This window comes from Diospyros lotus, chromosome 3 (assembly GCF_014633365.1).
Source record: "Diospyros lotus cultivar Yz01 chromosome 3, ASM1463336v1, whole genome shotgun sequence".
NCBI lineage: Eukaryota > Viridiplantae > Streptophyta > Magnoliopsida > Ericales > Ebenaceae > Diospyros > Diospyros lotus.
In genome coordinates this window covers 35,971,990-36,042,486 of record NC_068340.1, presented here as the reverse complement: position 1 = coordinate 36,042,486, position 70,497 = coordinate 35,971,990, and the positions used below count along the sequence as shown (strand labels likewise).

Here is a 70,497-nt window from a genome sequence, read left to right as displayed (position 1 = left end):
TAAAATTGCAGAAATTTAAAGGCACAAATTAACCGGCCATTTAGGCTGTGAATAATAAAGTAATAATAAATGACATAAGAATTTAAAAGAAGAAAGGAAGTAAGTAAGATCACAAGAGAGAATACTAAAGAAAAGAGGAAAGAACAAGAACAATTCTCAAAGAGAGAATTATAAGGAAACAACTAAATTTTGATTCAAGAATAATAATCACACTTACAAATGCAATCAAGTGAGCTATTTATAGGCCACAAGATGCAATACAAACCACACAATTTCAATTATTCAATTAGACATAATTATATCTAATGGGCACTCACACACTTAAAGTTAAATGGATTTTAGCTATAATACACACCTAATATTAAATGGATTTTAGCTAAAATACATACTTAATAAAGCACTCATAAAGTTAAATGGATTTTAGCTATAATATCCACCTAATAGTTAAATGGATTTTAGCAAAAAACACACACCTAATAAAGCTCTCACATAAAAAATAAAAATAGATTTCTATAAATTGGTTTTTAATCTTCATTAAGATTAAAAATAATCCTTGGGCCTTCTCCAAATAATATCTTCCATGGGTTGCTCAAATTGGGCCTTAATTCTTCATGGAATTGAATTCTTCATGGGCTTGAATTCTTCATGGACTTTAAGTCTTCATGGGCTTGAATTCTTCATGCCTAAAAAAAAAATAATAATAATAATTTAATGTTATTAATAAATTATATATTATATATATGTATTACACATGGCACATATATATATATTAGATTATATTATATATATATTACATGCATGCATATAATGATATATATGTATTATATATAATTTTATATATTATTATTATTATTATTAAATTTTACTTTAAAATTTCATTTCATTCATTTTTTAATTTAAACTTGCATATAACCATAAAATATATATTAATATCTAATTTAAACCATTTTTAAGATCAAAAGAAGAGTATAATTATAACAAAATTTTTACAAAATTAACCACTAATCATTGGGCCTCGGGTGATTGGGTCAGCCAGGGAGATTTGAATCCAGCCTGCTTTATGCGAGTAGAAAATATATATAACATTAACATAATAAATTTGTTCGAGCATTTTTTTAATAGACAACATAATCTATCCATTGAATCTGTCTTATCACATAGTATATTCCAAATGGTCAACTATTGTGCATGTGTCTTAGCTCATTGTCTGATCAACTAATACAACATTTAAATTTATTTATGTATTGTAATTAATCTTAACTCTTAGACAACACTAAATCAGCAACATCAGCAAATATATATATATAAACATATACACACACATACATATCCTTATATAATATATATATATAACGAGTTTAGGGTTGAGCAGGAGCCAAACCCAATTGGTTGTGACATTATAAAAGTGTTAAAATAAAAAAACAATTATTGAGTCTTAACTATAATAAGGAAAAGTAGTGATTTGCATAGGTGTTTTTGAGAGAGTGAAAGAGGGAGAGAGAGAGAGAGATTGCAAGAGAAAGAATGAGAGAAATGTTAGGCATTTTGCAAATTTTGGAGAATGAGAGACTTTATACAGGGGCAAAACTATCATTTTAAAATAAAGGCAAAATGGTCAATTTATCCCCAGATTTATGGGCCCCCTAAATTGTCAAATTTTTGGGCCCTGAGACAATCATCTCTTGGGCCACACTAAAGGTCCAGGCCTAGTCGATGGCAACAATGACAAGAACGAGAAGGGGGGAAGGAGAAAGAAAGAGAAAGAGATGGAGGCGTCAGTGGGGGCTTCAACGATTACGAACAACGAGAACGAATATAAAGAGGTGAGAGAGGGGGAAAGGGAGAGAGAATGAGAAAGTAGGCAACAAGCTGGAGTATTTAATTTGAGAATAAATTTGTAATTAAAACAAGGGGTAAGTTTGTAATTTCAACTGGGTTGTCAACCCAGTTGTTCGTCTAGCATTTTCCTCATGAGCGGATCTAAATGTGAGCTGTCTTGGGCGGGAGCCCAGGGCAGCCCACAAAAAAATTAAAATTTTAATGTAAAACCCAGCCCAAATTCAGTTTAGCTCACCCCCAACCCAACCCAGCCCACCCCACTCTAAAATAGTGGATCCACCCCTGCTTTTCCTATATATATGATAAGTAGCTAAAGAAAACCTTAGCAGTAAATAATTATAAAAATGCATGGACCAATGGCATATTGGTGCATTCATATATCTACCCACTATACTTTTCACAACTCAAACAAAAAAGAAAAAGAAAATAGTTTACAATTGTCAAGGTTGTTAGTTGCAAAAAAGTGGGAGATTGATCAGAAGATTCTCTTCGGATTTGGTTCTTCTAGTTCACATGTTTCATAACAGATCGAGCAGCATGCGACAGTGTGGTTTTTAGCATAAACCTAGCTAAGTAACACACTAATCAACCACTTTAACCTCATGCCAATTTGATGAGGAGAACGCCCTCGGTCCCATAATTACGCCAAGACGAATACCTAACAGCGGTCAAAAGATACACAGCAGACAGGCATCGCCACGTCAACCAGATAAGCACTCAATAGAGAAACCCCCGAGACCTCAGGAGTAGGCTAACCCACCGAAGATCACGGAGGCAACAGTTATCCCGAACTCCTCGGAGAGGGAGGCTATCGCGAAACCCTTATCGGGAAAGTCCCGAAGAAGGCGGGAGGAAAATCCCGAAGATCCCTCATAATCCCTATCCCGAGAAAAGGTAAGCGAAGAAGGTGGGGGATTCTCCTTATTTTCCATCAATTAACATAGTTTAAAAGGGACAAGGAACCCTAGATCAAAGGACTAACTTAATCATCGGAGATCGACCGGGGGAGCAAGCCCCGTCTCCATTGCAGGTACATTCAGAAAGGCAAGAAGGGAACGTGCGGCTACCACTTCCGAAAATCCTTCATCACAATTTCTAAGTAAATCCTTCATTTATATGTAAACATCATGAGCTGCAGCGCGCGGATGATGTTACGCCATTGGATTAATTTCTGACCTGCATCCACCTAGCTAGCTCGATCTCCCCATTTTCTCTCTTTTTTTATCATATCATTTCCCAAAATAAATCCAAGAAGGCCTAAATTATTTTATAGCTCAATCATGCTTCCAAAACATTATCGAGTTTGGCAATGCATCTCGTGACCTAGCATATAGCATTTCATTAAAAAAAAATAAAAATGACACGGTTTGAGTGTCCTTTGCAAGACAAAATGCCAAAACATGCAAGCACTATATATATATATATATATATATGTCGCATATCTGTCTGGCGACATTGCAAAAATAATTACCCATTTCAAAACCATTCTTCTAATGGATATATATACTCCAAACAAATATATATATATGTATGTATGTATGTTTGGGAGCAGTTTGCAGAGAAGGGTTATAGCATTCTTTTGTGAGATTGAAGCTCACGTGAGGCGCTGCACTTCGGGAAAGTACATTCACATGCAAATGTGTCAATGAAAACAAAACAATTTAAAGTATAAAGTTGAGTGTGATAAGCGGCCTTGTTTTGCATGGAGATAGAGAAAGTGAGACTGTTGTTGTGGGCAACGAAAGAATCTCAAGAGTTATAATAATGTAAATAAGCCAGACAAAAACTTGGCTTGGCCACACACATATATATGTGTGTCCATTAGCTCCTCCTCGCATTAATTAATTAATTAATTACTTATATGTGTGTGTGTAGCCAGCCATGCATGGACATGAAATGAAATGATTTGATACACACACATATATAAACCCCTCAAACAGTATAGTGATCGGAAACCGATCGATAATCAAATAATTAGATCAATGATAAAACTAAGTTTGGCTTCGAAGCAGAGAAGTACTTGCTTTCTGCAGCGCAAATAGACACATTCTCTCTCAATGGATGGTTGTCAGTTTGCAGTGGCTGTGACACACAGAATTCTGACACATAGTGGTATAAGAAGCTAAGCCATGCAGCCATACCCATCAAAATCATCATCATCATCTTCATCTTCTACTCTACTGTCGAGAGTTTTTCTGTGTTTGGATGTATGTATGTGTATGGTGCTGCATGCATGCTCGTGTGTGATCAGTACTGGGAAGAAGAAGCCATGAGGGCAAGCGTTGTTGACAGCTATATAAGTTTGTCTTCTTTCTCCGACCCGATGGAATTGACTTATTTGATACACAGCTCCGTGATATTGTTGCGGATTTGCAGTAGTTCTCAGAAGGATCATATGTAGACCCTATAGCTAGCTAGGATGATGCTTAATTTCATTACAATTTACAAATATGTACATATGAGAGTCACTTTTCATGTCTCTTCCAGAGGAAATATGGCTATTAATTTGTCTTAATTATCTAATCTTTTCAAATGAAATTAGCCCATATATATATATATATAATTTTCCTTTATAGATTACTAGCTAGGCTACGAGATTCATGAAACTTCTATGAACTGTCATTAAATGAATAGCTTTAATTTGACAGTTTGACAAAAGTATATTTAAGAAGAAGAGAACTTAGAATAACGTGTTTTTTTTTTTCTGTGCTTGCTTAAATTAATTAAACAAAAAAGTCACCAATCTTTATATCTTTATATATATATAAAAGTAGAATAGTCTTGAAAAAAAAAATTTCCCCCAAAACTTATATTAATAATTTACAATTAATACTTATTGCATTAATAATTTGTATTTTGTAATTTGTATTAATAATTTAAATCTTTCAATTGCTTTGAAATAATAAGTAGTAATAAATTTTTTCTCCAAAACTTGCATTAAAGATTTGCATTTAGTACTTATTGCATTAATATTTTATATTTTTTAATTTGCATTAATAATTTAAAATATTTCAATTGCTTTGAAATAATATATACTAATTATTGTAAAATTATTAATGAATTTTAAATACACGAGTTTTTCAATACTAATCATGATACATTATTATGTGAATATTAAATATTTAATTATTCAGTCAATCAATCAAAAATAAATACTATTTATGAGGAATATAAATAGACACTTAAACTATGAATATAATACAATATAAATATTATACATTATATATAATCTTTCTATATATAAAAGTAGGATAGTCTTGAAAAAAATTTTTTTCCCAAAACTTGCATTAATGATTTGTAATTAATACTTATTGCATTAATAATTTATATTTTGTAATTTGCATTAATAATTTAAATCTTTCAATTGCTTTGTAATAATAAGTAGTAATAAAATTTTCTTCCAAAATTTTCATTAATGATTTACATTTAATACTTATTGCATTAATAATTTATATTTTATAATTTGCATTAATAATTTAAATCTTTTAATTGCTTTAGAATAATATAGAATAATATATTCTAATTATTGTAAAATTAATAATGAATTTTAAATACACGAGTTTTTTAATACTAATTATAGGTTTTCCAATATATTATTATGTGTATATTACATATTTAATTAATTTTTTAATCAATCAAAAATAAATATTATTTATGAGAAATATAAATAGACACTTAAACTATTAATTAAGTTACAGAAAATTTTTCATTTATATAAAATTCTATTTTTATATAATATAATATAACTATTATATATTATATATAATATATAATATATAATAGTAGAATAGTATGCAAATATTTCTTCCCTCCAAAAATTTGTCAAACTAATTTTTACATCTAAAATTTGTATTAAACTTGTATGAATTTTTCAATGCTATTAATTAATCAAAAATAAATATCTTTATATATATAAAAGTATGATAGTCTTGAAAAAAGAAATTTTCCTCCAAAACTTGCATTAATGATTTGCAATTAATACTTATTGTATTAATAATTTGTATTTTGTAATTTGCATTAATAATTTAAATCTTTCAATTGCTTTGAAATAATAAGTAGTAATAAAATTTTCCTCCAAAACTTGTATTAAAGATTTGCATTTAGTACTTATTGCATTAATAATTTATATTTTATAATTTGCATTAATAATTTAAAATCTTTCAATTGTTTTGAAATAATATATACTAATTATTGTAAAATTATTAATGAATTTTAAATACACGAGTTTTTCAATACTAATCATGGGTTTTTCAATACATTATTACGTGAATATTAAATATTTAATTAATCAGTCAATCAACCAAAAATAAATACTATTTATGAGAAATATGAATAAACACTTAAACTATGAATATAATATAAATATTATATATTATATATAATATATAGTAGAATAGTATGCAAATATTTCTTTCCTCTAAAAATTTGTCAAACTATTTTTTACATCTAAAATTTGTATTAAACTTGCATGAATTTTTCAATGCTATTAATTAATCAAAAATAAATATTTTTTGTTAAATCTTCTGATCAATTAATCCGTCAATCAATCAAAAATAAATATTATTTATGAGAAATATGAATAGACACTTAAAATCTTAACTAAGTCATGGAAAATTATCCAATAAATAAAATCTTATCTTTGTATAATATAATAATATATAATATATTTTATTAAAGTAGAATAGTTTGTAAATTTTTTGTTCCCTCCAAAAATCTGTCAAACTGTTTTTTGCCTCTAAAATTTGTATTAAATTTGCATGGATTTATGAGAAATATTAATAGACAACTTAAACTATTAATTAAGTCATAGAAAAATTGTCCATTTATTTAAAATATTATCTTTATATCTTTATTCTATATATATTTATATAATATTAAAATATGATAGTCAAACAAAGTATTTTGCCAAGTGTCAATCAATGGTGAATTTTTTCTCTCAAAAACTTGCATTAAATCAAAGGTAGTGATTAATTAATTAATGATTACTTTAATAATTATATTATAGTTTTGAAAATGTGATATCTTAACAAATTCATGAAAAATTATTTAAGGTTGTCAAATGTTAGGGTTTTTCAATGCTAATTAATATTTAAGGTATCACATTTTTAAGACTATGGAAGAAATCAAAATTCATATTTTTAAAATTTTGTTATTATTGAAAAAACTTATTCTTACTCATATTTAAGAGTTTTAATTTATATTTATAATTATAATATAATAAATAAAAAATAACAAACGTTTTTTAGTGGATATATTATAAATTTTATAATATTTATTTATAAATAAATATAATATAATAAAAAAAATTATAAGTATTTTGTCAAATGACCTACTTAATGTGTTAATTATTCTTTAACACATTGAATGTCAGTATATTGAATTAAAAGTATTCTCCATTAGCATATTGAATAGCAAATAATTAATTAAACTTAAATTTTGATAAATGATTGAAAATTAAAAAAAAATTTATAATTATCAATTATGTTAAAATTATTTAAAATAATAAATTTATTTTTTTATTTTTAAATTAAACTCTTCCATGTATCACACGAGTCACCACTAGTTATGCTTAACAAAAGAAACAGCCTAGTCAACTTTTTAGAGTAGTCTTGCTTTTTTGGAGTTAGAGACTCTCTCTAACTTAGGGTTTCATCAATTGGCTAATTTGTTTTACTGTTTCTTATTGATCTCTAACTGCTAATTCGGCCCTCCCCACCACGTGTAATGAACAACCCACTGTCCTCCCTTGGAGCTCCAGGTTTAAGATGCAAAACCAACTATTTTGTGTAAGCTAGCATTGACATAGTCTTTCGCTACCACACATGCCATGGCCTGTCCTACCAATGAAGGCTAATCTTTCCCATTATTGCACACTGATGGTCGGTCTCTCCTCGTCGACCACAAAGAATACTACCTATTGCCCCTTTCCTTTACTATTAACCACTGAGAACCACCGATCGCCACCATTAGGCCCAAGGTTCTACCACGCAAACGACATGTGACAATGACAGAGAGAGTTCTATTGATGTTCTAGCTAGGTGACTGGAACACGTCGGGACGTGATTGGGCTTGCTACGAGCACGTAAATAACTGACCATAATACAATGTGAACGTGACTAGCTAGGAAGATTGCATGACACAATGCGAGATGACACTTCTAAATATGTGTCACACAAGGCAACATGATAGGTTGTATATGCTATGTGGGTGCTGAGTGGAGGATTGTTGCACAAGTTTCAGAAGGTATTAGAGTTATTCAATTGTTAGAGATAAGGTAGATGCGTTTGAATTTATAATTGTACCCTATAGATAAAATAGATATGAGAATTTTTATCTTTAATTTGTTGACTAGCCTGGAAAATATAAATAAGGGGTATTCCCTTAGTTGTATTTTCAATCTACATCTTAATAAAGTTTTTAAAGTTGTTCTAATCGTATAGCAATAGCATTGTAATCCAAGAGGTAATCCAAGAGGGTGTAAATTAGGTGTTTGAAAATTTTAAAAATTTTATAGGAGATTTTGAAAACAAAATATAAAAATAATAAAACACAACCAAAATAAATACAAGAGAGACAAAAAGATTTATAGTGGTTTGGTCTAATCCACCATCTTAATTTCTCACTAAAGATTTGAAACAATTCACTAAAATCTCCTATCACATCCGATAAGCCTTTTAATAACTTTGTTAGGAATTACAATCTCTTACTTCACAAGTGAGCTCTTTAACTCACAAATTAGGAAAATACAAATCTCCTACAAACAATGTAGGTCTTCTACCTATTTAAGTTACGAAAATTGATAAGAATACAAAAGAGATGATCTAAGAGTACACTCTTAGTTACAAGATTTCTCAAAATAAACACAAGCTTTGACAAAATGATACAAATCATAATCAAAACTTTTTGAGAGAAAAATAAAGAATAAATGAGAATGTAAAAGATTGAGGACTTCAAAGTTTGTAATAAATTCTCTTGAGATACTTGAAGAAACTTTCATCATTCTATTTATAAATAGAGCTTCATGAAAGATTTAAAAAAAAAAAATAGTTGTTACTGTAGCAAATAATCGAAATCACTGTAGCAAACGGTTAAATTTACTATAGCAACGGTTGTAATACTGTAGCAATAATAAAATCATTATAGCAATGATAAAATTATTGTGACAATGGTAAAAAATACTTTTAAATAAATTTTTGCATATTTTAACCAAATAAAACATAATATTTCAAACGTCATAAAAATATTATTATAATATTTTTGGCATTGGATTGCATGATAAAATTAATTTTTATTTTAGTGCTTAATAGAACATATAAAAGTAATTTAGAGCACTAAATTAATAACTATTAACAAAATAATTTCATTATTAAAATACAATTATTTTTTATCATCAAAACCATTTCAAATGCAAAATATCAAAAATTTCTTCATAAAGTTCTTTTGTTTTCTTTTACCATATTATGTTAGTTGTTTTAATAGTGTGAAAATCTTGAAACAGATACAATCCTAAAAAAAAGCTGACCTAGTCATCACTAAAAGAGTGGTTGTGAACTAAATCCAATACAATTAACTTGGTGACGTTTGTGACATATCACTAATTTTTTAGTGTCAAAAACACCACTTAAAATCCCAAATCCTTTTGCAAATCTAACAACTCTTTCAACTTTTTCTTAAAAGATCACTTCCAAGTTCCCTTATTGATATAACCGCTGTTCCATCACATTTCCCCCTCAAAATCAAACCCTTTCTATTGAGCAAAACCATTTATTTGACAAAAAGTCTTATTGTGCCATTATTTGACAAAATCTTTTTTCTTTTCTTCTATTCAACTCACTCTTTTCTTTATGAGTTTAATTAGGAATATCCTTATTCATAGTTTTGAGATCTATCTTTTATGGATTGAATGGTCTGAATAATCAACTTTACAATTAATTGTTGGAATTGATAAGTTTTTAAATAGTTCATTTGAAAATTTGAATATTTCTTATTAGATGATCATGATGTCTATTTTTCAAAAATTAAAATTCCTAATTAAGGAAGGAACAATATCATCATTTTTGTTCCATAAAATACCAAACTGGATGATTAACTCATTTCATATTTGAAACAATTACAGAAAATTCTCTAAGAACACATATACCTATTTTTATTAATATTCCACAATCAATGCAATTAATATGTGTGAGAATGAACATCCACTCCTAATTAATGGAGATGAATCCTCAATCCATTAATTTCCCTTTAAATTGTTGCATTTATTTTTTTTTACCCTCCATTCGGCACCAAGAACTCAAGTGATGCTGTTGCTACGAGGGAGATTTTTGAAAAGACAGGAAGTGCTATTGTTATGAATAAATAGCATTTTATTAGCACCTAAAAATAATATTTCATTAACAATACCCAAAAAATGAAAATAACATTTTACTAACAACTATAGAAAATAACAATTTCATTTTATTAACACCCATAAAGTAAAAGTAATATTCTATTAATACCCAAAAGTAAAAATAATATTTTATTGACACGCATTCAAATAAAATAATATTTTAGTGTCATTCAAAAATTAAAAAAAATATTAATAACTAAAACATAAAAATAATCCATTACTCACACCCAAAAATAAATATAAAAATCTTGAAAACATTTTAGTTTGATAATTATGATAACGCTAACCATTGAAAATTTTGAACTTGTCTGTATACAATGGCATTGTGCTCTTCCATTTGTTGTTTTGTTTCTCCCTGTTATTGTAGGGTTGTTTGCCTTGGTGTTTAATCAATCTTATTATTAGAGAAAAATAAAATAAAAATAAATCAGATATATTATTGAAAATTTTAAAATTCATTTAATATTGTTTAAGTCTAAATTTGACAAAAATGTTGTTTGTCACTCATATGATTAAATTACAATTCAACATTAGCGATGTAAATCACTCTCATTAGGTCTTAATTAATGCATTTAAAATTAAAATAAATATAAAAATAAGATATAGAGATAATACTTACTTAAATATTTATGATAAGAAATTTGAAAATGGGGTAATTTTGATCATTTACATCACTATTTATAAGCAATGGAGTAAATTGATTATATTTGGTAATCATTTTTTAATTTTTGTTTACAATGTAAACAAGCCGAGTTTAGCTATATTTAGACTCAAGCTCATTTATTTTTAAAAATATTTAAAATCAATTCATTTATAAATTGAGTTTATAAGAAATGTTCGAACTCAATTTGTGAGTAATATTTTATGTTAAGGCTTACGCTAAGCAAAATTCGAGCTTTTTTTTAAGTTTATTTATGAATAAAAATTATTGAGTTTGTTCATGAACAAAAATATAATTTGAATTATTTTTTCATAAATAATTTATACAATTATATTATTTAACAAAATTATAAATTTTGAAGTAAGAAAAAAATCAAATAAATCCTAAAACATCTTTAAGTGAGTTTTTAACGAATTTTAAAAGAATTATAAACCAACTAAATATATTTTTATTTTATCTCATTTATTAAATAATCTGTAATTTTTTATTTGAATTAATTTATTCATTTAATAAGCAAAACTTGTTTACGAGTTGAAATGAAATTTATTTATAAATTATTTATGAAATGCATTTAGTAGGCTAACAAAAAATTAAAGCAAGTTGAGCACGGTGGTATGCTTGATCTAATATTTGGAATTTGCAAGCTTGTAATGAATATAATTCCATCTTAACGATAGTTCTTTCTCTATTTTACATCGTAACATGTTTTATTCTAAAGCACAATTAAGTTAAAATTAATGAAGTATTATTATATGAAATTAAGTGGGTTATATATTAAATATTAATATAAAATAAAATATAATAAAAAGTATATATAATAAATCTTAAGCTTAATTTTGTAATTATTTTAAAAATTAATATTAGTAAATAAATAAATGAATCTGCTGGGATAAAATTAACTAATCAAAAGAATAATATGACTAATATTATTTTTATTGTATTTTATTCTTATGCATTTTAATTTTACCATTTAAAAACATTATTTTTAGAGTCGTCATCAACCACAAAGGCACGTGAGGCACACGTGCTCTCGTTAGGGTTCGCTTTCCGCCTTTCCTTTTTGGCGGTCGACGCACAAATAGAACGAAGATCAGAGTTAAGGCAAGGCCAAAGAGGCACTGAGAGAGAGAGAGAGAGATGGGGAAGAAGTCGAAGAGCTCGAGGAAGGGGAAGAAGGCTTGGAGGGCTAACATAAGCACGGAGGACATAGAGGACTACTTCGAGAAGTCCACGAAAGATGCTCTCTCCGGTGGCTCTCTTACTCATATTCCCAGCGAATCCCTATTTTTTGTTGACAAGTCCAGAGGTAGCTATCCCTTTTCTGTTCTTGTGCTTCTCAATCACGTCTTATCGGTTCCTCAGAAATTGTAAAAAAGGGGGAAAAAAGTAATATCTGGTAGCAAATTGATTAGCGTGCAATTGTTAACTGGGTTAGGGAATAATAGGTTAATTCTAATTGTTCTTTCATCATCCATTCGTGACTGAAACAACATAATTGCTGCGATTCTGATGGTACTTCCTTTGTTTGGTTCATAGGATATGTTCATTAAACAAATAAATAAATAAAACCTTGAGCAGTAAACTGTTTTGCGTCAATTTCGTTATTTTATGAATATTAAGCCATTTTTTCGATTTGTTATTATCAATATTTGGAATTATGATGTTAATTCCAGTTTCTGGTGTAGAAAAGTGTTATCCTAGGACTATGCAGAATTACCCTTAGATGAAATATGCCTCTCTCAACACTCTCAAATCCACCCAGCAATTATAGGAATTGAAAACAGAAAACATAAGAACAAGAAACAGAAAGCAAACCACACAACGCAAAGATTTATCCTGGTTCAGTTTCCTTTGAGGAAACCTACATCCAGCCTTAAAAGAGCCCTCTTAGCAGTCTTTATTTCCAGAAAGAAGATCAGTATGTCATAGCCCTCATAGCCCACAAACCCGAGTACAATACCACACTGTTTCCCCAAGAAAATAAACCCAAGACTTGCAGATAGTCTTCCTTTCTTGAACAATGCCTTGCACTCATAATACAAAGGACTAGAGCACTCATAGAAGTTCTCTCTGAGCAGGCGCCTTGCCCTCTTATTTATAGAGGAGGCGGACACACTTAGGCAACTAACTAACTTAGGAAAATTACATTTTAACCCCAACAAAATATACTAATTATACTTAACCCCTAGCTGCCTAATTTCTTCAGCCGAGACTACTCCTTCAGCTCCTTTCCGGTTCTGCGATCTTCTAGGACAAAACTCGAGGCAAACTTCAACAAAAAGCGTTTGTTTGGGCATCGTTTTTTAATTTGTTGGAAGTTAATCTGCTCTTTCATTCTGGGTTCATTTGTCTTGTGGAATGTATCTAAGTCAGAGGGTAATATTTGAGCTAATTTTGCCTATCTTCTGGAGTCCATGCACTTATCTACGCAGCTGATCCATGAACAATTCAACTAGTTTCTTTGGTTCTTGATAAGACCAAAGATTTATATCTTTTGGCATGGAAACCGTTTCTGCGCAGTGGGCTGCAATTACTTCCATATATTTGAGCCCTCGAGGTCCCCATTTGGTGTTCCCTAGGTTGATTTACCTGCAATTATTTGACAAAACTTGCCTCCACTATAAAGTTGTAGTACTAAAGTTACAATTTTCCCTTAATTGGGCTCTTGAGTTAGCAAAGATGTTTTCTTAAATCACCTAAGCAGATTATCAATGATTATACAAAGTTTTGAAGAAGAAACTGGAACAATAGTTTAAGTAAAAGGCACATGAAAGGAGAGTCTACAGATTAATTACTATGGGAGTAAGTGTCAGAGCTTAACGATCTGACGTTGAAATTCTCAAGAGTTTCTCAAGAATTATGGGGAATAGAACAGAGAGGGGGAGATAGAATTAGGGGAAGAGAATGATAGAATTGAGGGGGAGATATAGCAGAGAGTTGGGGGGAAAGAATTCCAAATTGGAATTGATTTCATTCATGCCTTTCATCGAGTGAGATCAGTCCTATTTATACTGATCTCCCCACACTCAAATGGGAAATCTCCTGCCCAACGACAACTTGCATCCTAAGTGCCCAGGGCCACTTGCAACAAACATGTGCGCGTTTGTTACCCCCTTTCCCTCCTAATTTCCCGAATTACAATTAGTTATTTAGGCAGTACATGACAATTACCCTCCCCTTGAGGAAATTCTTGTCCTCAAGAAATACAAAGTAAACTTGCTACCCTAGGGAATGTCATGGGACTATTATGTAAATAAGGAGAATAATAAGGAAGAAAGGTAAAGGGTACTAGTGTAATATGAATTAGATTGACAGTTACAGCACATGGGCCTAATTCAAATGTAACCAAATATTGGCGCCAAGGCTTGGTACTTATATAACCAACCCTCCCCAGGAGAGATATCTTTGGAAATTTAATTGATTCAATTTCCCTCTCAACTTCTCTCTCTTCCTCTATTCCTTCTTTCTTTCCTTCTAATTCACCAGTTCTCGCGCAATTCCCATGGAATTGTGAGAGAACTCTCCCTGACAGGGAATTGGATACTCCTATATGTTATCATTAGTGGGCAGTTGGTTCCATTTTACCAGCACTTGAATTAGGGGAACCCCTTGCTAATATATAACCCTTTGGTTTAGAATAGCTTATGGCTCTGTTGTAGGCTCCTCCCTTTGGTTACCTATGGGCAAACTAAGACTTGCCGGCTGACGCATACTTCTTTAGTAGGGACATGTGAAATATTGGATGAATTTGAGAATTCTTCGGTAGTTGGAGCTTGTAGGCCACTTTTCCCAACCTTGCTATGATGGGAAAAGGGTCGTAGTATCTCGGACTGAGCTTAGTTATTTTCTCATCTGTCATGGCCTTAATCTGTGAGGGTTCGAGCTTTAGATACACTTATTCTCCCACTGAAAACTCCCTTTCACTCCTTCCTTTGTTTGCATGTTGCTTCATTATGTTCTGCGCCATGGCCAAATCTCTTTTTAGCTACTAAAGAACCTCATGCCTTTGTTGGAGGTGATCATCCACTGCTGCAACATTAGTAAACTCTTGGGGCACTGGTAGTAGCGGGGGTTTGTATCCAAAGAGGGCCTCAAATGGTGACATCCTAATGGAGTTGTGGTGGTTGGAGTTGTACCACCACTGGGCTAAAGCTAGCCACTTATGCCACTTCTTGGGCTGTTGGAAACTTAGGCACCTTAGGTAACTCTCCAGGCATTGGTTAACCCTCTTGGTTTGCCTATCCGTTTGAGGGTGGTAAGCAGACAACATGCTAAGCTTGGTCCCCATAGACTTCAACAGTGTTTGCCAAAAAAGGCTGGTGAATACCTTGTCTCGATCTGAAATGATAGTTATAGGAACCCCATGTAGCTTGATGACTTGATCAAGGAGCACCCTAGCAACCTCTTGTGTGGTGTAAGGATGAGATAGGCTGATGAAGTGGGCAAATTTCATGAACCTATCAATCACCACCAATATGCAGTCTCTACTTTCTAACTTGGTCAACCCTTCAATAAAATCCATAGACACAGTCTCCCAAGCTTTCCCTAGAATGCCTAAGGGTTGTAATAACCTCGGTGCGACCACAGTTTCATATTTGCACCTTCTGCAAGTGTCACAAGTCATTACAAATCTAATTGCTACCTCCTTCAATTTGGGCCAAAAGAAGAGTTGCCTTACCTTGTGGTAAGTATTTTGAATTCCCGAGTGTCTTCCCAAGGGAGACCCATGTAGGGCTTGGAGGATCTTGTCCTTAACCTGCGAGTAGTCTCCAATCACTATCCTCTCCTTATAGTGTAGCACCCCATTTTGTAGTGTGTACCCCCTTTTGTTGTTAGGATCTAACACTAATCGCTCTAGAATCCCTTTGATCTACTCATCTAAGTCATAGCTATTGGCCACCTCTTGGTACCACTTTGGTATTAATGCGGTAATGGCTGCTACCTCTCCTTTTTCCTGACACCGAGATAGGGCATCTGCCACCACATTGTCCTTCCCCTTCTTATACTGTATAATGTAATCAAGACTCATCATCTTAGCCATACCTTTCTTTTGTAGTTGCGTGTGGAGTTTCTATTGCAACAAGTACTTCAGACTCTGGTGGTCAATCTTGATCATGAACTGGCTACCCTCTAGATAGTGTCTCCACTTTTCTATTGCCATTAAGACTGCCACAAACTCCTTCTCATAGATACTCAATCCCTCATGCCTTGGGGCCAATGCTTGGCTGAGGAAGGCTATGGGCTTGCCCTTCTGTGCCAATACAACCCCCACACCATTATCACACGCGTCAGTCTCTACCACAAAAGTCTTGTTGAAGTCTTGGTAGCCTCAGCACTGTGGCCTTGCTCATTGCTTGCTTCAACTGTCCAAAGGCTGCCTCAACTTCTGGTCCCCATCTAAACCCTTCCTTCTTCAACAATTGTGTTAATGGCCTACTTATCACTCCATATCCCTTCACAAACCTCCTGTAGTACCTTGTCAAGTCTAGGAATCCCCTTAAGGCTTTGAGGGTGGTAGGTCTTGGCCATGCTTGCATGGCCGCCACCTTGTTCCGGTCAGTGCTAATCCCTGCACCAGAGATAACATATCCCAGGTATTCGACTTGTCTTTGAGCAAATGAGCACTTTGACTTCTTAGTGTATAATTGGTTGACTCTTAAGGATCTCAAAAGTAGCCTTAAGGTGTGTAACATGTTGGTCAAAAGTGTGGCTAAACATCAGTATGTCATCGAAGAACACAAGGACAAAGCTTCTTAGGTGCGGTTCAAATATTTGATTCATTAGGGATTGGAAAGTGGTTGGGGCGTTGGTAAGGCCAAAGGGTATTACTAAGAATTCTTAATGATCCTAGTGGGTTCGAAATGCAGTTTTAGGGGTGTCTTGTGGGCTCATTCTAATCTGGTGATAGCCTGTTCTGTGATCAAGTTTGGAAAAGATGGTAGAATCCCTTAGTTTATCTAGGAGATCTTCAATGAGGGGAATGGGAAATTTGTCCTTGAAATTATGGCATTCAATTGTCAGTAATCCACATAGAAGCGTCATGAACCGTTCTTCTTTTTGACCAATAGCACAAGGGATGCAAAGGGGCTACGGCTGGGTTGAATTAGAGAATGTTGCAACATTTCTTTGACCATCCTCTCTATTTCTATTTTTTGTGCTCGGGGGTAACGATAGGCTCTGGCATTGCAAGGTTTAGATTGAGGCTTTAGGATAATGGAGTGGTCGTGGGCTTGGGGAGGAGGTAGGGTTTTAGGCTCTTTAAATAGATCCTCATATTCAAACAAGAGTAAATTGAGTAAGTCAAGTTGGTTTACCTCCCATGTCTGTTGGGGTGGATTGCTGACAACCTGCATCAGCTCACTCCCTGCCCCTTGGCTCCTTCTTTTCTTCTTCCAATGCTTGGATAGAGAAGAGTTGGGCCACCCTGTTCATTTTTTGCTTGAGGATCCTTTGCAGCCTTTTCCCTATAATCATCTTACACATTCCCACTTCCTTGCTGCCCACAAATGTCATCCTTCTTCCTTCCTTTTCAAATGCCACCTCCATTCTATTGAAATCAAAGCATATGGGACTCACATGCTTCATAAAATCCACACCCAAAACCACATCATATCCCCCCAAGTTAAACAACCTGAGGTTTGTCTAGAAGTTTTCTCCTTGCGTTGCCCAACAAAAACCCGCACAGGCTTATTACTCACCACTTTGCTTCCGTTTGCCACAGTCACCGTGAGAGGTTGTGTATTGATTAGGGGACACTTCAACCTTTTAGCAGTCCTTTCATCTAAAAAACTGTGGGTACTTCCGCTGTCTATGAGGATCATCAACTTGTATTCCCCCGCTCTCCCTTCCACCTTAATAATCTTATTATTGGCGAACCCTCTCAAAGCATGCAATGAAATCTCGCCATTGTCTTCCTCTCCTTCTTCAGGTGTCTCAATTATTTCTTCCTCCTCCACATTCTTCTCTTCACCTTCGAGTAGAAGCAATTGCTTCTTGCACTGGTGTTCGGGGAAATACTCATCCCCACATTTAAAGTAAAGGTTAGCCTGCCTCCTCTACTCTATTAGTCTATCCCTTTGTCTTTTAGGGCCCGGAAGGGGTAAGCTCTTCATCCCTAGCACTCCCCTAAAAATCTCCCTTCCTTGGCTCTTCCCAATGGTGGTCAACACATTGTGTGCTCCTCGCTTGTTCATCAGCCTTTGCTTCTTCATAAGCGCTTCCACTGTCAACTCATGTAATCTTGTGTTGTCAGTGGTATGTTTGAGGGTTTGGTTGCAAGACCTTCACCATAGGTCTTAACTCTTCATTCAATCCACTTATAAAGCTAGAGACAAAATAAGCCTCCGTGAGGTAAGGGTTGTGGTTGTGCATCGATGCCTTTTAACTCCTCAAACCTCCTCTGATAATCTGCCATTGATCCCCCTTGTCGGATCTTGTTAAACTCCTCTACTACATCGGTTATCTCTCTTTCTCTAAACCTCTCACATAATTCCTCTGCGAACTTAGCCCAATGGCATTCCTCTTTCACCTTGTCCTATCCTTGGTACCAATCGTCCCCGACATCATTAAGTTAAGCTACAGCTAGAGCCATCCTCTGTTGCTTCGGTACCCCATACCACTCAAAGGCTCTTTCACACCTTCTAATCCACCATCCAGGGGTGTTATCATTAAACATGGGAATATCCAATTTCAGCATAGGAATTCCTGGGTGGCCTTTGCCCCCAATTTCCCCTGCCTTCTTCCTACTATATTTTCTCCTGTTCCCACCAATTCCTCCCCAATTTCAGAGGTCTCTGGTCTACTCTGACTCATTCCTTGACTGGGGAGAATCTCTCTAGGAGGAAAATCTGGGGATAGACTTACCGAAGGTTGCCGAGCAAACATCACCATAAACCCTTGCAACTGCTCCCTGATCTGCACGCCCTCTTCCTCACGTATGTGAGTCAACTCCTCTCGGATCCGATTAACCGCTCCATCTAGTTTGCAATCAATGGAGATGATTGTCTCGTGATTTCGATTGGATCCAAGCTCCAACTGATCCACTCTTGCCTGTAAATCTAACACCGTGGAGACAAATTGTTGTAACTGCATCTCCATGTTCTTCATTCGTGTACCCTCTGCCATCTGTTTGGATTCACCGCATCGGAATTGGCCGGACTGGCTTTGACACCAAATTGTCAGAGCTTAACGATTTGATGTTGGAATTCTCACGAGTTTCTCGAGAATTCTGGGGAATAGAATAGAGAGGGGGAGATAGAATTAGGGGAAGAGAATGATAGAATTGAGGGGGGGAGATAGCAGAGAGTTGGAGGGAACGAATTCCAAATTGGAATTGATTTCATTCATGCCTTTCATCGGGTGAGATCAGTCTTATCTATATTGATCTCCCCACACTCAAATGGGAAATCTCTCGGCCAATGACAGCTTGCATCCAACTTGCATCCTAAGTGCCCATCACCACTTGCAACAAACATGTGCGCGTTTGTTATCCCCTTTCCTTCCTAATTTCCTGAATTACAATCAGTTATTTAGGCGGTACATGACAGTTAGGTGCTTGAGTGAAGAATTCCCAAGAAACAGGCAAGTCCAAAGTGCCTCTGTTTATGCATGCAAATCTGCATTCATATAGCTTGTGTGTGGGCCTATCTGTAGGAGAAAACACAGTAAAATAGTTGCAGGAAAGGGTGGGCAGCGTATGGAAGATGCCTGATTCAATGTCAGTGAAATGACCAACGTTGTAGTTGTATTTTCTTTTCTTTTTAGCTACGATGAGGGCAATTAACTTGACAGAATTAAGGAATGTAAAGTATCAACTTGATCTCTGAAATTTCATTTTTGGCTGCTCCATGTGAAATAATCCACTTTCAAAATGCGGTGTTTCTTATTTTCATGAGGCTTGGGAAGATATGGAAATTTTTCCAAGTGGAGAGAGTGTTAGACACAATTCATTCCTTATCGTTACCCTTCATGTCATATATCATACCTCGATCCTTATCTGTTTTGGGGTTGAGGGATGGAGCTGTCCTTTATTCCTTCACAAGAGTCATCTTGCAAAATGCTCATAGCTCCTAGTAGTGGATATATAAGACTCCTATTACAAGCTCAGAGAGATATTGTATGTTGTTCTGGAAACCTTTATTGAAGAACAATTGGAAGGTCAATCTAGATTCTTCAAAAAATTAGCTTGAGGACATATTTCTATTGTCAGCATGGACTCTCTGAACTTCGAGAACAATTGCCATAATTGAGGAGTTTTTAGTTCTTTTGTGTATGGCAATATTGTACTGTGAGCTGAGCAGGGGGAGATTATAACTCATTTGCAAGTTCAGCTAGATGTGAAATGGTGCAAGGCTGGGTTCAAGTCATGCGACAAAATGCTCCTCTTCCAAATGTCAATTGGCATATGTATACAAGCATTGAGCTACAATGGATAGGTGAAAAAGATGAATTTAGCGTGGGTTGCTAGTCTAGCTGGATGACCCAGCCAAAAAGTATTTATTAGTAAAATTACTCATTGCTTCTGTATAGGACTCTATTTCTCTTTTACGCCTTTTCTGACTCTTAAGCCATGATAAAATTTTAACCTTTCCATTTCATGTAATTCAGATTTATCAGTCAAAAGGAAGATTGAAAAGCACAGAGAAAAAGTACTCCGTTGTGACAGTTTGTTACAAAGAAACTCCTTTGTTCAATCAGTACCATCTTCAACACAGAAGAAATCCAAGAAAAGAAGTGAAGTCAAGAAAGAAAAAGTTGATATCCAGGAACGCCCTGAGGTTTGCATAATTTGAAAATACTGTTTTCAGTGAAAATGAATCTCGATTGTGGTTCTGGTGTATTATTTCTTTCGGGATTCTTGTAGGAGGATGGTGTATCTGATTCTGGCATGGTTGACATATGGGATGACAATGGTATTTTCCAACTTCATTATGATATAATACTTTTATGGATTTTAATTATGAGATGAAGTACATTACATAGGCTGTCCTTGATAATGTGCAGGTGAACATAATGGAAAAATTAAAAAGGTAAAGGCATAATTTGATTTTGAATTATTCCTTTGTTACTCTTGTCTATTATGTTCCATTATAGAAATTCTAAGGGAATGGTGACACAAAATATGCAGCATTCTCATTATTAGTGGCAAGTTCTTTAAATTTGTGCTGATAGTGGTTCCCACATTTCTTCTCCAAATTGAATCACAAAGGCCATGCTCTTGTCTGTTTTGACATATCATTCTTTTAACCTGGACTTGATGTTGATTTTGTTTTTTCTATGATTGTCACTTTGTATTTTCTATATTGACATTTTTCCAGAAGCCCAAGCCTTCAATTATTCCTGCTGTAGAAGTTGAGGCTTCTGGATGCTCATTCAATCCCTCCTTTGAGAGTCATCAGGTTACCTCGAAAACCTGTTTTTTGGAGTTTCTTAGTCTATGCCTTTATGTACATTGAATTCCCTGTCTAATTGTTTTTATGTGGGGTCCATACAGGATTCTTTAGCCCATGCTGTTGCAGATGAAATGCAGAAAATTTATCGACATGAGTTGGGACCTCAACCTGTTCCATTAATTGTTCCTGGAGAAGTTGTTGATGAAGAAGATGTGAGCATCTTCTTGCTATTCATCTGTGGTTCATTTTGAATGTACTAGTCAATTTGCATTTTATGTATCTCAAGCTAACTTACTATGAAATAATTATGCCAGATGTATTTTCTTGAGGTGGATAATGGGAGCGAAGATGATGATCAGAACATGGAAAATCTGGAGGATGTAGATCATGAACATGAGAATAGGTCTGCAACTTTTCATCTTGGTACTTACAGCACAATTGATTATATGTGATACTCCTATTGCAATTTTATGATCTTCTTTTTCATCTTAATTGAGCATGATGATCTTGGTTCCAAGTCAGTCTCTCTTCTGGTCATTCAAGAATTGTTTGTGAATGGAGTACTGTTTTTTGCTTGCAATTCTGTGAACTCTGAAAATCACATTTAGGATATTTGTGTGCATATTTTTCACACTTATATCTGTCTATGGTACGAGGTGATGATAACCTATGTTATTTAGAACTAATGAACAGCTCTAGGTTCTGGAGAAACACTGTAGTGTGACCATTCACAGGCCAGGTGCTGCCTGGAGTGTTGCACTTGGAAAATATCTTATTTTTGGGGAAGGGAAGGTTGTAGTCTTGGCCAGTCTGGTTGGGCTGCCCAGATCAGGTGGTGCTTTATCTCCCTTCGATAGTAAGTGGAAAAGCCTTGGTGTGGTTGATTTAATTTCTTTCAAGTTAGTGTTTACTAGGTGACATGTTTGAACACCTAGGTAGCAAAACAATTTTTCACCATATGGACATTCGTTAGTATGTCCAGGTGCATGGTGAGGCTTGATATGATAATGAAATAAGTTAAATTCTTGAAAGCTTACTTGAGAATTTATTGAATCCGAAGGGAGCTATTTATACAAGGCATAATATCTACTCTATCTCCTAGAAAATAGGAGCAAATTCAAATTTAGATAGCAATAACTAATATTCAAAACATGCTACCCTTTATCTTCTAGTTTCAAGCTTGAATATCTCCCTTGAATCTTGGAGCTTTATCCTATTTTCGAGGCTTCCTTTTTAAATCTTTATCTTATCAAACCACCTTATCTTTCATTTTTAAACTTGAACACCTAATCTCGTCCAACACTTCCTCTCAAGCTGGAGAATAGATACTAATCATTTCCAGCTTGCCAATTAGCAATTCGAAACAAGTCTTGCCATGGCTTTTGTAGACATATCAGCCACTTGACTTGTTGTCGAAATATAGGATAAGTTAATTCCTCCTTCCTCAATTGCCCTCTTTATAAAAGTTCGATCTATTCTCACATGCTTCATTCCATCATGCTGAACTAGATTTTTAACAATACTAATTACTAATTTACTATCATTGTACATCTTTGTTTGTTGTGACAAAGGAATATGTAACTCTTCTATCAGCCTTTTTAACCAAATAACTTCACAAATTTCTAGAGCTATAGCTTGGAATTCTGCCTTAGTATTGTTGCGGGCAACAATCGATTACTTCTTACTTCTCCATGTAACCACATTTCCCCATACTATGGTACAATAATCTAAAGTTGACTGACTATCTTCAATAGACCCTACCTAATCTGCATCAATAAAGCCCTCAATTCCCCTCTCCTTGGTTTTATGAAATAGTAATCCTTTTCTAGGTGTACCTTGTAGATACCGTAGGACATGAAACACAACATTTATATGTCTTTGAGTGGGAGAATGCATATATTCACTTATCACACTCACTGCATAGGCTATTTCCGGCCTTGTAAGGGACAAGTAGATTAATTTTCCGACTAACCGCTTGCATCTTTCTTTTTCTACTAGGGCATCATCATTGATTTCTCCATATTTTCAGTTCTTTTATAGGGGTGTTCCAGCAGGTCTACACCCAAACATACCTATTTCTTTTAATAAATCCAGTGTATATTTTATCTGTGAGATGAACATACCTTCTTTACTTCGAGTCACCTCCATTCCTAGGAAATACCCTATTGTTCCTAAGTCTTTGGCTTCAAATTCAGCTCTCAATTGCTTTTTCAAGCTCTTTATTTCTTGCATGTCATCTCCTGTCACTATAATATCATCCACATAGACATAGCCTTCCTTCCATTTGTTGTGTGTTTTATGAATAAAGTATGGTCTGTCTGCCCTTGTTTCTACCCTAACCAATTTAGGATTATGCTGAACTTCTTGAACCGGGCTCTTGGTGATTGTTTTAACCCATACAGAGACCTCTTTAAGTTTACAAACCTTTCCACGATCAACTTCATGCTCAACACAAGAGGAACCTGCATTTATATCTCCTCATCCAAATCTCCATTAAGAAAGACATTTTTACTATCAAATTGAAATAAATGTCACTCTAAATTAACAACAATAGAGAGTAATACTCTGATAGAATCCAGTTTAGCCATAAGAGCAAATGTCTCCTCATAATTGATCCCATAGGTTTGTGTGAACCCTTGGGCCACCAATCAAGCCTTGTATTTTTCAATACTCCTATTTGCATGATGTTTTAATGTGAATACCCACTTGCACCCGACTACCTTCTTATTTGAGGGCAATTTTACTATTTCTCATGTATTATTTCCAACCAAGGCTTTCATTTCTTCCAGAACAACAGCCTACCACTTAGGATCCTTCATAGCATAGTGGGTAGTTTTGGGAATTTTAATGTTGTCAATACCTGCAACAAAAGCCCTAAACTGAGGAGAGAATTTTGTACATGTCAGGTTATTAGAAATAGGGTACTTGACACATGACCTTACCCCTTTTCGTAGTGCTATAGGAACAGCCCAGTTCAAATCACCCATCCTTCTAGTAGTGTTGCCCTTAGGTGGACCAGTCTCTGGAATTGATGGCTAACTGTGCTGAGGTTCCTGATGGCCTTTAAGTCGTCTGAAATAAACTAGAAAAGGATTGTCAGTAGTTGGAGTTGGAAAATGAGTGGCAGGGACTGGTTTATGAGTTGGGATATCGAGCATAGAGGTACCAGGAGAGGTATTAGGAGGGTGTGGATTAGGATGTGAATTAGGAGGGTGGTCCAAAGAGGTATCAGGAGAGGTAGGAGTTGCTAGTATGCTGTCAGGAGTTGATGTTGATGATGCTTCCTCTTGAGAACATACTTGCAGTGTAGAGTCAAGCAGAGGAAGAGAGACGAGAGGATCCCAATGCCACTTTGTACTGTCAGTCTCCTCTAGAGAAGATGTAGGAGCATAAAATGGGTGATCCTTGTTAAAAGGTTTGCCTAAGATTAGGCTAAAGGTTCAGAAGTCAGAAAGAATACGAGGAAGGAAGCAATTATAGGTTATGTAAAGGTAACTGCCACATTAGGCAACTACCTGTTAGTTAGTTTTCTAATTTTGTTTCCTTGTATTTCCCGCCCCTATGATCTATAAATAGAGGGCCAGGGTGTTCTTTTAGACTACTGAATTCATTGTGTATCTTGAAGAGATTGTGCATTGTGTGTATGAGAGAAAAGTCTTAAGTCTAGAGCTTTGTAATCTCAGTTAGAACAGCTTGTGTATAGGGCTGTGAGTGCAGTGTGTGTATCATCATTTTGATTTCAAGATAGTGGAAACCAAAGCCTCATCAGTCTGGACGTAGGGTATTCCTATTCAAAAGGATATCCGAACCAGGATAAATCTGTGTGTCCCGTGTGTGATTGTGTGTGTTTTCTTATCCTATCTGATTCTGTTCAATTTCGTGCAAGGATTATTGTCTTTCTTGAGGGTTGAGTGCAAGTGTGTGAAGCAGGAATTGTGGCAACAATCCTCATAGAATGTGACATCAGAGGACACAAAAAATTTGTGGGAGGAGGGCAATAGCACTTGTATCCTTTTTGGGAAGGAGAATACCCAACAATGATACACTTAAGTGCCTTTGGTTCAAATTTGGTCTGAGAGGGATTGGTGTTGTAGAATATTCAATTTGGCACATGGGTCAGACACCTTGACCCAGCATGTAGAAATCAGTACATGTGCATGGATTTTGTGTCCATTTTTGTTTACAGTTTAGCTTAAATGGTTGCAGATTTCTGGCTCAGGTTATGCTTTTATGTGTATGTACAAAACCCTTTTTATTGGTGGTTTAGATTGAAAGTTGGTACCTTTTGTCCTTGGTAAAAGGCATTTTTTCAGGATTCTCTTGGTTTTCTTTGTTGAGGCATGTTGCATGGACATTCCAATTTTTGACACTATGTCAAGGGAGATTTACTGTTTATGATCATTCTTCAGGTCCTCCAAAACAAAAAGAGTCACGAGGGTTGAACTTAATCGGAGGGCTAGACATAAGGAGCAGTTGAGAGCAGAATCCAAAGGAAAGAAAGCAGTGCAAGTATCTAAAGACATTGACTGGTGGGTGCACTTGTTTATTTTGACTTCTGTTCTTTGGTACTCAAATGGATTTTTTCTGGGGGTGATCTCTTCTCCTTGTATAGCTTGCCTGACATAATTGAAGAAATAGCCAAAGAGGATGAAGAGAGGCAGAAACGACATCTCCGTCGCATGGTTTCTGAACAAGAAAGATTGAGATCTCGTCCACCACGGTTGGGAAAGCACAAGTATGCCAGTTCTCTTGATAAAGATGTTGTATTTAGCATTTTACATTTTACTTTTTACTTTTTGCATGATTTATTGCCAGTTTGTCAGTAGTTAATTTGTTCCATCAACTATTTTTGCCATGCCTTTGTTTTATGAAGATTTTGACAGAGATGAAGTTGAAGTCACAGTGCTATTTTTTCCCCTGAAAAGCATTTACTTATCAAAACTTTTGATTCTATCCAAAAAAAAAAAAAAAAAACTTTTGATTCTACGAATTGATTCCACATATTGAATTGGAATTTTGGTAATGCCCATTTTGTCTTTCTGGTCACTTATTCACATTTTTTCTTTTTCTTTTCCTTCGTTTATTTTGGAGGGTGCGGAGATCACTCTTTCCCTTAAATGTGAGCATTTTTTAGTGATGGAATGCATTTGAGAAGGATGAGAGACAATGTTGCATTCACGTCTTATTTTACTTTGCAAGTAACTTTTTGAATGGCCAAATGATGAGTGTGATCTCCTGCAGATTTCAGCCTGCCCCAGTTCAGGTCCTATTATCTGAAGAAATTACCGGTTCCCTCCGTAAACTGAAGGTTTGTCTGCCAGTCATCCTGATTCATTTTGCAAGCAGGAAGCAAGTTTTGGTTTCAGTCTAGATTTTCAATCTCAAAAACTTCAAGTTTAACTGATTTAAATAAATGTTTTTGTTCATGAAGGGCTGTGCCACCCTTGCTAGGGATCGATTTAAGAGTTTAGAGAAAAGAGGATTGGTTGTGCCAACAGCTAAGAGCAGCAGGTTTGTTTAAATGTTTTCAACATATCTTAGATTATTGTTTTACAACAACAATGACAAGCTTTAATCCCACTTAGTGGGGTTGGCTCTATGAATTCTAGACCTTTAATTACCACTTTCCAGGGCTATATCATCAATAAAATCATTATATTCTATGTTATGTTTATGGGTTTTCCATCAAGGTTTTAGGTCTCTGTCTCCTACATCACAAATTTTTATCATTTTATTCATTCACCTCACATGTTCGTCTATTAATTCTTCTCACCTCTTAAACAATTTTAGTCACATCTTTCACATGTTATCTTTAGTAGATGCCACTCTTAACTTTATGACGAATAATCTCATTTCTTATATTGTCTTTTCTTGTATAGTCGCATATCCACCATAACAATCTTATTTCAGTTACCCTCATATTTTCTGCATGTTGGTGCCTAATTGCCTAATATTTTGAGCCATACAACAAAAATGATCTTATGGTTGTCTAATAAAGCTTTCCTTTGAGCTTTAAAGGGATTTTATGGTCGTAAAATGTTAGGTGCACTTATCCAATTCAATTCCAAGAGTAATATCCTCAATAATCTCCATATCCTTTTTGAACAATTGATCCAAAATATCTATTTTATGATCGTAAAATGTTGAGTGCACTTATACCAACAACTACTGTTTTCTTCATCCATTTCCTGCATTCGCTGTCTGGTTCATCCTTCTTCTCTTTTTCCTTTCTTTCTTTCTTTCTTTCTCCTTCTAAGCCTTTTCCTCTTTTCTCTTACGTTCTTTTTCTTTTGCTTTTCCTGCAAATATAAAATGTAGTCCTCAAAGATCTCTATGTCAAAGCTCTCTTCTCCAATTGATCTGTAAGTTTCAGTGATTTCCTTGACCTTCATACAGAAATTATGCCAATGAGTTTTAGCTTTAAGTATTCCAGCAGCAACCTGCTCTTCCATCGTTCTCCGAGCCGAATAACAGTTCTTCTGTTTTGTCCACTTCACTTGTTCCTTCTCTGCTGAATCCAGTACCAGAGACTGCTCTAAAGCATTTGAAATGACAACAAGACTGTCATATTTTTCAGGATCAAAACATTCAGAACAGCAGTAAGATATTCTCCTCCTGGAACTGTCTAAACCTTATTGATGTCTGATTTAACCAAAGCTATGGACTCCTCATCCTTCTCCGGAGTCAAAGGCAAAGGGACAATATTCTTAGGAACTTCTTTCTCGGAACCATTCCTCCCAAGGTTCCAATCCTGGACATTAGCCAGTCCTTCAGGTGATTGACTAGCACCAGGGGTAATGCAATGAACTTTGCTTTCTCTGTTAGTCCATCGAACAACTCATTTTTCTCCTGCAACCTCTCAATAGGCACATCATGATTTATTAGCTGTTCCTTGGATTTCCTGGCAACCATAACAGAATTCATTTCAACACTGCTTGTTTTTAGAATTGATTGAGCCAATTAGTCATTGCGAAAGACTGGATCAATTTCAATTCCAAAAGAACATATGTCTCTTTCTGAGTCTCAAGAAATTCTCTGTTACATCTTTCAATCCTGATGATTGATTGTCTGAATGAATCATCTCATGATCAGAACTTCCGAGATAGTCTTGAGCATTTCCTTCTGAAACTTCTCTTTTTAAGGAATCTGAATATTCCTTAAAAAATAATTCAACTGGAATACTAACCTGAAACTTCTTTGAAAGCTGAATCAGATTTTCATCTAGCTTTTGGTTGAGGTTAGCAAATGTTTCCTTGATTCTCGTGTCCATCGCTCGCTTCTGAAACTGCTGCCAGTACTCGCCTAGATCTAATTTTCAGTAAACCGAATTCTGCTTCTTTTTTTTTTTTTAATTGCTTCCAGGAATTGCTTAGATCTAACTTCAGCAATCTTGAATCCGCCTCTGTCAACAGTCAGAATTGATAAATCAGCACCTTGATAATCACCTCTAGATCAGCTTCACTGGACGCCTGCTAGGAATCACCTATCAATAGCTGAACCTTGATCAACTGCTAAAAATTGCCAGAATCACAGCCGAGAATCAACCGGCTCTGATCTGTCTTCCAAAATCACCTTGATTACAATTTAGTAACCGAGGACCGCTGCTCTGCAGTGAATTCAGATAATCGATTGGATCTGTCTCTGAAAACATCCTCTAGGATCACCTGGATCTGCCTCAATTAACAACTGATAATTGTTGGAATCACAGCCAAGAACTGTTGGCTTTGATACCAAATGTCAGATCCTTAGATGCTAGCTAGGGTTTTTTTTAAGGAATAAACCAGAAATAGAGAGAATTGGAGGGAGAGTTAGAACAGAAAGAGCCGAGAGAGAGAGAGATGACTGGAAATCTGTTATCATTCAACAACTGTCCAATCCTCTAGGTTTTAGCCTATAAATAGGCTTTCTAGGCTTTCAGTTATTAGAGCAACTGAAAGGTACAAACAGCAAAAGTAGCAAAGTACGCTAAGAAAGAAATACACATAATACATAATTACTATTATATCCTTGGGGTCATGACACAATCTAACACATGTTTTTTCTTGATGATACATCTTCTTAGTAACTTATATATAAGCAATTATATTTCTTTCTTCTCTAAAATTTCTTTGAGGATGCTGTTTTTTATATATGAATACCATATTCCAAATATTTTTGTTGATATTTGGTCTTATTCATCAGTCATTGTCAGGTATACAATCAAATTGGTTTTTGAGGCCATGGTTTCTCTCCTTAACCTTTGTTAATTATGCTCTCGCAAAGTTTCACTCTGTGTTTCATTATCTTAATTCGTCTATAGCTTCCATTGTTGATTACCTAGTATAAAACCAAATTTGTTTTTTGAGGCCATGGTTTCTCTTCTAAACCTCTAGTTACTTCTCCCAAAGTTTTATGGTGTGACTCATAAACTTGATTCAACTATAGCTTCCATTGTTGACTACCTGCTATTAGACCAAATTGGTTTTCTAAGGCCATGGTTTCTATGTTTCGTATGTTGATCATTAGCTTGATTCATCTATAATTTCACAACTTTGAGCATTTCTTTTATTTTTATGATATGCACTAAAGTTTTCTTTCTCTACTTGTTAAGCATATTTTTTATTTAAGAATCGCGTTAAATACTTCCGCTAAGTCCCCATTGTCTCTTTCATTTATATGCTTTTATTCGGGTATTATATGGTCGACTTGTTTTGCTATTCTTAACTTTAGATTATCTTCTATTCTATTATATAAGCAAACCCACTGTTTGGTGTTACCTAATTTGAAGCCCTGTAAAACTTTCTAAATTTCAATAATACCACCCAATATCTTACTTAAAAAACAAAAATTAACTATGTTAACAAGATTTGAACTTCTCATCTCTCAAAATTACAGCAAATTTATCAACTGTTCTACCACTACACCAAGCCTTATTTTGTTTAAAATTTTGCCTACAAAAAAATAATAATAAATAAACTACAACTGTCAACTGCCACTCAATGAATCTTCTTTTGAAATTTTTTATTTTTTTTATTTACACATGCATAGAACAAGCTACCCTTCTATCTAAACTATATTTTAAGATTACAAAAGATTTAACATAATTTTCTATATAAAAGTAGTTTATACATTTAAACCTGCAAATTGTTTGGGCTCATTTTCTAGGTGTTTATTGAAACAAATTTGTTATTAGTTTTGTTACACTGAGTAAGAAATTAATTAAGTCATCTAGTTGTGCTTTTTCTGTATTAGACCAATTAGTGCTTTTGTGGTTGGATATAAGGAGTCGTTTCCATGGGATGCTGTTCTTATCAAAATAGAGAAACAAACCAGATCTATTATGTTATAGCAAATAAGGTTGCTGATGGATTTGCGCAAGGATCAACTTGAACCTCGGTAATTGGGTTGGGTTGGTTTGTTTGGTTTTTTCCTTATTTTGTTCTGATTTGGGTCCAAAAAATTGGACCCAATTGGCGTTGCTCAGATTTGAGTCTAGACCCTCAATTCCATGGACCTGACGAAATCGATTACCCATATGAAAATCCGCCAAATATTTCATCCTACCATATACCCATATAAAAATAGCTCAATTTTTCCCCCTTAGAGGGATTTTTTACTGGCATGATGATTAATTAATTATTCATAAATGAGTTGCTTGACTAGGATTTATTGTACACATTTGGGCTTGCTAATGAGTTGCATAGTCTATTTGCATCACGTTTTGGTTGATACATAAAGGATTATATAGATGATAATTTTTTGTGCGGCTATACAAGCATTCGAATTGAGACCCAATCCAATTAGATCTGATTTCAATTGGGTAGGGTTGGTTTGGTTCACTGCCTCGTGAAAGGGTTGGGTGTAAGTCCAAAAACTATAGAGCCAATCATGAGTACGTTGGGGTTCAGATCCCAGTAGTAATTGGCTATCATGTTCCGTGCCGTGCTTGTGTCAAAGCAAGTGACCTTTTTTTATCATTTTTTATTTTCTGAAGATATTGCCATGGATAATTGGATATAAATGATTAAAAAGGTAAAATTAATGTATTAATGTAGCCAACCCAACTCGGTGGGACCAATGTTTGATATGTTTGCTTTCAGTTCTTATTCTTTGATATCAAATGCATCATGTTACCTGTATTGTGGGTAAAAAGAACAATGTGACATGGGAGGTCAATTTGTAGGGTCTAGCAAATACCAACCTTTTGTTTCTCTTGGTAAATTCTCCACTCCATCCCAAGAACTGTTCCCCCTGTTACTGTTCATTTGTTGGGAACAACACGTAACTATTATTATTAACTACCACTTAGGGCAGCAAACCACTGTAAGTTTTTAGTCTACAGTGTTCAATATACTCTTTAGGCCGTATTGACTTGCGCTGGATGTTCCAGTTTTACCACGTAATACAGTGGAGCATTTACCTTCCCATGCAAAGAGAACGTAGGATGTTCAAGGGACTGGCTTCAGTTTTAATGGCCTGTCAACTGATTGGATCCTCGCCTGGACCCGATGTGGTTCCAGTCCATTTAGAGGTGTTTGGCTTACTGGTTTGACCGTTTATAAGCTATTGATTTAACTTATAAGCTGTGGAGCCTATTTTCTTAAGTGTTTGGCAACACCCAACAGTTTAAACGTTGTGTAGCTTAAAAACTAATTCACCAGCATTTGGAAAAAAGTACCCCCCCCCCCCAAGCTTTTTTGGTTGACCGATTAAATGACTTATTTACCCTCAAACAAAACACACGTTTTCAATCTATATCCTTTCAACCTATATCCTTCTTCATCCCTATGCCTTCACTGATCCCGCCACCATCGTCGCTGTCGTCCGTTGCCATCACCTAGCCCAGCCGTTGTCATCATCCGTTGCTGTTGCCCTAGCCCATCGTTCGTGGACTCCGATGCCTCTCTCGATGCCGCTTCTTATTGTCGTCGTCACCCCCATTACTACTCCACTCACTATATATATAACATATATTATATATTGTTAAATGTATATATGTTTAACATATATATAAATATATATTGAATTAATATATTTAACATTTTTCATAAAAAATAGTATTTTTTATGAATTTTATTTACATTATTCAATATGTTTATTTTCGTTTTTTTGTCAAGTTTTGATAGTTTATCAGTTCTTTCAAACTAAACACATAATTATTAACTGATAGTTTAAAAAATATATTTATCCAAACACGTTTTTAATTTAAACGTCATTCAACTTTTAAGCTTTACACAACTTAAAAGTTTACTAGCTTAAAAGCTACTGAAAAAAGGGATAAGCCAAACAGCCTCTTAAAGCAGGTCTAGTACCATATATATATATATATATCTGACTACCTGAATTTAGTTGAGATCCAACTACATATATAATAAATGATTAGTATATGAATTTATTAGTTGTGATCTCGTTCAAAGACACAATAGTTTCATTCCTTGTGACTACGTATAGTAGTTATTCATGGTCGTGGAAATTTCAACGCTAATGGGTTTATGTTTTGTCTATTTGTCCAGGAAATAGAAAGTGCATTCACCCATAGAAGCGAACCGGAAGCGTAGTTTTCAGCTATTGAAGATCAGTAACATGATGGCAGTAAACTGTGAGATCGAACTTAGCTCGAGTTTTGAACTTCGGAGCTGATGTTAAAGATTTCAGCATGCTTGGTGTTTTTCAGTTCATTCTCAGCTGTCCTGGTTTTGCCAATTTTGCAGATGGGTATATAAATGGTTAAAAAAAAAAAAAAGGAATGCCATATGCTGATGATGCTAATTATAGGAAAACCGGTTTCAGGACCCTCTTCTCTCGATGAATCATGTATTTCCCGTTTCGGTATTGTGTTAGCTGTGGCTTTGTTATGCTTTCTCGCCAGGTCTATGGTCAATTTCGTCGAATTCTTGTTGAAACGAAGTTAATGTTGTTACTGTTTCATCGACATATTTATGGTTAACTTGATTTGAATCTGTAACCTTAACTGGGCCTGCATAAGGTCCTAAAGCTACGTCCAAGGTTTTCTTAACTATGATTATTTATGTGAGATTATTCAAGCAATAATTAGGTTCAACACGATTTGAAATCTTTAGCCTCCGACTTCAGCACAAGCTAGATTTACTTAAACCCACATCCAAGGTATATTTCTTCAACGTAAAATGAGACTCGGCGGGGTGCATCTGCGGCATACTGTGCGTACTTATGAATGTTTATTCACGAATAATTAGAGATAAATTATTATTTACTACTTCAAGTGACTGCTTAATTAATTTATATTTATCAATGTACCCTCAAAACCATATTTTATTATTTCAAGTGTATAGAAAGGAACCCAATAACCATATTACTGAAAACCATATTATTTAATTACAAATTTTTATATTTAGAGTTCACTTATTTCACTTGGTTAACTTTTTCTTGGGCTTTATTTAACCCAACATGCCCAAGAAAATCTGGGCCCACAAGGGGCTTAGGCCCAGCCCGTATATCTCTGCTGCAAAAGATGATCTCTGGAAAGAAGGGAAGCTTCTTCTGCACTACAGAACAGAAATAGCAACGCTTGCCCTGCAGAATCTCAAAGATGCGGAAGTTAGCATCCCAATTCGGCGCTGTCAGCTCTCTCTCTCTCTCTCTCTTTCTCGTGGCCTTTGTTTGAATCCTAATGGCCTGGCTTGTGAACCTAGCTAGGATTCTTGACATTCGCATTGTTAGTTTTGTGTTTTGCTCATTTTTTTTGGGTCCAAAATTTGCAGTATTTGTACAGAAGAAAACTGGGAAATGTTCAATCTCGCAATTTCTCTTCATCAAACTACGGAAAAGGTTACTGATCTTTACTTTTGCATTGCTGATTTATCGCTTGTTTCGGTTTTACGGTTACAACGATATGGTTGTATTCAGTATTCAATTTGAGTGCGTGAAACACCACTGATGACCCTTGACCTGTTGACCTAAACCCTAAACCCTGTGCACTTGTGGGATTCTTGTCTGTATTCTCTTTTTTAGTTCGTTGCTTTCTTTTGTTCAATTTCGTAGTTTGTCATCTTTCCGGAGCAGCTATTCCCCCCACTCTTTTGCAAAAAGGAGGTGTATTTCCTGCCCTTATTCATTGCAATGTCAGCTGTTGCACTTAGAAGCACATCATGGCCTCTGTCTGAAACTCTTGCAGGCTTCTCCTGTTAAAACACTAATGCGCTAACTATTTCATCTAAGAGTTTTTCATTGTCTCTGCTATTTGAATTCTAGATCAGACTTGAACTTTACTTGTTGATCTGCATTTTGATTTCTGAAATAAGTTATCTTCTTCGTGTTTGAATTTAGAAAGAGAAAGAAGTGGGTGAAAAAAAAAAAAGTAAATCAAAAACATGCTTTTCACTATCATCTCAAGGGGGAGTGGTACACGTAAAATTGTTGATAAGGACTAGCTTATAAACTTGAGAAATAAATGACAACCTTATCTGTGTCATTATCTTTATCTTAGAGTTGTATGACACATAAATTTGAGGGAAAAATGCCAAATTTATCTCTATCTTAAGAGTTTTACAAACTTGTTGCATTGTTTGTTCAATTTACTGAATGAAAGAGTAAATCTAAATTTGACCCTTGCGCACATTGTCGCTGGATGTTGCAGAATTTCCATATCTCCGTTTTACTTTCCTTTTATTGCTTTATTCATTTATTGTATAACATAATTGAGCATCCTATAGAGTTTGGTTCTTTCATTCTATGTTCTGTTCGTATTTTTGTCTCAATCTGTCAATCATGCTCATAGCCTCATACTGCATGAACTAGATTTAGTTGACAGAAAAAGAATATCCGGTTATGAAAATATCATACTGTTTAACCATTTCCAATTACAATTGTAGTGAAAAACCTTGATACTAGAAATCTAATCTGTAGATACATTTGGGTTGTTATAGTTTGTGTCATGGAGAAAGTCTTGATTTTGATTAGAAGTAGCAAACTGCTATAGGTGACATGTTCTGGAGTGAGTCTGAGAAATGAAAGAAAATAGTAAAATAGTAAAAGGACAGTAAGGTCAAAATAAGAAGTACATTGTTTGAAGAAACACTGAGATCTTTTATTGGCTTTCTGAAGTACCTTTGAAGTGTTGAAAGTGTTGTCTTCAAATCCAAATGAAGACTGGCTCAGGAACAGACACCTCCATGGTAAGGAAGAATTAGCGATCAATTTCATTTCCATGTTTAACTGACTGGTTAAAAAGGTCTAGACAAGCATTTATTTGGAAAACTAGGAGTCTGCATCAGATCATTTTTTTCCTAAATCTAACACTTTCCACAGAGCAATTGAATTTCAAATCTGAAATAAGCCCACTCCAGTCTGAGTCTGTTACTTAGCAAACACTGAACAAAATACCAAATATGGCTAATGCTTTGGTTGTTCTGGACATGCTGGTTTCTGTGGATTCCACTTTATGATTGCAGGCTTTGCAGCATCTAGCCTCCTTTTTGCACATTTCACTTGCAAGAACCTGTTAGAGTGGACACAACAACAGCACCTTCCTAAGTGCTCTTTTGCATGTCATATATGACACCTTGTTTTCACGCTATTGACGATTTTGTGTGTGTGGCTTCACTGGTAGATGACCGCTCCATTGAAGAGGAAGCAGAAAGAAAAATAGGATGGTTCTTGAAACTTATTTTTGCTGGGACTGCAACCATTGTTGGTTACCAGTTCTTTCCATACATGGGTATGCCTACTAGCATATTAATAAACGTCTTTATGTTGTTAAAATCAATGTCTTCATTTGTTTGCCTGACAATATCTGGGAATACCTATCCAGGAGATAATTTGATGCAACAATCTGTATCACTTTTGAAAGTGAAGGATCCCTTGTTTAAAAGGATGGGAGCATCTAGATTATCTCGTTTCGCAATAGATGGTAAGTATAATCTATACTAGTCTCTGCAAGTGAGTTACAATTGACTAATTGAGAGCCAGAAACTCATCTTCCTGTAATATATCGAACAGAACACAGTATCATATGATGATATCTCCTAATCTGTTTCGATGAATAACATTGTCAAAGGCACTCCTAGGCATGAGGCGCACAGGGGGGCAGCCCTGTGCACCTCATCACGGTCGAGTTGGAGTGCCCTTCAAAAGGCACTTGGGAAGGAGCATGAGGTGTGCACTTCATGCGCCTTGTGCAGAAAGATTTCAAATCCTAATACAAAATGAATGTTTGAGAAAACAAAATTAAGGTTTCAGCTTTTTGTGGGAAGTCAAAAGATCTTCTTTGCCTTTTTATGTGAAATATCTGCTACCCACATCCCAAAAAAAGAGAAAATTCCGTATAAACAAAGTCTTCTTTTTAAGTGAAAATCTCGGATCCTTTTGCTCGATTTGCCATTGTAGAATTGGTCTGATATGAGTGCATATTCATGTTGCCGGATGGCCATCAGTTCTCACGCACCAGCAGTCAAGACGCACGTGAGGCTTTCACACCGACTTACTGGTGTCTGCAGGCACTTGAGACTCTTGCGCCAGCCACCTGCTTTGTTTGTCATGGTTACTGGAGGCAGACAAACTTCCTCCGATGGCCTATTTTGTAGTTACTGTTGTTTAGTTTTGTTTTATTTTATTGCTATTTTTCTGTTCATTTACAGTACCCTGTCCTGTTTTTTGTTTTGCTTCAATTTTGTGTCGTTCTTTTTTGTTTTCTGTTTCCATTCTCTTAGACCTTTTTTCTGTTTCTTTTCATTTTCAACTAATTCATGTTTAAATATTAAATTGAAAATATACAAGTGTTCAATCTATCTTTTTTTCCTTTGCAACTAATTTCTTTTTTGTTTCAAGTTTCAACTATGTTTTTCTGTTTCTTTTTATTTTTTTCTGTTTCTTTAAATATATGTATTCTATACATTTTTAATATATATGGACCTCTTATGCATGAAGCTCGTGCTCGCCTTGCGCCTATACCCCAAGCACTCTTTGTGCCTCAATCCGCCTTGCTCCTTTGACAACTACTAATATATTCTGGCTCCTCCTAGCGCCAATTTTCTTTACTTCTAGAACTTGCATGTGTCGGTCACACTTCTGTTATTTCTGGAGACTACATATGTTGGTTATTTTTCTGTTACTTCCGGAAACTGCAATTGTTAGTTATTTTTTGTTAACCTCTTTTTTCTCCAGTAGACCATGACCTCAAAACAGCAATCCATGGAACATAGTGTCTTCAATATATCAGATACATAAGTATATCATATGACTGCCCAAGTCCCCCACGGATTCCAAGGATCCGTCCTCAAGCCATCAAATACAGATCATACCTCCAGAGGAATAAATAGTCTCTCCACTCTACACTTCAATTAGTATCCTCAAATCATTGGAGATATATTCTCAAATATCCCCAGAGCTGTTACATAAACTCACCTTAGCTCCTTTCTTCTAGTTATGAAGATCTAAATCTAATGTCATATTCATCAGTCTCATGAGATACTAATGCAGACACTACAACTCACAATGCATATAGCTCATAATCCATGTAAGCCTCGTATCAACATGATATGCATGTACATCATGTCCAGGAAGAGTTTACTCTAACTAGTCTCCAGGAGCTATCATAATCTCTTAATAATCACTCCAAAATCCAAACTCAACCTCATGTTCTAGGTAGCCAACCGCGTGAGTCTTATGGTCCTATCATACAGTGCTTCACATCCCTAGTCATATACAATAACAATTCAGGCAGGTATGCTCACCATAGTTTCCCCAATATAACTGTCGAGTATTGGAGACTCACTCTTATCCCTACTCACTAATGGAATATTCCACCTGCCATCTCTTGAGTGTATCCCCTACTTTGAGGCCTGGTGGATTGCCTCCAACTAAGTTGGCGCACGCATGGTGCCATGCATACACCATCTACCCTGTGGTGTGCAACCATAAGTATCCCGAGCATGATATCTCACTACCATCCCAACTCACTAGTATAGCCTTGGGTTGAAGTATTTGATCCATTTTGCAAAAAGATCTTAACTATGGGTTATGAATCGAGAGGATATTGCTTATTTGAGAAATGTCATGGACGACATGTTAATAAGGAAGGGAGGATGTAATTGTTGAGAAAGCTCTCACAAAAAAAAAATATATATATATATATATATCCAAGTTCTTCTTCTAAATACTCTCATATATTAAATAAAATTGAGCTCTCTACACTGATGAAAAAATTGAAAACAGCTACCTCTACTTATAGGCTCAGTAAGACCTATATGATAGATACATAAAATTTTAAGTAAACAACCAAATAAATGATTCTAAAATTATGAAAACTAATCTATCTAATATTTCACATGTATTTGCAATTTTGATCCATTTCAACTCAAATATTATATTCATCTCCTCAGATAGTTGTTATTTCTAATTTATCAAAAAGTTAACTTGATAAATTCAATAGTAACACCATGGTCCTTCATGATGGCAAGAATGTCATAAACAGGAATGAATGGTATTTCTAGATGTTATACCTAGGGCCACTGGAATTGATTTCTTGTACAGAAATTCTGTCACACTCAATCACACACACTCACGGATTTAATCTTAGGAACAGATTTAATGAATTCAATAGAACTAATAAATAGAAACAGAATTAAAGGAATAAGAATACACAAACCAAACATCCACGAGAATACCAAGATTATCCTGGTTCAGATTGCAATAAGCAATCCTACATCCAGCCTTAAGAACCCTTCAAGAGAAGTCTTATTTGATTTAGAAAGAATGATCACAGTACATTAGTTGCACTCCCTTGATTACAAGCCTTCTCTCAAGATTACAAAAGCTATTTTAAATCACAGCCTTTCCTCTCTTAAAGCCTCCTCGAGAAACAACTGAATTATCTGCCTATTGCCTAGCCCCCCTTCTCTATTTATAGAATATTAGGGCGACAATTCCTAGGCTATTACAAAATTGGATATTACCAGTTTTACCCCCAACTTGACAGTTATTTACAAGTGAGTCTACCGCCTATCTCTACTCTCTAAACTGCATAATGACTTATAAAAAATTACTGTTGTTGCTGCCTCAATACTCTAGTCAAACTCTAACACTAGAAATTAGATTATCAATAATGATAAACAGAAAATGTGAGTATTTTTGCCATGTACATGTATGGTTATAGATAGCTCGTGGCATTCCATTAGATTATGTTTGAGGTCATTTATGTACATGTAAACATAAGGACTAGGTGTCCTTATTTAATATAGAAATGAGTTGGCAATATAAATTAGCTTGGATGTGGTGATGCATATCCAAATGGTATGTGTTGGAGAATCCGGGTAAAGGGTGTGGATAAGGAAGTATTGGTGTTTGAATAAAAGAAGGATGAGCAGCCGAATAAAGAGCCTAATAAATCTGAACGAGATAAGGAAGAAGAAGAAGATATTTGTTACTTAAAAATTAAATTTTGTATCCTATTTATCTGTAACCTATTCAAATTATAATTTGTATCTTGTATCTTATAGGATTAGGAGTAGAAGCCATAGCTTTACACCTGTATATATAGGACTTTCATTCAATACAAACAGTGAGTTTGATTGATTCTATCCTTCTTCATACCTAAGGCTGTTAAGCTTAGGTTTTTTGGTTTTGTTCATGGTATCAGAGCTCGGTTCCTCCTAGTCAAGAATCAAGACATTATGGCCTCTTTCAACCTTGAGAATGCAATTCATACAACTGCAAAATCCTCCCTCATTCCAAACCCTCAACCGGCAGCAATTCCAACCACAACAATCCTAGTTGTTCCTCTATCAACTAATAGCCACACTTTGCAGATCACACAACACATTGAATGGAAGAAATTTCCGGGAATGGTTTCTATTATGTTGATAATTAAAGGCAAGGATAAGTTTGGCTACCTATCAGGAGTTGTTTCAACTCCACCAAAGGATACAATTGATTATCAAAGATGGAGGCAAAAAACTCAATAATCATGGCATGGCTTATAAACTCGATGGAGCCAAAGATTGGTTGCACATATCTATTCTACAAGACTGCTAAGGAAGTATGGGATGATGTCCAAGAGATTTATTTTGATCTTGAAAATGCATCCCAGTGTTTTGAGATCAGATTAGCCATAAGAACCACTAAACAAGGTAATCTTAGTGTTATTTTCATTGATGACCATACTAGGATTTATTGGGTATACCTTATGAAAGAAAAATCTGAGGTGTGTGCTATCTTTCAAAGCTTTCACAAGCTAATTCTTAATGTATTTCAGTCCTCCGTTTGCATTTTTAGGACTGACAATGGCCTTTAGTACTTTTCCTCTCCGTTTACCCAATACCTTACCACACATGGGATTTTCCATCAAAGCACCTGCCCCTATACTTCTCAACAAAATGGGGTGGCTAAGAGGAAAAATTGCCATTTACTTGAAGTTGCTCGTTCCTTAATGTTCACTAGTTCTATTCCTATCAAGTATCGGGGAGAAGCTATTCTAACAACTTATTTGATAAACCGGTTGCCTTCTAAAATACTTAACTTTCAAACCCCTTTACACAATTTGCTGAGCATTTGTCCTCATGCTCAAATCCTAAGTTCTCTCCCTGCAAAAGTATTTGGTTGCATTGTATATGTCTATCATATTAGACCTAACCATCATAAACTTGAACCAAAAGCCATTAAATGTATCTTTCTTGGCTAGTCTCCCACTCAAAAGGGATACAAATGTTATTGTCCTATATCACAAAAGTTATTTATCTCTTGTGATATAACATTTGTTGAGCATGAATCCTATTACCCAACTGCCTCCATTCAAAGGGAAACATCAGGGGAAGGTCATTAGGATCGCACCATATCTATGCCTTTGTCTCTTCCTTCTTTTCTTTCACCCTCCTCAGGTGCTGATGTAACACAAGCTGATGTAGCTAATTTTCCTCAAATAGCTACAGCTAAACAACCAAGATCAATCAGTCCTAATCCTACCTCCTCTCTTGATTTTCCTTCAGACCGCCACCTCACTCAACCAACTAAGCCTGTGGTTACTAGTCCAGGAGGAGTAGCACGTTTAGATAGACTTATAAAGGTCTACTCTAGGAGACCAAAGGGTCATGCTCCTCAACTCAGCCAATTATTAGAACCGAAGGGTGGTCCAATGGGTGAGGAGAACATTAAGGCTAACAGTGATCTGGATATTCCTATTGCTTTTCGAAAGGGGGTAAGATCTTGTGTTAAGTATCCTATCTCTAACTACCTAACATACTCTAGATTGTCTTCCCAATTCAGGGCCTTCACCACAACAATTGATGAAATGGTTGTCTTATAGAATATTCAAGAGGCTTTAAAAGATCCCAAGTGGAAGGATTCTGTTATGGAAGAAATGAAGGCTCTTATTGGCAATCATACATGGGATATTGTTGAAACTCCAAAGAATAAGAAGATTGTTGGATGTAAGTGGGTATTTTCTATCAAATATAGATCAGATGGAAGCATAAACAGCTATAAAGCAAGACTGGTGGCTCAAGGGTTCTCCCAAACCTATGGGATAGATTATGAGGAGACTTTTGCTCCATTGGCAAAATTAAATTCCATAAGAGTGTTGTTATCTCTTACTGTTAATCTTGATTAGGAATTGTTTTAGCTAGATATAAAAAATGCTTTCCTAAATGGGGAGTTAGAGGAAGAAATCTATATGAAGATTCCACCCAAATATAAGGAGAGAACGTGGGCAAGGTATGTAAATTGTATCGATTGATGGATTAAAACAATCCCCAAGTGCATGATTTAAGAAATTTAGTTCTACTCTTATCAAGTTTGGGTACAGGCACAAGGAAGTTGATCATACATTGTTTACTTAATGTGGAGCAAATGGAAAAAGAGCTATTTTGATTGTGTATGTAGATAATATATTGTCATCACTAGTGATAATACTTAAGAGATTACTGCACTTAAACACAGATTGAGAGAGGAATTTGAGGTTAAAGACTTGGGAACCATGAAGTATTTCCTTGGGATGAAAGTAGCAAGAAGCAAACAAGGCAGTTTAATCTCTCAAAAAAAATTTACTCTTGATCTCCTATGAGATATTGGGATGTTGGGAAGCAAACCTACCTACACACCCCTTGAGAGAAATTGGAAGTATGGAATAATTGATAATGATCATTTTGTTGATAAAAGAAGGTATCAATTGTTAGTTGGGAGGCTAATTTACCTATCTCTCACTCACCCAGACATTGCCTATGCTGTAAGTATTGTAAGCCAATTTATGCACTCACCTACTCAATAGCATATGAATGCAGTCTATCATATCTTGAGATACCTAAAGGGGACACTAGGAAAGGGATTATTGTTTCAAAAGAGTGATACTAGAGGGGCTGAAGGATTTGCTGATGTTGACTGGGCAAGATCCATAGTGGACAACCGATCAACATCTGAGTTTTGCACTAAACTTTGGAGAAACCTAGTCACATGGAAGAGTAAGAAACAATCAGTTGTGGCAAGAAGTACTGCTGAGACAGAGTTTAGGGCAATTGCCCAAGGCATTTGTGAACTAATTTGGTTGACAAGATTGATGAAAGACCTACAAATGCCCCCGACTTCATCAATAAAACTTTATAGTGACAGTAAGTCAATTATAAGTATTGTTAATAATCACATTCAGCATGATAGGATGAAACATGTCAAGATAGATAGAAGCTTTATTCAAAGGGAAATTGAGCAAGGAGGAATAAAACTAACCTATCTACCTACAGCTATTCAAGAGGCAGATATATTTGCAAAGGCCATGTCAAGATTTGGATCTGAATCTCTTATTGGCAAGTTGGGAATGAGAGACATCTATTGAAGGGGGGGGGGGGGGGGTTGTTAAAGAATCGGAGTAAAGGGTGTGGATAAGGAAGTATTGGTGTTTGAATAAAAGAAGGATAAGCAGCTGAATAAAGAGCCTAACAAATCTGGATGAGATAAGGAAGAAGAAGAAGATATTTGTTACTTAAAGATTAAATTTTGTATCCTATTCATTTGTAACCTATTCAAATTATAATTTGTATCCTATATCTTTTAGGATTAGGAGTAGAAGCTGTAGCTTTACACCTGTATATATAGGACTTTCATTCAATACAAACAGTGAGTTTGATTGATTCCTTCCTTCTTCATACCTAAGGCTGTTAAGCTTAGGTTTTTTGGTTTTGTTCAGTATATGAAAAAATTAGGTGGCTATAATTGCTTTTAGATGAATAAAGCAATACATAGATGTGGAAATATAATGACAACCACAAGGATGACGTTTATATATGAGGAGAAGATGTGAGAGTTAGCTAATTGATGATATACATTTGGCCTTATAAATAGGAGGTATGTATGATCTCTCCATAGCCTTTCCCTATCAACATGCGTAGGCCTGCAAACAGGGAGTTTTTGTTTTTTTAATCTAATATGGTGAAAGAGATGCATATTACAGAGGGAGTATGTGGGAAGTACCTCACAATCACATGAGTAGCAGTATATAGTGGGCTGTATATACGATCTGTTGTGGCTATTTCTACACCTATAGCATCAGATGACTATATTGCATGAATGGATCTGTTAACAGGTAAAATGTCAATGCAGTTACAGCAATTAGTATAAGAGCATCACGCAGCAGTGTGTAAATCCTTGTTATCCTTGGTAGCCAGCTAATGACAATAGTGAATAATTGGTATATATCAGAATTTTCACATTACGAAAGACGCAGGAGAGTGACATAGTGAGGTAGCTTTCATTGTGCATCAAGCTTGATGCGTGAATAGTTACACAGCCACTAGTTTGGAGCAAGAGGTGGTATGAGAGTTGCAACGTGGCAACCGATCTTCCTTGTGTTGTTGTGTTTCAACTCTCATGCCACCTCTTGCTCCAAACTAGTGATTGTGTAGCTATTCATGCATCAAGCTTGATGTATAATGGAGGCCACATCAGTCTGCCACATTTTCCATAATGTGGAAATTCTGATATATACCAGTTATTCACCATTATATGTTAGCTGGCTATCAAGGATTTATACGCTGCCAAGCGGTGTTCCTATACTCTGATTGCTGTAATTGTATTGTCATTTCATCATGCTAACAGATCCATTCATGCAATATAGTCATTTGATGCTACAGGTGTAGATATAGCCACATCAAATTATATAGGCGCCACTATATACTGCTACTCACATGATTGTGGAGTACTTCCACATTTGTCCCCCTATTATATGCATGCCTCTTTCACCTATTAACTTAAAGAAACTCCCTGTTTCCTACTCCTACTTCTGTCTCACGTACTTCCTGTTTAAGGGTGGCCAAATGTGTGTCACCATTAGCTAACTTTCTTTTCCCACAGTGCGTGAGCCATTTTTTCATCAATTAATCTCAAGTCATTAATTTAATTAAGCTATTTCCACTTGATCTTAATCAATAATAAATCACATAACCAACATCAAATAGTTATAAGTGTGGCATTACCTGCTTTCAAGGTATAGGTCAAGTGACTATGGCGAGCAAGTGATACGCTGGGGTTAGTATCAGTAGTCAGTAGTTCACGAGTTCGATACTTGGTTTAGGCAAGAGTCAAAAGTCTATCTGCGATTTATCTCCTTTATCAAAATCGATGGCACAAGCAGCGGGGGACCACGCAAGTGCGATAATCCCAAGTATGGCATTACCTATTGCATATCATCTGTCTAATGTACGCAAACCTTTAATTCCTATTTGTAGACAAGCCTTCCTGTACCTCGTGGCTCAAAGGAGTGGGGTGTTCACCCCTCATAAAAAATGTCGCTCGCAACATTTCTTGAATAAACCATATCCGCTCAATGTATAGCCCAGAAATCAGACCCTCATCAAATAGCCTTTACACATGGCTATACTAGTGTACCTTGTGACACTAGTGATGGAACTCCGTGTGTCTATCTTGTGTTTTTTCTTCCTGGCCTTATACAACAGGAACATATGGATGAATCTTTTATGTCTATATGAAGGATTATATGTATGTATATGTGCAAAATGGAGGACATGGTAAACCAGATAAGTAAAATCTTGGAACTTCGAGTTTTTCAAACTTGAGTTATGAATGTAGAAAAGTGACGTTCCTTCTTCGGAGGACCTAAACTGTATTTGTTTTTCCTGTTTTCTAATAGATGAGAGAAGAATGAAAATAGTGGAGATGGGTGGAGTTGAAGAGCTTTTGAATATGTTAGTGGCTGCTAAGGATGACCGGACACGCAAGGAGGCTTTGAAGGCTCTTGCTGCCCTCTGTCCCTCAGGTCCACTCTTGGTATTTCGTTACTTGTTTGCCAGTATTGATAATCTCACAAATCATACTTGACTGGATATTTCAACTGAAACCTAACTGAATATTTCAACTGGATTCTGTGTTATCATGTAAACTCGTAAATTTATTGTGCTTCGTGTGGGTCTTTCCTGTTTCAGGTCCTGTGTAGGGTGTTGATATTGGAAGTGATTGGGTTCCTCATATTAAGCTGATTAAGTTTTTATAAGTGACCAATGGAGCAAGTTAAAACTTTTATGTACTGAAGAAGGCCAAAACCATTTCTCATTGAAGAGACAGCTTTTAAAGATAAATCCAACAATTCAAGAAGCACATGACAGTGATTTTCTGTCCGAAACGTGGGGCCGATTGGAGTCCGAATGAGGTGATTCCACCTAATTCAGATTGGGAACACTCCAATCAGCCCCAGATTTTGGACAATAAATCATATTATCCAGAAGCAAAATGACTCTCTCTCTCTCTCTCTCTCTCTCTCCCTCTCTCATGATCATATCTGCATCCAGGAGGCATATGATGTTTATGATGTTGGTATTGCAGATGAAGCAGTTGGATATCTACATGGAGCTGGAGCAATCTCAGTTATTAGGTCTGTCCCTGAGTTCATGGAGGATGCTGAAATTGGGAAATACAAGTTGAGCTTGCTGGAGAGGTTCCAAGATTTGAGATATGATATTTCATCATGAGATTTGAGATGTAGTAGCAATACAACTCCTACAATTAAATTGCAGGCTTAAATTAATGTATCAAATCAAAAGGCTACAGCCTGCAATGATGGAGGGTGGAGGGGTCTCTAAATTGCCAGGGCCCAGAGCAGATGTATTATAATATAAGAAGTTATTTGGGTCTATGCATAGACCAGGCAAGAAGTCTATTTTCCCCCTGCATTGAACATAAAAAATTACTCAATAAATTACATTATTCTAAATGATTTTATTTTAATGGATACTGTTTCACCAAAACTTTTATGCGATAATCTTCATCAAAGTAGTGCACACCATTGGTGAGAATCTGGAAGCTACTAAGGGGTTGTTGAGTTATAGAAAATATTTTTTTAGTTTTTTATCTCTAAATCTTTATTTTCATTTTTTATAAAAAAAATTAAAAACATGTTCAAATATTAGATGTATAGAATGGTAGAAAATTAATTTTCAAATCAGAAAATTGAAACATATGTCCAAATTAGATAGATATTTTTCTTTTGTGCAACTTGAGAAGCACATGGAGATGATTTTGAAACAAATTTATCAATTACCCCGTTTTTCAATCTCCAAATTGATAAATATATATATATATATATGTTTTAAGAGTTTTACAAGTTTGCATTAACTTCCGAAATTTTAAAATTTTATTTTCTATTTAATAATTTTGTTATTTTTCTATTTAAATTTTCCTTATTTATAGTGACAATTTTTCTGTTTGTACAAATTTTGGTAACTATTGTAAGAATGTCTCTCACTAACTACAAATTACAAATTTAAGTTATAAAAGTAATTTTAAAAAAATATATAAAATTATTTATACATATAACTTAACAAGATGTAATTAGAGGTTGTTTTTAATAATCAACAAATGTATTTTTTATGGGTTGAGTTTGTGATAAGAACATTGAGTTGCATCCGCAATTAAATTTTTCATATTTATTGGATATTTAAAAGAAAAAATTCCATACATCATTTTTTAGGTTTGTTTAACTTACAATGATTAATTTTGTATTTTTTAAAATAACTCATACCTCCTATAATTTTATAAATCTACATAACTTACCTCTTTGTCATTAACATATGACTGTTTATTTTATTTTTTTTAATTTTTAAAAATCAACAACAACATTCTAGTGAGGCATCATTAGTGACAAGCAAACCTTTCAGGTAAATAAGTCTTATATGGAATATTTCAAAAAATTTAAAGAATTTAGGTTCAAAAGAAAATGCTTATCCAAACCTGTTTTGAAACTTAAATTTGGGTTCAAAATTTCAAAAAACAAAAAAAACAAAAAAAAGCGAGAGAGAGAGAGAGAGAGACGCACCAATTAACAACACAAATTTTTCACTAGAATATCGTTTCCATCATTGTGGTGCTCTCTCTACAACCAACGTCATTTCCATTTATCTCATTTCCAGGGCCGGACCTTCCATGAGGCGGCTGCCTCAGGCCCAACGGAAATTTCACTACTTAGGCCCATAAATTGAAAACATTCCCATTTGTAGGGGCCCATTGCCCAGCCGCCCACCCCCTTCCCGTCTGCGAAGTTCGCAACCCTTCTCCCTCCCTCTCTTTCACGCTGCCCTAGCTACCTCTCTCGCTTCGTCGTGCCTCGCCCTCGCTCTCGCCTCTCGCTGCTGCTCCGTCGCCGGTCGTTCGCTGCCTCTCTCTCCTTTTGCTGATTCATCGCCCTTCGCCCTCACCCCCTCGCCTCTCGCTGCTCGGTCGGCGGTCGCTCGTCCTCATCGGCTCGCCTCGCCCTCATGGCCGGTGGCTCGCCGTTCCGTCGCTCGCCCAGCTAGGATCGCCCCTCCGTCGCTCGCCCTTGTGGGTTGTGGCCGGTGGCTCGCTGCCTCTTGCTCCGTCGCTCGCTGTCGCTGGTGGCTCGCTGCCTCTCGATTGTCGATTGGCTCATTAGATTCAATCTTTCAGATCTGCTTCAACTTTCAGCGATTACATTTTGGGGGCCCATTTTTTACATTTCGCCTCAGCACCCCAAAAACTCAGGTACGGCACTGCTCATTTCCACTATTGTGACACCATTCCATCTCCACGCACCACTGTTATGAGCTTTTTGCTTTGAATTTAGGTGCGTTTGAAGATGAAAACGAATTCAAAATATTTGGGGGTTTATTGAAAACAAATAGAGAAACTAAATTCAAGTTCAATAAGATAATCAAATTACTTTATTGATTGACAAATGAAAAAAAAAAAAATACGAGCAAAGACAATTATTAGTTGTTGGATCGTCAACAACTTAAAAAAAAATATAGATAAAAATAAAATTAGAGAAATAAGTGATAAATTATTTTGTTCGGTTTGTAAATGGCAAGCGAGATGAGTGTTATTTAAAAAAAAAAAAATGCAAGAATGATGATGGATGGAATTTAGATAAATTTCAAGAGTAGAATGTAAAATTTATTTTATTTAAATATTTTTTGATGGCATTGGATATTTAAAATCTGACGGCAGCAAAAATACTTTTCTTTTTCTGATTTGTTTTATAATTGTTGAAAAGCACTTTTGATCTGACCATTTTCTCTTCCTCTTTGCTCTCTCGGTCATATTTATATACAATCTTTCTTCAACCATCACCTCTGCAACGAAGAAACCTCCTCCCAGACGATGGCCGATCAGGTAGCGAGAGCAGAAGAATTCGAGAAGAAAGCGGAGAAGAAGCTCAGCGGCTGGGGCGTCTTCGGCTCCAAATATGAAGACGCTGCTGAGTTTTTTGATAAAGCAGCCAATTGCTATAAACTCGCCAAATCATGTACCTCTTCTTTACTCGATCTCTTTTTATTCATCGATTTTTATTTTTTCGTCTTTTTCTCGATGCGATCCTGAAAAATCAGAGTCGAGTGTCGTGTTTTCTGGAGGATTTTTTTTTTTTTTTAAATTGATTTAGGGTTTCTGGAAATTTTGAAAAATGCCTTCTCGCCAGAGTGCTTGATTAGTTGATCTTGGTGGATCTGGATGATCTTCTGATTCAGTGTTCGGCAGTGTTGCTTATATTTTCCATTTAGTTGACTTGGCTTCAGCTTTTGTCCTAGATGAGGACAATATATACACACTCTTATCGAGAGAGTATAAAGAATAGATGACTTTTGTCGAATGGGAATGGATAACTAATGATGTTATTATCCGTACTGTTTTCCATCAATTTTAACTGGAATGTTTCCTGTCGCCTTCATGCTTTCGAGGTAGTGAATTGGATTTAGGAAAGGTATAGAGTGATGTCTGCATCTAGTCTATGTGTGTGTATGCACATCTATTTAATTCTGTCATGGCATGCTAGATTGCGCATCGATTCAAGTTACTATTAGGTAATAAATCCAACTCAGGTTACTAAATCTTCCCATTTGTTTACAACTTCACAATTTTAAATCCCAAATCCAAATTTCATTAGAAATCTGTTTTATAAATGCCATACAGGATTTGGGGAACTTAGTTGTGGTAGGGTACCCTGATCTGTCTTTTTAAAGTCTCTAAGCACACTCAAGTGCAAAGGCCTTCTAGAGCTTAAGCATGATGCACAAACTGCAAGTGTGTGCTCAATCAAAGCAAATTGCAAATGTTAGAAAAAAATAAAGAGATAATATAATAACTACAACAAAATTACTAGATAATACTGTCAAAAATCTTATGAAAAGAGAACAAAAGAGGGTCTTTTAATTCATTTTCAATTATTTAGTCTAGATTAAGAAAGTCATCTTCACCACTGGAGTTATAGTTCTCATCAATCCCGTATAATTGACTTCTTCAACCAAAAACTGGCTGTGAACTAGAATTGAAGCTGGTGTTGCCGGTGTTGTATTGCCTCCTTTGCTTCTAACATTAAATCTAGACTCTTCAACAACCCATGCCAAAAAATCATGAGCAAATACTGAATCATTTTCTTCTATAGCATTCTGATGTATTTATATATTCGATTCAATGAGTGTTTTGATGTATTAAGGACACAGTAACCAACTCTTGTTTTACTGTAAAACAGTAAAAAAAATCCAAAAAAACAAATAAGCATGCTTAAGTGCACCTTGTGCTTGACAAAAGAGCACATGCTTTTAGTGCTTAAGCTAAGCTTTCTTATTTTTTCTTCATTTTGACAAGGAAAAGGACTATAACTGTGCTTCACACCTTATTGGGTCCTAAGCTCTCCTAAGTGCACTTCTAACAACACTAACCCTAATGTTGTGGAAGCTATATGTTTCTGTGTTATTTTCTTTTTGCGTGGTTTTCCTTTCCTGAAAAAAGGGAATATTTCCTATAGTACTTGAAGGATGGTATTGAGAATCTTTTTTGTATTCTCAGGGGATCAAGCTGGATCAGCCTATGTCAAGTTAGCAAGCTGTCATTTAAAGGTATGTACTTCTTCTTACAGGATATAGGCCATTTTATTTGTACATTGTTTTTTACGGGGCTACAGGACTAGACATACTACTATCTTTATCTTTTTAATAGTTGGACAGCAAACATGAAGCTGCTGGCGCTTATGCTGATGCTGCTCATTGCTATAAGAAGACAAATACTAAAGGTGTGTATCATGTTGACTTGTCTCCTTGATGACTAATCCCCCCCCCCCCCCCCCCTAAAAAAAAAATCAGACTAGGTTGACGTGTTGCAGAGGGATTCTGCTACGACATTAGTGCATAATTATGCATACACACACATACATGCACATATACATATATTAATATACAAATATACATTCATAAATATGCATACGTATATACACATATACATACATATTCATATAGCTAATTTTCCTTTCACGAGGATATCACACATAGAATTAAGGCGGGTTGGTTAAAATGGAGAAATGCATCGGGAGTGTTATGTAATGGTAAAATTTCATTAAAACTGAAAGGAAAATTCTATAGGACAACTATAAGACCAGTTTTGTTGTATGGCTCAAAATGTTGGGCAGTCAAATACTAGCATGAACAAAAGACGAGCATAGCGGAGATGAGGATGCTAAGATGGACGTGCGGTTATACAAGAAAAGATAAAATTAGAAATGAGATTATTCATAATAAGATAGGAGTAGTGCCAATCGAGAAGAAGATAAGAGAGATTAGACTAAGATGGTTTGGTTATGTGAGAAGAAAACGCTCATGTGAGGAGAGTTGATGAAATGAAACAATTAGTCAAAAAAAGATGTAGAGATAGACCCAAGAAGACTTTGAAAGAGACGTTAAAATTTGATATGAAGTGTATGGGCCTAAATGAAGATATGACAAAAGACAGAAATACATGGAAGTTTAGAATTCATTTAGCCGACCCCACATAGTGGGATAAAGACTGGATATGTTGTTGTAAATATTTTCCAATGTGAAATGTTTTACATCAAAACAATTGCTAAGTTTTTTTTGTTCCCTTCTCTTTGCTCTTCTTCTCCCCCACTCTACTCTACTTGTGAGGACTAAAGCAATTACTATAAATGGGGGCTTTACATTTATTGCATATGTGAGGTGTGGTTATTTTTCGGGGAATCTGTATTCACGTTTCTCCTCAAAATATTAAAAAAATAACTGATGAAGAAGCAAGTAATTGAATTTATATGACTGCTTCAGAGAATGGGAGAATATCAAAAAAGTATTATATCTTCACGTATTGTGTTGAATATAGGACCTAACACCACACAAGAAATCCCACTTTCTCACAACCAGCACTCACCCGATAGAACTAGAAATAGAATTACACAAGATTGAAGGAAAAACAAAGCAATAACAGAAAGATAAATGAGACAAGAGACTTATCCTGGTTCAGGCATGAATATGCCCTACATCCAGACTGCCGAAGCCTTTTAGAAATCCACTAGAAAGCGATCAAGATTACAGCACTCCCTCTCACACAACTAGCTATGAATCAATAGCCTCCCTCCGAGAATACAAGGACCGAGCAATGCTCTCTCTCAATACTCTCTATAACCTGTGCAAGATGATTCGAAAATATCAATGCTGGAATCCCGCCCAGAGCCTATCTGCCTCTATTTATAAGAGATAGAGGCGGTTACAAACCAAGGACCTAAATGCAAATACAAAGAAATAAAAGGACTACCGGTACTAACTCTAAAGAAGTTAGTTTCATTACATTTTAAACTCATAAAACATTAAATAAAACTTATTTCTAATTACATTTAAAAGTCCTCTACCGAGAATTGATGCTAACTCATGCAAATCCTAACATATTGTACCAATAAACAATTTAATTGGACATTTAGACTTGCCCCTTTTTTTTTCCTTGAAATTGTACAAATAAGCGATTAAGATGGTGTGTACATGTGAGGAAGAAGACCAATAGACACACCTTTGAATCAAGTGGATGGAATTTAAGAATTTTATATTGAAAGAGAGAATGGAAGACTAAAGAAAACTTGTTGAGAAACCCTTAGGACATAGCATGGGATGCAATGGCCTTATAGGAGATATGACTATGGATAAAAATGATTGGAGAGCTAGAATTCATATAGTTGGCCCCACTGCGATTTTAAGGCTTGCCATGTAAATTGTGCCAAACCACTAGTGGTAGATTTGTGCAGGAGTCCTACTTTATCCTCTGTCAATTAGGTTGCTGTTGATATCTGTGATGTTCCAATTGAAGCTTCATAAACTTTTCCAAAACTTCTAAGACTAATTTTACAGACTGATATATTTATGAAATCCTGTACTTCACCTTTTTCTCGGTGCTCGAATCTAATAAATTATTGCGTGAACATCCTGTACAACCTTTATGCTTGTTACCAAAATTTTCTTTCTCAGATAATGACACAACAATTATATAATTACAGGATAGTCCTTTTTGGTATTGTGATTAAGTCCTTAAGACTGAATGTATGCATGTGCGGTTAAGTGCTATTGATCACATATGATTTCCTACCATTTAGATCTGAAACTCAACTGAGAATGGTCATTCTGTCAAGTCAAATAAATTTGAATAAACTGAATGCCAGATATGCTGAAGGTAATTTTTGTTTCCTTTTCTGGATGTGCTACTATAAAATTTCCAGGTTTTTAATTTTCTTTTGTATTTCAGCACCAAAAATTCATTACTAAGGTTTTCAGTACTTAATTTTTAACAATATCAAATGCGCCATGTATATTACCTGTTCAGTGTTCATAGTGAGGAAACTGAACTGCAATGGGGTTACTACTGTCTTATATGTTATATGCTTTTCAGAGTCTATATCTTGTCTAGAGCAATCAATCAATCTGTTCCTTGAGATTGGAAGGCTCAACATGTCTGCAAGATATTACAAGGTACAATCTCTACTAATTTGTCACTGAACTGACACTGTGAGAAAGTAATTTCTTATTTAACTCAAAAGTGTGATTGCGTCTGCAACATCTTATATTTCTTGCAATAAGAAGTGTACTTAAATGATGCTATTTTGCTTGTGTTCATACTTTCTCTGCATTATACCTGGAGGATCGTTGCATGTGATGGATGGTAAGTTATAATGGATGACTTAGAAGGTCTCTTTCTCATGTTCAGGAAATTGCTGAACTATATGAGGGTGAACAGAACTTTGAGCAGTCTATTGTTTATTATGAAAGAGCAGCTGATCTTTTCCAAAGTGAAGAAGTAACAACTACTGCAAATCAGTGCAGGCAGAAAATTGCACAATTTTCTGCTCAATTAGAACAGTAAGTCTGTCCACTTTCTGTATATTTCATCTTATGTACATTTGATACCCCTGAGCTGCGAAATTGAGTTCACAGTGCCTCTTTTAATTTGTCTTAACCTCCTTCTCTACAGAGGATTTAATGCAGAAGGTAAATAAGTTGTTACAGATAGCTAGTTGACCTAAATAACTTGTCCAGTGTGAACCATGTAGGTAGGTCTCGGAACCGACTGCATTTAAATTTTTTACTTTTGCAGCTACATTTGCAAGTCATTTTTAAGTGCTAAATTAATAGTAATCCATTTATTTAGGTGCTCATAGAAACTCCATGTATGTTATCTAAGGGGGCCATTTGACAGAGTTTTCAGTTTGAATTTTCAATTTTTCTGTTCAGTTTTTGCCTTCACTTGAAAAATTGAAAAGTTAACATGTTTGACAACTTTGTGCACATTTTATTTTTCTATTTTTCATTTTTAATCCTACACCTCATGTCACCAATGACTGTAGAGCCCGAAGATTGCGAGCGACTCCTCTGACTGTCACCCCACTCACTGATGACTCCCATGGTAGTTGTTCCCAGATCTAACTGGTTCCTTCCATGGGAGTCGCTCTCAGATCTAAGGGACTCCCAAATCCAGTCACTGATGAGTGAGGAGGTTGCCAAAGGATTTTGCTGGCTACCTTCTGGCAAATCGAGCTGCCAATGGTGAGGAGTGTAGAAGGGGGAAGAAATGAATACAAAAACAACATTATGAAAACATGCTTTTGGAGTTCTCAAAATTTTAAAAAGTTACCAAATTTTTTGAAAACGAAAGCAAGGAACCAAATGCCACTTTCAGTTTTCATTGTCAAATTAGTGAAATGATAACTAAAATAGAAAATGGCAAGCCTACATAACAGGCCCTAAACTGGTCGTCTTTATACATACTTTGTAGATTCTTTGATGTAGTTGTCCCTATGCTAGGATATAGAGATTCTCTGGATTGCTTTTGTCTTGCTCATTTTGGAGACTCTCTAAATGTGATGCCTTTTCTTCTGATAACATTTAATTCCAAATTAAAACTATGTCTAAAGAACAAAGATTGAATTAAATTGCCTTCACTTGAACATTGTCTAGAATATGCAGCCATTATGTAAAAAAATTGATATACTAGAGAAAGATCAGAAAAGTCTATTTATAATGATTTAATATGCTTGCAATATTTCTGCAGATACCAGAAAGCAATTGAGATTTATGAAGATATAGCACGGCAATCGCTGAACAATAATTTACTGAAGTATGGAGTTAAGGGGCATCTTCTTAATGCTGGCATTTGTCAACTGTGTAAAGGCAAAGGGGATGTTGTTGCAATCAACAATGCTTTAGAGCGATACCAGGTTTAAGCATGGTCCTTGTTATCATATAAAACTTTTTATCTTATTATCTGTATTATTTTTAAATTCCAGATGCATTTGCAGGACCTGGATCCAACTTTTTCTGGAACAAGAGAATACAAATTGTTGGCGGTATGTATGCCTTGCAAAATCAGCTTTTGGTTTTGCTTCTCTGTACTCTTATAGTTTCCACTTTCATAATGAAATCTCTCTATGGTATTAGGAAGTAAGTTTGATGGACTCCAGTGGACTTTTTAATTTCTTGGATTCTTTGATGTGAAGTTCATAGCTTCATATTTCAATGGTTATCTTATTCAATGTCTCTGTTTACCTCGTTTCTTAGGTTTTATTTGACTGTTCTCATTTTTTTCTCACATTGTAATAGCACAAGCTTAGTTAACGTGGAATGTCATGTGGCAGGCGTTGGCTGATGCAATTGATCAGGAAGATGTTGCCAAATTTACTGATGCTGTCAAGGAATTTGATAGCATGACCCAGCTGGTAAATTGCATTTCTAGTTCAATTTGATACTCTTATCAAAGTTTGGAATATGATTAATTTGTCATGCTCTTGAGTGGATCGGTTTCTGAAGGGTCTGGCATGTATCTTACTTGCATCAGGAGATATGGGTTTAATCAAATTGATTTTGACTATATAAGGAAAAGGAATCATTATTTTTTTTGCTTTGTCTCACTTATCAGGATATGGGCGTTGGTGTAGCTAAGTGAAGTTGTCTGAACAAAAGGTCAACTTGAGGGAAGCACTTGATTTCCACATTACTTTATGAAAATAGAGATTCCTTTGTTACACAAGACATTATTGAAGGATTGGATGGTGAAGTTCTCTTTTTATAAAGAGTGCCAAACCTACATTGTCCATTTTCTCCCAGTCAACTACTGATCTTGAAAGCTCTGATCTTGAAATTCACATGTCCATTCTGATCTTGGATGGCAAAGCAAAAAAAGTCACAACTAGGCAACTTGTGATCTTGAAAGTTCCATCTAAGACCAGGCTTGCACTATTGTTGTAGGAGAAAGTAATAAAAGCTCATCCATAATAGCCTCTTTATCTACAGCCAACAAAAGAAATCTGGGAAATGCACATGCTATGCTCTCTGATCCCAGCAAATCCTACCAAAATCTAACTCTTGAGGCATCCCCCACCTTGATCTGCACAAACTTCGTTTATAATAGTTGCATAAACTAACACTATAAGGAGTTACGGCTGTCATATTTATAAACTCTCACTCTCCCTCACAATCGGTTCTGCTCTAAAACGAATCTCTATATTCCTTGGCAAAGCTTTGTTAAACAGACCCAAATTAAATTTTTATATGTGACCATCCAGTATTAATAAATGACCCACCTATGCCTTTCCAGGAGGCTGTCTCCAATGTTCCTTGTCTGACAGCTTGTCTCGGCCTTCTTTCTGATCCAGCCACTTAATGTCCCCGAGCAACCTATTGATGTGAACCTCCAATTTTGAAAACACTTCATATACCATTACTTCAGCTCATCCTCTATCTATCATTCTCATATTCTTAGCTAGCTTGAAGCTAGGGATCCTATAACACTAATGAGCTAGCAACCTCTCTCTGCCCAGGGCTGGAAAACAGTCCTCACTCTACCATTTGTGAAAACGAAAAAGAGACAGTTCAGACCAAATTCACGTGAACTGGCTGCAGTGTTAGGAAAAGACAAGACTGTCTCTCACATGAAAAGTTGTAAAGGGAAATTATTGAAATCTTGACATAAAACTAGAGTTGCACAAAGTTGAACTTGAGTATACAAATAGAGGTTTAAGACAAAGACAGTACATAGGAGGACATGGTCGCAGGTACCATTCTAACTTGAGTATAGAAACAGTGAGGTGAAACGACAGATTTATCTCCTTATTGATGGCACAACACCCCTACCAGGCCCAGCTCCACGACCAGCAGCCTGAGCTCTAGCCCACATTGCGACAGCACGGCCCCGGCCGACACCAATTGCCGAACCCTTACACCCTTGATTCTAGACTCCAAGCGCTTGAACATAGGAGCATTCTTAAGCATATCTGGGATCACCATAAACCTGACTTTGCTGCCTCTAATAAAAACATGCTCAAGTTGTGAGACCTTCCCATCCTTAGCAGTGAAGGTGATATTCTCAAGCTGGCAATTCCAGTTGTCCTCACATTCGACCATAGTTCCTCTGTAGAGTTCTCCACTCTTCAGCTCCACCATCACCATGTGGCGCCTTGTGGAGAAGCCTCACTGGTATGCCTGAGCTTCTGCTCATTGCTTCTTCCCTCCCTCTCTCTCTCTCTAAAAAACCCTTAGTCCTGGTCTTTTAATTTAATTTCATTTGTTATTTTCTGTTTCAGTGGATCTTGCACCTTATGCAACAAACTGCTACGTACTTTTATTTTTTGGATTTGTGGATATCTTGCTCACTTCTGTTAAGCTAAGCTTGAGTCACTTGTTTTTCTGATAAAATTGAAAAGGGAACCTGCATTGAATAAATAGTGCTTAGGTCCACTTGGTTTGGGAACTGCATTTGGTTTAATTAGCGAACAGTACAATTGCTTATGTTGTCTCCACACATTTTATCTCACAGGATGCTTGGAAGACAACTCTTCTGTTGAGAGTTAAGGAAGCGCTGAAGGCAAAAGAACTGGAGGAGGATGATCTTACTTGAAGTACCTTTTCTTTTTACTTCAAATTATGTCCTTGGCATTTCATAGATGAGTGCAATGAGTGGTGGTGTCTGATTATATTCCTATTCTATCTTTCTTTTTGTGTGTACCAAAATTTCGCATTTGAATCTGATTTAATACCTTACCTTCACAAGCATGAGATTGTAATGGAGTTGGACTTTTTAATCATTTTCTGAATGAGGTTCATAAATAAACTTGTATTTGAAGATTTTGTTGAGTTCCGAATCAAGCCTGTTCCTTAACGCTTTGTTTCCATCAAACCAATCTGACTCTTTGTCAATGTACGCAACAAATCTAATCTGTTATTGGCATTTCCTGATAAGTTTTTAGTGCTGTTAGCATCATCTTCTTTTATTGCCCTTTCTATATAGCTCTCAAGTTACAACCCTTCTGATACCCCGTTGACTTTCATGACAAATGCTTTGATGGTTTTTCACGGAAAATATAGAAGGGTCGTCACCCATATGCGAAACTTTGCGCTTGGTGATGGGTGGAAGGAGAGTATTTTAGCATGCAATCTTACTCTTAAAACTTTTCATGAAGGCTGTTCGCACAGCCCGTACCTTGGCAAGTAACAAAGGAGGCGTCTCTTGCGTTTTGATTCTTGTGTACACATGTACATGTATGAAGACTCTTGTTCCTGGTTTTCTTTCTTCCGGTTGGCTTGTCCAACAAATGGACATAAAAGCTTGCGGGGGCAGGAAGGATGATACCTACTTGTGCATCAATTTATGGTATGGATGAGTCATCTGCAATTCATCTTCCAGGAATTTAGTAACGACCTTTGACATGCAAGCCTCTGTTTGGTGCCTACACCGAGAGCAATTTATGGCCTGAAAATGTATTCTGGTTCCATTAGCTTTCTTCAGAACTTGTGCAAGGCTATTGGTTCCATGTTTGTGTGTACATCTGGTTTCGGACATTATACGATTTTAGTAACTCTTTTGTACCATTATCCTATTTTTTTAGGATTATGTAAATTTCATTTTCCATTCATAATTACAAGTTGAAAAGACTAAAGAATATGTCTATTCATTTATTTGCTTGTTTATTTCTGTTTTGTTGAATCAAAAAGTAAGGTGGGGGAGACTAGGTTAGCTGACTTGACTGTAGTGATTCTTTATCTCTATAATTACACCCATAGTCCGCACCATTGTCCTCCTTCGACCCGCTTAAGGAATCTCGGCAAGACAAGTAAGCGCAAAAAGTCCATCTATGACTTGGTATTATGGTTTAAATAGTTTTTGTGGCTTTTGCACTGGGCATTTGCCGTTTTAAGTTTAAAAAATCAGACTTCGGTGTTTCAATGATGTATACTATAACATAAACAATTTGTAATGACACGACATTATTGCAAAATTTCCACAGCCTTGTAGCTTGAATGACTCTGATTGAGGCCGACCCTAATTATGATCTTGGAAGGAGAGGAGCACAGCAAGTGATGCCAACATTAAGAATTTGAATGCAATGGCATATGTGGTGATGAAGGGTTTGTTGAGAAATTAAATTCAAGAAAGTTGTTAGGGTGATGGGAACGGTACAGGTGATGCAGGTTTGGATGTTGGTGGACAAGGTGGGGGGTACCGATTGATGATGGTGATGATGCAAAAGACAAAGTGTGCTAGCTGGCTAGCTAACCCCTTGTGTGACCAAAGGAGTTGCCACTATTATTAGGGATAAAGTTTGTTGCGAGCTGGGCAGCAGCCATTCTAACAGTTAGGTTGAGAGTGAGGGGGATTGAATGAAATTGAATTCAATAGAGGAGATATTACTAATGGAATAGAAATTAATAAAAAGTGTTCTTATTTTTTTTCATCTTAAGATTGAATTTTTTTTTTTGGTCTCCTCCAACTGGAAGAAAATGGATGGAAAACAGATTTTTATGTTTTGATAATGTCAATTTTAATTACATTTTAATAAGTTTCATTGTATCCTTCCTTTCTTGTTTTTCATTAAGAGAGTATGACAGTTATTTGTGCTTTAATATCCTTTCATTCCATTTCTCTCCCAAACAAAGAGAGAAACTTTTTTTTTTACTATTTTCCATTCCCTTTTCTCCAATTAAAAAAAAAACATTTTACATTTTGTTCCACTCTTTTCATGCTACTGATTTTCATTTCATTCTATCACATTCCTATACTAAATCTCTCAAAACTGAGCTTAAAGGGAAACAAGAGACCATGCTATGACATATAGGTTGAATTAAAAATACTAATAAGAAATAGATGCTAGGTGTTCTAACGTGTCATGTACACTCCTTCAAAATGATTCTTAATAATAATTTTATTCAATATTCTAAATAATCAGTGCATTGATTCTAACAGGTAGAAAACAAAACATTTGTGTGTGTCCTTAATCACTTGCCTAAGTTCCTCTTTTTCACTTAACAAACAAACAAAACAAATTTTGCAACTCATTTGACAGTGACTGTTGTTTTAAAACTTGGCCATAATCACAGCACTACATTATGCCTTTCACAGTTGTGGCAACTAACAATAACATTATACAAAATATACCTAATTATTAGATGAAAATTCTAACATTAACCCCCCATGCTTTTGGCTTCAAAATGACAGTGTCTCCTAAATTGTAATTTAATTTAAACATCTAAGTGACAAACACAAGCACAAACACAATATATATATATATATATATATACATGCATTAATGATTTAGTGATTAGGACAATGGAGTAGTTGGCATCCCACTCAAAACCTTGATTAATTTGTGGCAGAGATTTGCTTAATTCGGTGGTCAAACATTAAAGAAAACAAATGCTTTTGCCAGTAGGTTATAAATTATAATTATTGGAACTACCATTCTTACATTTATTTTATATATATATATATATCACTTCTGTCCACAAATTCTGTAAAATATTATTTGACTCCAACATCACAAATAAAATATATGAGTGCTAAGAATTAGACGCATATATCGTGCATGAAAAGGAGACTAGTAATGCCCCAACCACTTGTCATTCTCAATCTATCTATCTATCTATCTATCTATCTATCTGTGGGCAACATAAACTCAAAACTTTGTAGAGGAATGGGAATTTTTAAAAGGAAGGGATAAAAGGCTTGAAAAAGAAAGATTTGTAAAGCAAAGAAACAGACAAATGAGGAAACCTCCCAGCATTAGAGCCCCTAATTAAGCACGTACGTACATATATTTGTCTCTGTTGTCTCTTTCTTTCTTTCTTTATTTTTCTTTTTCCTTCTCCTCCTCCTCCTCCTGTAAATTAAGCCTCAAATTAAGAGGCCATGGTTTTGGCTGGCTCTTCCCTTAATCTGTGGCCCTTGAAGAAGAAGAAGAAGAAGAGGGAGGGTCGAATTTAGAGATGTTATTGGCATCAAATGTCATCCTCATTGTCTTGTAGGGTAGCACCTAGCTAGCTAATTAAGTGGTTAAACATTATTTCAATGTGATTTCATGGGGGTCTTAGATACAGCACTGGTGGTACTTTTGTGTTGTGGCATTAAGTGGCAATCAGTGGATTTAAGGACACACAGAAATTCGACCGACCGACCGTCCCTCCCTCCCTCTTCTAATCAAATTCTGGTAGCAATAGTAGTAAGTTATCAGCTTGGACCTGGATGATAAACATAACATGCAAAACATAAGCATAAGTATCCACGAAGTCGCAGCCAATAAACAAGTCCATTATTATTGAGTAAAAAGCCACAGCCCCACAGCCGATTTGCCTCGCCTCACAGTCACAGTCACAGTTCACAAGGAAAAGGAAGAATTAAAGAGATGTCTATTATTGAGTAAAAATATAATTAATAAATAAATAAATATTGCGCCTTACATCATTCTAATACCTTTGTTAGTTAGTTAGGTAGGTAGGTAGGTAGGTAGGGGGGGCGCCCACTACATTTTGATTTTGTTTCAACCACAAAACAATATATTTGTTTTTAATTAATAAACTTATTTGAAACTTAATAAAAACATACATCTTTAAAAATAAAAATAATGTCAGTCTCCGTCGTCTCCTCCTCCTCCAATAACCGAATTCGGGTCAAATTTATGCGTTAGCTACCCAGTCCAAGACAGTTCACAATAAAATTTAAATTTTAAAAATAAAATTTTTAATTTTTTAATAATAATTCATTGCAATTTTAATCCAACCCAATTCAATGTTTTTTTTTTGCAGCCCACCCAAAATCGCTGAATCCGCCCCCCTGATTCGATATCACTGCCACCGCCCACACAACCACCACCACCAGATCTTCTCTCCGTCCTTTTTTGCCTCCACACCACACCGTCCGTCTAGGTCTAGCTCCTCCTCCGCCCCCACCCCGACATCTGCGCGTTGAATTATGTGATGTTACTGGACACTTGTCGGCTCACGATTCGCCCAACATCTAGTGGGGAGTTGTTGTCTCGTCCAATTGTCGGAGCGGTTTTCAGTTCAGTCCAGCTCATCACCACCACCACGCACCACCACCACCAAAAAGGATCTCCTAAGTTTTGACCATTTTACAGCCGGGAAATTATTTTAGTTTGGATTAGGACGAAAATTCAATTCAAAGCAGAGTGGGTGGTGAGAGAATGGGCTTTGATTTAACGATGTCTGGTTAATTAATAATTCGATAATAATATTTTAAAATTAATAATTTTTTTGCCTTAAATATATCACATTTAATTTAATCCTCATTCGTCGAACCCCTCTTCTCTCTCTCTCTCTCTCTTCCTCCCTCAGCCTCATTATTTCACACACTTTCTCTCTAAATTTCAACACCCTGTTTGGAGAGCAGGTAGGTATGAATTGAAAAATGATTATATGACAACAGGGTGAAAGGGACTTTCCCTTCCAGATTTACTAAATCTTACCATCTCTCCTTTTATCCAAAAACAGAGGGAAAAGAGAGACGTAACGGAACAATTGTGCAGCTACATATAGATGGAGTGATGATGTAATATAAATTTTGCATGTAAGGGAGAACATTGTAATTTCCAAAATTTTGGGGTCTGGTTTTTAATTTAAATAATTAATCTTAGGAGTGATGAGTGTAATTTACTATTTTTATTTTTTTACTTTTTTTTACATTTTGGTCATAGTTATTAAAAAAAATTACACTTGTATGATAATCTCATTGGTTCATTCGAAAAAATTAATTCAAACATTTCCATAATTTTAAATTTTAATTAAATTTATTGTTTAAATTTTAATTAATTTTATAATTTCTCGCTTTTTTCACTTTTATTTGTAGAAACGACATCGTTTGGCTTATTTATCAACTAGAAAAAAAAAATAATAAAAAACGATTTCAGTTTGGCAACCAAGGTTGACTATTGAGAGAGAGAGAGAGAGAGTTGATATTTTATTATTTTAGTAAGTGTTCAATGACGAAAACGTGAGACCAAGTGGCGCCACGTGTAGTTTAGACTGTAACATGTACAGGACACGTGTCAATGGTGGCACTTTCAGTGCGTCCATCGTCACCCGCAAAATTGCCGAATTCAACCATCGCATAATCATGTTGCGAAATTAAATATTTTTCATGAAAATCTTATCCGAACAAAAAAAAAAAAAAACTTATATTAAGTAAATTTTACTTACATTTTTTAAATTTGAGTTATTTGCAGAGATATGTTTTTATAATTTTAATCATTTTTGTGGTTTAATTTTTACACAAAGCATCTTTTTTTATTACTTAAGCCTTAATTAAATAATATTAATTATTTAAACACTAATTAACTTATTATGATTAAATTAATCAAATTAAAATTAAAAATAAAAGAATCCTCATCGACAAGTTATTCTAGACTAGAATCCATTATCAGTGAAAAATCCCAATTAGTCAAGACACATCACCAACAAAAGTCCTACCTAACGTTTCTTCTTCTTTACCTATATCTTGTTACTTTTGTCTCTTATCACTATTTAGATTATGAAATTACGATTCCAAAACAATTATGTTCTGAAATTATGATAGTTTTAGTAACTTATAATATTAATAAATATGTGTTTGATTGCACACATTTTTCATGAAAAATGATCAATTTTAGTTTTTGATGTGTTTGATTGACCAAAATTTTTAAATAATTTATTTTCTCACTTTGAGTCATATGATGTCCATTTCTCACTTTTGTTGGAAAAGATTTTTCAATGGAAGAGTTGAAATAGATTTTCAGGGAAATGAAAAAATATAAAATTAACCCAAGTCTTCCCTTCTGCAAATCATTCGAAGCTATCTGGCAAAGGAGAAGAAGAGTGGCCAGTGGTCGCAAGGAAGAGGAAAAGTACGGTCGACGATCGCGAGGATAAGAGGAAGCTTGGCCAGTGGTCTGAGTGAGAGAGAGGGCGATCGAACGAAAGGGCGAGCAAGAGGTAGTGGTCGAGGGGTGAACGACGATGGTGACAGGGGAAGCTCAGCCAGTGACGACAGCGATGGCAACGGCGACCCTTCTTTTTTGTCTTCTTCCTTATCACCGTCAATATCAAACCACCATTTGCAGCCATATTTATATATATATATGTATCTATATGCATGAAAATCAAACATTAAAATTGAAAAAATATAATAATTTCTAGGTACAAATTTAAGTCAATCAAACACTTTCAATTAATATATTTTTTTAAAATTAATTTTAGACAATTCAATTATCTATTTTTTTTTTTTTTACTCAAATCCTATACTTGTAATCAAATGCACCTTAAGTTCTAAAACCTCTAAAATGGATTGACGAGGCTGTGGATACGGGCAAGAGAAAATAGAGGAAAAAAAAAGAAGTTGTAGCAAGAAATTGACAATAATCAAAACTTTTTTCTTTTTCTTTGTCTATTAAGTAAGTTTCCAATTTTTGGAACCAATCACTAACATTCTATCTACCTTGGCCGCCAAAGATTCTACTCGTTGGCAAGGTTGTTAAAATCGTAAAATCGTAAGAGGGTTTTCAATATATAAAATCAAAAAATCGAGTGCAATTCAATTTCAAAATCGTAAAATCATAAGGGTTTTCGATACAAAAAATCGTAAAATCATACCCGTAAAATTGGGAATTTAATTTAACAACCATGTCATTGGATTTATTGCCAACTAACGAAACTTGGGTGCAAGGTGAAATTCCTCACCTTAAGGGTGTCTTACATACTGTTCCATGCACGTGGGAGGGGTTAATCATGGTACACGGCAGCGCACTAAGTAGGAAGCATAGTGCATGGTGTCCATAAAAAACCACCTTTACAAAAGGGTGAAACTCCCATACTGTGACTGTAATAACTCAAATCTACATCATGGGTGCAATCTATTATTTAAGAACTAACCGTACTATGCCCATGGGGGCGCCAGCTGATGAAACTTGATATTTTGACGGGTTGTTTTCAGCAGCTGGTTTTGTTTTTTGATGTTGTATTTTCTATTTTTGTTGTTGGTTAATTTTAGGTAATTAATTTTAAATTAATATCGTTGGTGAGGAAATGGGTGTCTGTGCAACAAAATAAATCATAGAGATTTTATAAGCTTTTTTAATTCAAAGAGGGTTTGTATGCAATTTATCCAAAATTCTATCAAAATAATAGGTTTTTTCAACCATTTCCTTCTATTAAATTACACTTAAGACTTGAAAATTGGATTGGAAGTAGAAAAATGAGAGGTTCATGATTGGCTAGTCAAAGTGGGTTAGTTGAAGCATGGTCAAGGAGAATGTATTTTTTAAAAAAATAAATTAAATATAAAATGATCAAAATTATGATATAAAAATTTAAAAAATCAAACATAAGACTTCATATATTTAAAAGTGTATTAAGTAATATTAATTATTATATAATTAAAAAATTTGTAGATAATATTAAGATAAATTATGATGAAAGTAAAATAAAACTCATGATCAAATATTTAAATTATCAATAAAAAATAAAACTTTTTATGTATTAACAATGTGATAGGTAGTATTGAATTAGTAGAGATTAAGTCTTTTTAAATAGCACATATTATGTTTTATAATATTTAAAATAAACATTAAAATAAAACCTTGATTGGTTTTAATAGGTTTGGATTTGTTGGTTGCTAATCCAATCCAACTAATTCTTGTATTTATATATATATATATATTAACTTTTGTTAAAATTTATTTATAACAGAGTTTAATAAAGTTGAAAATTAAAATCTAAAATGTGAACAAGAGCAGGGTATTGAAGCTAACACCTTAACAAACAACAAGGAATTGAATTGTTATCGCAACATGACGGAGTGATAAAATATTTAGGTTGCGTTCTTACTTTTCAATTTTGAATTCATTTTCAATTTTCTGTTTTGATAGTCTATTTTTAGAAAATTGAAAACGCGTTCTCTTTGTCATTTTAAAAAACTATTTCTCAAAACAAAAAATTAGAAAACGAGTTCTCTTTGAAATTTTGAAAATAAATTTTTAATGATATTTTATTCAATAAATTTGATTATTTAGTAAATTATAAATATTCAATGTTAATATATTATTAAAAAATATATACATTTTAAAGTTAATGAATTTTGTAATATTTTTTCTATTATAATAATAAAATATAAATAAATAAATATATTTTGAGTTTTGAGTTTATTTTGGATGAAAACACTCAAAACATTTTTTGTTGTTTTGAGTTTTCTTTATAAATTTTTTTTTGTTTTCAAAAATGTATTTTTAAAAATAGTAAAGAGAATGCGTTTTTATTATTTTAGAAAATTGAAAACTAAAAATGACTTGAAAACAACAAAGAGAACGCAGTCTTAAATTTTTACATAAGGTATTGGAATTTGAATCAATGCGGTGATTTAAAAGATAAAATTATTATTAAAAGTTACCATTTAGGTGAAATACAACAAAAAATTGAAAGATAAGTCTGGTATGAATTATACCGAATGTATAACTCTGAATGTATATAGAATATGCCTATATTTGAATTTATCTAAAGATATGCCAAAAAAAAAGGACCTAATTTTGAAGATTAGACGAATAAAGTTCACTCCAAGTGAATAAAAAGGAATTGGATTGGTGGCGTGGTACATTGATAACCAATAATAAAATAACTTCATGTGTAATGTGGAAGAATGGGCGGCGTTAGATGACGGGAATGAGGAGAAAGAGAAGTGGGGGTGGGAGTGGGGGGTCCTAATCAATAGTCAGTCCGCTGGCACTGCGTATGCAAAATGCGCAAGTCCCGACACCGACAGACGCCAATGCCCAATGTGTAATGCTGTGTTGGTGATATATCTCTCTCAATTCTTTCCCAGTCTCCCCCCACTCTCCTTTTTCCTGAGACTCTGTTTGATAGTCAATTTTTTTTCCTTAGAAAAGACTTTTTTTTCACCTAATTTTCCACCCTTACACTGTTTGACAACTAAGTTCTTTCAGGAAGTTTATTTTTTCATTTCTCCTCAAGTGGTGACTTTTTCTTTCAAATCAAAGAAATAAAATTTCTTGGGAGGAGAAGTTCTAATTTTTCAGACAATTGAAATCCACTATGCGCATGCTTTCACTGCTTGGGCTTAGGCACTCATAATTTTGTTTCCAAAAGTTCTCAAAATTGCTTCCGCTTATTGCTGGAGCTGAACAAAAGAACCCATGGAAAAGAAAATGTATAGAAAAAAAATAAAAAATTACGTATAAATTAATAAGTTTGGAAAATAATTTTTTTTTAATTTTGTGGTTTCATTTCTTTGAGAAAATAATTTAGTTAACTTAAAATACGTTATTATTTTGATTTTTTTGTATAAAATTAAATATTTTTTAATACATTTTTACTATTGAATTTCATGAAAAATGTGTCATTTTTTATGGAAAATAATGCCTATCAAACACGAAATGCCAAGAAAATGACCAAATTCTATGAAAAATATTATCAATCAAACACTAAAAGATAAAAAATAACATCATTTTTCAGGTAAAAAATTATACCAATCAAACAGCAACTTCTAATTTCCAAGAATTCAATTTCTCTTAAATTCATTTTTTTTTCACCCAAATTTCACCCTTACAATCAAACACATCCTAATTTTCTTATTTTTATGCATTTCTCTGTGTTACATTTTCAGAAATAAATTTACTACTATTTTTTTTTTTATGTTTTTTACAAACTTACACATTAGATTTTGTGAATATATAATTATACTCTCATTAATTAATTAATACAATATTATTATATATATTTTTTATAATTAAAATGAACACATATAATAAATAATTTTTATTTAAAAACAACATATATTTACTACTAGTCTACTATTACTGTTACTGCTTTACGCTTTTAATTAAAGGGGTCTTTAACCGTAGTAGAGGGGACAAAGGGGAGTAGGTACCGGGGGAGGGAGGAACGTGACAGGTGGAGGTCTTTGCTTGAAAACAGCGTCCAGTCCGCATCCATCCACTGGCCACGGCACTTTTCAGCTGTTTTTCTACGTTTGCCCACGTCATAACAATAAAAAAAAAATGTAAGATAATATTATTTTATATTTTTATTATCTAAATTAATAGTTATATATATATAGATATCATAAAATGTTAATTTGAATTGTTAAAACAAATCTTTTGGTCATTTCATTTTCATGCAGTGACAATAGCACCCACCCTTAAAATTAGAAATAATAATAATAATAATAGTTAGAGACCCAAAAAGGAAGAGTAATATTAATAGTTGGCTTATACTTACTTATATATGGTTAATAATATAATAGCACCCTTCTCTTTGAAAATAATAGTTAAGATATTATAAATAAATATTATCAAGACACAAATCAAATAGTAAAAGAACAAACCATATGATAGTGTAATTTAGTGGTTCTTGAATTCGATTTCTCCATTACACGAGTCAAAAGTTTAATTTGTCATTTTTTTTATGTGTAATCAGGGACAGGAATATAAAAAATTATGTAATAATGATTATTTTAAAATATTATAAATAAATATAATTTATTAAGCCTCAAATGAAATCAATCAAGAAAAATACAAATTCTAAGAAATTGTAATTTGAGGAGTCCTTGCTGATCCAACGTTGGCTGGGGCGGGTCAAAAAAGTTGGCTTGACATTTTCTCACGAGCTCCTTGCAGCGGTCCCCACCCCCCACCTTGGACTGACTCTCACTCTCTCCAAATGTCCGTCCCAGCACGCAATTATAATTTATATCGCCCCCCCCTCCCCCTCCTTAAAAAAAAAAAAAAAAAAAAATTAATTACTACTAATTTGTTTTACTCATAATACTTTAAATTCAAAACTTTATCTAAAAATACTACATTTCGTATTAATCTTTCGGCCACGTTTGAGCTGATCACCAAAGTAAAATAAAAAACAGACAATACCAAAAGGACAATTCTGCCCCTAACTCAGCCTATTTAAGATCCCCAACGCATCTCCGACTCCGAATCAGTTCCATCATCTCCCAGTCGCATCGACTCTCTCCGTCTGCTGCTTCCATATATTCTGCCGTTTCCTAAAGTAGCAACTGACCTATATCTCTCTCTTCTCTCTCTTCTCTCTCTCTCTCTCTCTCTCTCTCTTTGTGCAAGAACTGGCTAACTCAGGGGAAATTGTGGATGAGTCTGGAAACAATAGGGTGGTGCGCGCCCTGTACCAAGCGTTGAGCGCTCGAGACGTCGATACGGTGCACAAGCTCCTGGCCCCCGACCTCGAGTGGTGGTTCCATGGCCCCCCGTCCCACCAGTTTATGATGCGACTGCTCACCGGCACTGCCTCCTCCGACGCCGCCGACGACTTCGAATTCGCTCCGCAGTCCGTCGCCGCCTTTGGGTCCACCGTCCTCGTCGAGGGCTGCGACCACACTCGATCCATCTCCTGGGTCCACGCCTGGACCGTCACGGATGGGATAATCACCCAGGTTAGAGAGTACTTCAACACGTCCCTCACCGTTACCGTCCTCGGCAGCAACAGCGCCGACCCATCACCCTCCACGTCCCCCATCTCCGCCCTCCACTGCCCCTCCGTCTGGGAGAGCCGCCTCTCCAATCAAGTCGGGAAATCCGTGCCTGGCCTCGTCCTCGCCATATAATTAATTTGATCCGCTACGGCCGCGTGTACTGTAATATCGTAGAATAAAGAGGGAAGGTACAACCGGCTAGCGTGTACGCGCTGAGAGGTGAGGTACCTTGGCGTCTAAAACAATGTAAGACCAGTTTCTGTTTTGAGTGTGTTTAGCTTCGCTTTCGCTTCGTCCCGTGTGTGTGCGTGTGTATCTCATTTTCAAGCTTGGGGTTGTTTGGTTACAGTTTTATCCGTGTCCTGGGCGGTAGGATCGACCGCCGACCATGGTTTCCGACGCGTCTGTACTGTGGTTTGTTTGTTATCCAATAAAAATAGTTTTACTTCCAGAAATTTTGTGCTTATTTATTTAGAAATGGTAATATTTTTTAATTTATAAGCTTTGCTAATGAGTGTTTTTAACATTTAAATGTTTTTATTGATAGATAAAATATAACAAATTTATTATTAATTAATATTAAAAATACTTTAATGAGTGATACATACTGGAGTACCCCTTAACAAAAAAAAAAGGGAAATAATAGGAGTGTGTCGTGGCCAAGTAAATCTTTTCTTTGTAGAAAGCTACGGATGCACAAGCACCTCACATTGGTTGCATAATAATAATAAAATAAG

General features: G+C 35.1%; 4 protein-coding genes and 1 pseudogene across 6 annotated transcripts; 4 read left to right on the top strand and 1 right to left on the bottom strand.

The window, feature by feature from the left end:
• Positions 1-11,967: 11,967 nt before the first annotated feature.
• Positions 11,968-33,288, top strand: LOC127797921 (ribosome biogenesis protein NOP53). Its single transcript, XM_052331119.1, has 12 exons — positions 11,968-12,192; positions 20,493-20,662; positions 20,749-20,797; positions 20,889-20,914; positions 21,203-21,283; positions 21,379-21,489; positions 21,592-21,680; positions 25,687-25,806; positions 25,890-26,012; positions 26,519-26,585; positions 26,709-26,788; positions 32,770-33,288. Exons 1-12 carry the CDS (start codon positions 12,024-12,026, stop codon positions 32,774-32,776), a joined length of 1,092 nt encoding a protein of 363 aa, XP_052187079.1. The 5' UTR covers positions 11,968-12,023; the 3' UTR covers positions 32,777-33,288.
• A 469-nt stretch (positions 33,289-33,757) lies between these two features.
• On the top strand, positions 33,758-46,450 carry LOC127797553 (uncharacterized). Of its 3 annotated transcripts, none has more exons than XM_052330549.1 (6): positions 33,758-33,854; positions 33,997-34,063; positions 35,844-35,951; positions 36,045-36,143; positions 45,360-45,496; positions 45,652-46,042. In XM_052330549.1, exons 1-6 carry the CDS (start codon positions 33,825-33,827, stop codon positions 45,703-45,705), a joined length of 495 nt encoding a protein of 164 aa, XP_052186509.1. In that variant the 5' UTR covers positions 33,758-33,824; the 3' UTR covers positions 45,706-46,042. The 3 variants fall into 3 exon arrangements, with proteins under 3 accessions (XP_052186509.1, XP_052186508.1, XP_052186507.1); XM_052330548.1 differs by lacking the exon at positions 45,652-46,042 and adding an exon at positions 46,049-46,450 and having other exon boundaries at positions 33,759-33,854; XM_052330547.1 differs by lacking the exon at positions 45,652-46,042 and adding an exon at positions 46,049-46,450 and having other exon boundaries at positions 33,763-33,854; positions 45,360-45,485.
• A 2,304-nt stretch (positions 46,451-48,754) lies between these two features.
• Positions 48,755-58,122, top strand: LOC127797590 (alpha-soluble NSF attachment protein). Its single transcript, XM_052330622.1, has 9 exons — positions 48,755-48,983; positions 50,522-50,571; positions 50,672-50,744; positions 53,390-53,469; positions 53,705-53,856; positions 55,046-55,211; positions 55,293-55,340; positions 55,629-55,709; positions 57,806-58,122. The coding sequence occupies exons 1-9, from the start codon at positions 48,839-48,841 to the stop codon at positions 57,884-57,886; spliced, it is 876 nt and encodes a 291-aa protein (XP_052186582.1). The 5' UTR covers positions 48,755-48,838; the 3' UTR covers positions 57,887-58,122.
• On the bottom strand, positions 57,049-57,487 carry LOC127797591 (small nuclear ribonucleoprotein SmD3b-like; annotated as a pseudogene).
• Positions 58,123-69,254: 11,132 nt separating the features above from the next.
• Positions 69,255-70,215, top strand: LOC127796190 (wound-induced protein 1). The gene has a single exon (XM_052328202.1). It carries the CDS (start codon positions 69,551-69,553, stop codon positions 69,890-69,892), a length of 342 nt encoding a protein of 113 aa, XP_052184162.1. The 5' UTR covers positions 69,255-69,550; the 3' UTR covers positions 69,893-70,215.
• Positions 70,216-70,497: the final 282 nt, after the last annotated feature.

Coding starts and splice junctions, on each gene's coding strand:
- LOC127797921 (XM_052331119.1), top strand. CDS start 12,024: ATGGGGAAGAAGTCGAAGAGCTCGAGGAAGGGGAAGAAGGCTTGGAGG. Junction 20,798..20,888: donor TGACATATGGGATGACAATG/GTATTTTCCAAC, acceptor GATAATGTGCAG/GTGAACATAATGGAAAAATT. Junction 26,586..26,708: donor GTTCCCTCCGTAAACTGAAG/GTTTGTCTGCCA, acceptor TTGTTCATGAAG/GGCTGTGCCACCCTTGCTAG.
- LOC127797553 (XM_052330547.1), top strand. CDS start 33,825: ATGCGGAAGTTAGCATCCCAATTCGGCGCT. Junction 33,855..33,996: donor TAGCATCCCAATTCGGCGCT/GTCAGCTCTCTC, acceptor CAAAATTTGCAG/TATTTGTACAGAAGAAAACT. Junction 36,144..45,359: donor ATCTCGTTTCGCAATAGATG/GTAAGTATAATC, acceptor GTTTTCTAATAG/ATGAGAGAAGAATGAAAATA.
- LOC127797590 (XM_052330622.1), top strand. CDS start 48,839: ATGGCCGATCAGGTAGCGAGAGCAGAAGAATTCGAGAAGAAAGCGGAG. Junction 50,745..53,389: donor TAAGAAGACAAATACTAAAG/GTGTGTATCATG, acceptor TATGCTTTTCAG/AGTCTATATCTTGTCTAGAG. Junction 55,341..55,628: donor GAGAATACAAATTGTTGGCG/GTATGTATGCCT, acceptor GTCATGTGGCAG/GCGTTGGCTGATGCAATTGA.
- LOC127796190 (XM_052328202.1), top strand. CDS start 69,551: ATGATGCGACTGCTCACCGGCACTGCCTCCTCCGACGCCGCCGACGAC.